Below are 62,947 nucleotides of genomic sequence, written 5' to 3' on the forward strand. Positions count from 1 at the left end.
GTGTGTTAATGGACAGCCAACAGCTGAGCCATACTTCCTGTCATTCCAGAATGGGATCCAAGAATCCCCTGGCACTGTTGTTGTCTGACAGTAACAAGAGGGAAGTTTGTCTTGTTGCTGAAGTGAAAGGAGCCAGATATACAAACGGAGATATCAAGTTCTGTAACAATGGACTACCATCTACTGCTATGCTTCAAGGGAGAACATTAAGTGAACAAAGACACAGAAAATTATGCCACTCTATTTTGGGCACGTTTTAAAACAGTGGCTTATGAATGTTAGGAAATAATGATCTGCTCAGTGACCACACCATCAAACTGTCACTGTACAGTTCAGACTTATATCATCTGTTTCAGAGAATTTCTGTCCTCAACCGGACTGACTGAGAGAAAAGATGACAGAGAAAAAAATACAGTCACAACTATTTGAGTTGTTCTTGTACAATTATTTGATTAAGTTAAGACTTGTCTCTTGCTGCATAGATAGATAGATAGATAGATAGATAGATAGATAGATAGATAGATAGATAGATAGATAGATAGATAGATAGATAGATAGATAGATAGATAGATAGATAGATAGATAGATAGATAGATAGATAGATACTTTATTGGCATATGGAAAGTCAAAGTTGAATCTAATCAAATCTAAATTTTTTTTACTACTAACAGGCTAGAGATGAGGTGATCACGGTGCTGAAGGCAGAGAAACTGGACATGGCCCTGTTGGAGGCCAAATATGGCTTTGTCACCCCAGGGAAGGTGCTGCAGGCCCTGCAGAGGGACGCCATCCAGGGCAAGGCAGACATCTTCCAGGAGGACATCTACGAGAAGCCCATGGAAGAGGTAGGTAACACCAAATGTCCATTATTGAAATACATTGAGTGGTTATTGGCCCCATGTCTAGTCCATACGGTCTTAAACACCCTTTGTGATTAAACAAAGAAGTCCGGAACAGTGACAAGATGTTCCTATGCGTTCCACAGCTGGACAAGCTAGTGGAGAAGCAGAGGGAGACCCACAGGCGGATGCTGGAGCAGCTGCTGATGGTGGAGCAGTCCCACAAACAGGCTCTGTACAAGCTGGAGGACGAGAAAAGGAACCACGGAGAGTTCATGAAGAAGAGCGACGAGTTCACAAACCTACTGGAGCAGGAGCGCGAGAGGTACGTGTGTGTGTGTGTGTGTGTGTGTAAAATGGACGCCTGTCTTCTTATAACATAAGCTGCATTCAAATACCCATACTTTCTGCTATTTAGTGTGGTAGAAAAAAGATTTAGGAGGTCCCAACAATTGTGGTCAGATTTAGTATGCTTAAAAATACCCGGATGTCTGCAACATACGGCCGAGATTTTTAGTATTGAAATTATCATGCTATTTGGGCGATTCTGACCCACAATCCAGCGCGCGCATCGGAAGAAGTCCCCGGTTGTTTTCACTCGGAAACAACCGGGGACTTCTTCCGATGCGCCGATGAGACAGATATAAAAGCAAGAGGCAAGATCAAGGTGCAATGTTATGATGAAATAAACAAGTGTCCCAATTGTAGCATACTGCATTCTAACTTGATTTTTTTTATGGTCAGATGTAGTATGTAGAATAGAGAAAGACAGAGTATGCGATTTGGAATGCAGGGATAATCACAGTTCGTTCCATTCAGCCCCAAACCGTGTCTAAATGAGTTTACGTTGGCGTTCTTTGAAGACATTTGGTGGTAAATGAGCTGAAAGCCAATTACAAGAAAATCTTTTGGTTTCAGGGGGAGAACGTTCCAGTGTGATCTCTAAATTTGTGAACTCTGACTTGAATGCTAATTTTGGACGCCCCTTCAACTCCAATTAAGTAAATTGCCTGTGCAAGCCTCCCTGAGTATATGAGCATTAGAAAAAATGTGTCGGGGGAAATACGACGAGGCTTTTGAAGCCTGTTTCTCTAAGCATTATATCAGAGACGTCTTTCTTAACATTATACGTTTGTTTCTTTTTCTAATATAAAAAGGTGATACAAGGAACTTTTAAATATTTCTGAAACAGTCTCATTTTTCCTCTGATGATCATAGATGACATGTAACAGCAAACGAGACCATCAGTGAAAATAATGATGTTTTTATATAGTTGTTCTTAATGCCTTTGTCAGGGGTACGCTCACCCAGGAACTACATCAGGCATAGTAAAAACACTACCTCTTTGGTCCAAAGGGGGTGCAAGAATGAACAAAAACTGAAAGTTCCTCGGTACAAAAACAAATGGATAAATATACAACGTTACTGGGTAATTCTGTTGATTTGATGCCTGGGTGTAACTTGTAACTTGTAGTAGCTATTGTTAATTGATTTGCTTGAGTTGGGTGAGACTAGACATACTACAGATTTACGATACTGAAGAACTACTGGTGGATGTCATGTGGGAGTAGCTATAAATTGAAAGGCAACAAAACACTCGGAGAGACCAACCATGACAGTTCACTGCATGTTCCATTAGGATCCAACAGGCAGAACAGAAGAAAGCACTCGGCTATGTCAAGCAACATTCAAGTGAAAACACCGCACACACACACACCACGCGTGAATTCAGCAGCTGAGTGCAAAAATCTGAACTGAGGCCAAAATTAAGACTGATGGCGCTTTCTTATTGTGACGATATCTGTCATCTGTACTTGCCTCACTACTGTCACTAGTAGGAGTGTCTTTATGAGTGATTGAATGTCAGTATGTTTGTCAGCTAGCAAAATGGTTGTTTAAATCATCAACTTAAAAAGGTGGAGTCAGTGATTCTGGAGAACGTTTTCTCACTTTGCCAAAATCCTAGCTAGCTGTCCATACTGTGTGTGCGCTGAAAGAAAATCCAGTTTAATACACAGCCTAGGCTCTGTAAACCGGTATGTAAAGACATATTATGGAAAAAAAACAGCATGGCAAGCAAAATACCCGTTTACAGAGCATAGGTTGGGTATTTATTACACAAGATTTATTTTCCAGTGCACATGGCGAGGAGATATTCACTGATTTTCTTCAGAATCGCTAACTTTAGCTCCACTCAGTGCTGCCACAGTTCAAATGTCTTTTAATAATCCTATGTAATGTTAGCCGTAAATCAAAGCATTTTTCAGGATTACAAGGGGGAAAACCAGACTCAAGGAGGGTATTATTGTTTTTCCCCATGACCTGTATTGGGCCCTTTCACTTTTATTATCACCTTTAAATGGAACTGCATACATTTTCACTGGAGATGATCCAGCAACAGAGAGAGTTTGTCGACAGATAATTTAGGCTCCAAGCTTAAAAACACAAATTATCGTTACATTTACAGCTCTGCTTTATGGGAGCACTGCCGATATTTGTCAGTCAGAAGGGAAATATAACCGGATAACTTTCCAAACAGCCTCGTCTGCATTTCAGTGCCAGTGGAGCAGCTTTAGCGCGAGGGGACACTTGAAGATCATATTGTTTATGCTGCGGTTTCATAATGTGTTATGATGTGGTCATAGTCATAACAGTCCAAGATCATAGCAATATATTAAAATTGCTTGACATTGGGAGTTTTGGCTTGGACTTTTTTTTGTTCACTACGTCCTCATCCCTGAACTATACAGACAGATTTTAATGGACATGTAATGATGTCAGAGTCATTTGCTTACTCTACACTTTTCTCCAGACTGAAATATTGCAACGAAAGCCTATTGGTTAAGATGGCTTCCAATATAACTGCAATTGCAACCTTCCCTTTCGAATGATGCAAGGTGTGAATTTGAATCAATACTGCAACAACTATGAGATGCATTTCCATAACATGCTGGTGCCCAGAGAATTAACTATAGATGCTATAATATGGTTCACTGACTTTTCATCAAGCGCCATCATCAGATCACAGTTTAAATTTAGTCCAATCCTTTGGTTGATAACTAAATACATTTACCACTGACACAGCTGTAGACGCTAAAGACTTTTTCATCATGGTAACACTTTAGCTATCACGTTCTATGAAATATAAATAAGAACGATTCAATGTGAAGCCCTGACAACAGACTTAATTGCATGTTTGTGAAGTTAGGCGCTATTGTACCTTGCGCCGGATTACAAGACATTACGCCTATTACAACTTACTGTACGGGCTTGTTGCAGACGTCTTAATGTCTGAAAGTGTGATCCATAAAACACTGTAATGTGAGATAAGTCTGGGATGAATTATTTGGACGCACATTTGGCAGCCATGAGACAGAGAGGGCTGGAGGCCTAAGGTGGAAACATGTCGGACTGATTTCTACTGTAAATGTCACATGGAGAGAGCAGTTACTGGGCAGTGCTCTGTTTACTGCTTCCTCAGCAATATCACATGTCACACACACACACACACACACACACACCCACACACACACACGGTATATGTGCACTAACCCAAAAATTGACCTATAACACAATCGGACAGACTCGCACCCATAAAAACCCAAGACACACATTGCACTCTCAGCAAATTCATTTCACAAAAGGAAACACAGCTGAACGTCGGCCCGTGACCTATTTGGGCACAATCACATCATTGCACTTTAGCTGTAGTTTGAATGTTTGAGTTGGAAGCGGAGGAACAGTGTGACGACGGTCTGCACTTTGTCACCAGGCATGTCAAGGAAGGATAGGCTGCCATGAAAAATAGGCCTTTGTCCAGGGTCGGCGCTAATTACCGCGTGAGAAACGGTGAAAAGATTTATACGACTGAGAAGAGAGAGAGGGAAAAAAAATACTAACCTAATGGCTCTGAGAAGCATCAATCATACTGTGTGTTCAACAAGATGCCAGATTACCGTGGACATAGTTGATGAGGGGTGTATTTTTATTCGGCCTTGTGTTCGCCAGCAGACTAAGTACAAATGTGTGTGTGTGTGTGTGTGGAGGGGTTGTTCAGCATCTGACATTGTCATCCGTCTTCAGTCGTATGCCTTGTTTATGTAGCCGTGTGCTCCGTAGATGCGAGCGTGTGTATGTATGTGTGTGTGTGTGTGTGTGTGTGTGTGTGTGTGTGTGTGTGTGTGTGTGTGTGTGTGTGTGTGTGTGTGTGTGTGTGTGTGTGTGTGTGTGTGTGTGTGTGTGTGTGTGTGTGTGTGTGATGTGTTAAGTTATTAGGTAAACGTGTGTTGGGAGGTGTCCTCTTACCGGACCTTATTCTCTCCTCAAAGTTGTTTGTCCAGACAATCCTCACAAGAGACATTCAATTTTTCAGTTGCCGCCACGCTTATAATTATGAGTTATATGGCTGTAAGTGCATGCACATGATGGAGATTACCTTGAGGGGGTTCAAATGAACAGTATGTGTTACACATGGTTGAAAATATGTGCAGTTTTGTCGTACATTTTTTGTTGGAGAGCTAAGAAAAACAGCTTGTGGCTTCATATTTATCATGCAAAGATGACGCAAATGTTCAACTATTTATAGTTTAAAGCAATGACCTTGTGTTCCCAGATCCCAACCAAAGACTATACTTTGGAAAAATTACGATTTGATCATAATTAATAGCAATGATGTCGAACAGAACGAAACCAGTTGAAATAAAGCAGAATTATCTTTTATAACTTGGAGTTCGGCAGTCAATAAAAGTGGGGATGTACTCCCACTTCAAAGGTCCCAGTGCTGATGACAAAAAGAAGATATATCTCTGCTATATAACAGATGAGTGATTGTCTAGAGATGTAGCGGCAGACATGTCATCAGGACAACCTTGAGCATAGAGAAACAGAGGATCTCCCTGAAGAGCTCCAGTAAAAACTACATTTCAGTCCGATTCGCCCAAGCACAAAACCCAGAGTTTGTTCAGCGGCTTCTGTTCTGCTCTGCACTGCTTCCAAAACATTATTACAGAGGGCTAGAAAAAAAAAAAAAAAAACTAGCACACCCTGAAATAGCTTTGACTTCGTAAAAAGGAAACGCCACTTATCACTTGTTTCGAAAGGAGCGCCTGGAACAGCTCTGCGTGTTTTTTGAGGCCGCCTGCGCTTAACTTTCACTCTTGTTAATCTATTGTTGTATGATGCGTTCCCAATTCACTGGCCTTCTTGGAAAGCAGCAAGTATGTGATTACATCCTGGGGGTAATTTGGAGGATTTTTGGAATGGATTAAACTTTTTTCCCCCCTCTCCTTAAATACACACACTGCATAAAGCATTTTTTTTTATATATATATTTTTCTGGCATTTTTATGCTTTCTTGATAGTGTAGAGACAGCGTTGAAATGGGGCAGAGAGGGGAGTGACATGCAGAGAACGACCGCGGGCTGGAATCGAACCCGGGTCTGCTGCTGGCCGAGGCCCATGGGGGGGACGTCTTACCAACTGAGCTAAGGGCGGCCCCCATAAAGCATATTTATAAAGTCATCTGCTGTTGCCCGTTTTTTATTTTGACCTTTTTCTCATAGTGGTGTGCCTCTGAAAGTTGACCCTAACATCATGTTAAACTGGGCCGGGGGATTGGGGAGTAACCCCGTTTTTTACAGTAAAACAAATACACAAACACACAATACATTAACACCAACAAAAACAGAAGACAAAAAAATAAAAAATAAAATAAACACACAGTTCCCCTTTGATTAATTGGTGATTGAGCGGCCGTCAACTAATAGTGACCTCATTGCGCGCCGGGTACTGCGGGAGCAACAGGGGTGTGAGAGCCGGAGCGCCATCCTAACCATACACAGATGTTTTGCTTTAAACATGACCTCAGCGCGCGCACACACACACACACACACACACACACACACACACACACACACACACACACACACCCCTACGCTTAAGCCTTTGTTCTTCTGCAGAAAAATGAAAGACAGGGAGAGAACTTTATGACCATCTGCATACTGACTGATGTTAGTGTGAGGGAGCTGCAGGCTGAATGTCGTCATGTGATGCACCGAAACGTATAGAAATACAGTATGAGCCTCCACTTCCACTCCTGCTATCTTTACCATTTAAAGCCAGACCAGGCCTTTCACGTGTCACACAATGTCTCCAGATGGGGCAGCAAGAGGCACGGGAGACATGAACTTGGATACCTAAGAACTCCTGTGATGTAATGTCAGTAAAATGCACACAGCAACCTCATGTTTTACCAAGCCAGCTGCTCTGGGATCAGTTTATAGAAGAAAGGCAAAAGATTTGGTGTTATTCTCTGTCCAGGTTTCTTTGGATTTAGATCTCTCACTGTTAGGTTAGGGGTTTTGTTTGTTTTTTCACATCTACCTCAATGGAAAACGCTCAGATTTCTCTATGTACATTGACTCCTCAGAACTCATTTTCACACTAGAACCAAAGCCTGTTATGAGGGCTCACTAAAAAGTGACATTTACAAGACAACAAAACAACTTACTTCCAGATGTTTCTGCCTTAAAATCATTAAGTTGAGGTGAAAGGTCTGTCTTCTCACCACCAATGTCCACATCAAGTCCATAATCTGTGGCCAAGGCTACAAATATATGTTGTGTCATTGTGAAGGTGCAATAACCAAAGCAGCCTAACCAGTCAGGCTGATAAATTGACCAATATTAGCTTATCTCAGATTTGTGTGTACATGTTGGCCAATAACTTCAGCGCAGAAATGGCAAAGATATGTATTCAGCTCTATTTTGACTTGCTTATCGTACATTTGATTGTAAAAATATTATCTTTTTTTGTAAGTGGTTATAATTGGCGCATAAAACATAGACATATCTAGATTCTTTAAAATTCTTAAAAATCAATATTTGCATCGACCTAAAATCAACAAGAATGGGGCAGGCTATAGTCATAAATCAATAAAAAAGTAAGAGCCGTACTACTGTATGTTATAATTTATTCACGGCATGGTCTAACGCCGGCCTTTATATCCTGTTGACTGACGCATGTGTGTATCATTGAAATCAGATGTACGTGGTGGGACCCTTATTTCAGCAGCATTTCATGATTCACACTAACAGGGTGTGTGTACTTTCCCATAAAATTCTTGAAATTGTAATTTTCTGTGTTTTATTAGTCACAATGCTGCTTGCACAATGGATCTAGGCCCTTTATGGAAAAGTCCAAAACCGATAGTTGCGAACATGGAAACAATGTTGCACCATGAGAAAAAACAGCTCTCAAATGAAAGATGAAACAAGAAGTGTGTGGACTTATTTACTGGCACAATAAGTCATTATCACTGTAACTGTCGTTTAAAAAAAAAATTGTAGATAGAAATAGCACAGTAGCTGCAAACATGACACCACATGATCTTCCTCCAGCTCCTAATGGTTTGCAGGGCGCAAACACACACACACACACACACACACACACACACACACACACACACACACACACACACACACACACACACACACACACACACACACACACACACACACACACACACACACACACACACACACACACACACACTATCTTCCATGCCATCTGGTTGACTTAACTGCAGCGCTATGGTGACATCACTCATGTGGATCAGATTCTAGAGCATTCTTGAGCGATGTCCTCACCATCGCAGAAGATGCTTATTATCCAGACCTGCCCTGTTCTTTCAAAACACAAAACAGCCTTTTTGCATTTTTTTTCCACTTCTAAATTAGCACATATCCAAGTCACTGTCGTGCTCACCTTAAAGACAAGGTTGTGAACTTGAACTTGGTTGAAAAAAAAAAAAACTTATGAAAGTGTTTTGTACAAATTACAGCATGTTTTACAGTTTTGGAGCAGCATATATATATATTCCCTTAGCTAGCAGGCATGAGCAGGATCTGTCTGCACCTACTCGTTGTTAAGATATTATCACTTCTCCAAAAAACTGTCAGAGAGGAGCCACGGATCCGCCTCATTCATCAACTGAAGCTGACACGTGATTGCTGAGCTCTCAGTGAAGGCTGCTACTGTACGCAGAAGCAACACCTGTATCCATGCATACTATACATTCCTGTTCAAAAAGCCAGGTTCAAGCGTTTTGATATGATGAATGAGGGGATGAGATATGGGAGAATGAAATATTCTAAAAATGGGACCTCTTGTTTATTAAATGCTGGTACGGGAAAGTACAAACAAATATTTTTTTTTAAAGCTCTGTGTCAAAGACTTCCTTTCATGGGAAGGCAAGCAATCCATGAACTACTGCAGTGCCTACTGTATTTGATGCTATTCAGATTTGGGCTTTTAGGCCCTGTCGACGTATCCCCCCCATGCTGATTTCAGAAATCACACAGACATGGAACATTCAGGGACACATTTCTAAGCACACATAACATATGGTCACGCTGCCACCTCATTGCACTCCTTCAAAACAAACTGCCTTTTCAACATAAGCTTCATTTCCTCATAATCAAGCGCAAGTGGGTTCACTGTTTTTAGCAGTGGGTTGGACCTGATTTGTTACTTTAGTGATACAGATTTGACATATTAAAGTCTTTTTTAACCAGAAAAAGCAGATGAGGGATGAGGAGAAGCTGACATCAGTTGACATCACTGGCAAAAACAAAACACGGGTTAGGTTCTATAAATACGGACGAGATGGGAAATTCAAAAAGGTCGGATTTTCTGCAGAATTTGTTTCCCTTGCTTTTTGCACCATCTTTGTTTGTATTCCTAGAGATTCTCGTCGCTGTATCACTCCCACATGCTAGGAAAAAGTGAGCAGCTCCTCTTGACCTAATTCAGGGCCCGGTCAGCCAACACTCCCTTCTCTGCCGTGGCCAGATAAAGAGCAAATTGCTCCACAGTCACCCTCGACTTTGGGCCTATTTGTCTGAATGTTCTGTGGATGTTATTGAGACAAGGGCGACTTACCCTCCTTTTCTCTCTCACTTTAACCTTAAAAGCTGTCCAACAATTGCACAACTTTATCTCGCAAACTGCCAGACACTGACGATATCCGCACCACAATCTATCTCTCCAACCCTCGGTAACAGATCAATTTTGAGAGTGAGAAACGATATTCTGATAAGCTTTCATATTATGCTTTGAAGAACAGACTTAATTAATGTATGTGGAGAACATGCACAAAGCACTCCTGTCTCCTCTGCAGTACTGCACTAGACCTGTAGATATGATGGAATATACTAGATGTGAAGTGGTTAATTCATTTGTTTTCATTTGTGCACTGCCATATGATAATCTATTGTTGTTTGTTTTGGTTTTATTAGAGAGTTATCTCATAGACAAAATATGAAGACAAGGTGCACAGTTGCTCTGCAGATGTGCAGGTATCGGTGCATCAATAGATGTTAATGGACATAAAACAGATCCCACTCCCATCAAACTGTTTTTTTTTACCTTCACATGTGTGTGAGAGCCTGTCAAAATATCACTCCACTACATCTGTAAACTAGGAGGTAATTAGGCCCAGAGTGTCGTCATTGCATGCCGTAATGTGATTACATCTCCCAGACAGAATGCAGCGATTAGACCAGGCCGACCGCAACGACGCAACACTCGCTCGCTGCTTGTACTTTTCCAACCTTTTTTAGACTTGTTAGAAAAGGGAGGACAACTCTCAAGCCTAAAATAGAACTTCAATTTTGCACGCCATGTCTTTTGCAGTGCAGGTATAATGCACTTTTGAGTTTGAAACTACTTCTAGGTCTGCTCAATGTTAGAAATTCTATTTTGTGTTTGTTTGTGCACGTGATGGAGAAAGAGACAAGTTATCTGGTTAAGTCTTGTCCAAAGTGCATTGGGTACCTCTTCTCATTTTTTAAGCATTTACTGACCAGTGTTTTCTTTAGATATTGTAGTATACGTATTCACAGAGTCAATGGCATCTGAAACAAGGACAAAATACGGGCAGCTATTTCAGCTATTTAGTCAAATTCACAAAGTACTTTGTAACTTTTAAAGGCCGTCTGGTAATAAGAAAGGGGCAAAAACAAACTGAACGGTCTGAGTGGAGCCAACAGACAAAAGCTTATGGTGACTAGGTTTTTGCAGGATTGATGTATGAGCTATCTTCTATTTGCCAAAGGAAATAGCACCGGGGGTAGAGGGCTGAGGGGGTCAAAGGATGAAAAATGCAGCTAATGTAGCGTTAGCATGACATTTCTTACGCTTGCTGTGAACCATGGCGTGGCCTCTGCTGGAGCCGGAGACAGGCAATGACGGCTAGACCTTAAATTGCAACAGAGGCGACCCAAAGCTGGATGTGTTAAAAGCTCAGCTGAGATTGTAGAAGGTAATAACATTTGCCAACAAGCGATGGCTAACCCTCTCTGATTTACATTTGTTCTCGCAGACAGACACCTTCTTGAGTTATGGCCTGGCAAGACAAGGTAAAGGGAAGCCATTTTGGGCTGGAAGGAAGCGACAAGCGAGAAAAACTTGCCCATTACGTCCTGGTAGCTGGCAGCAGCTGTGGCGGTGTCTGAACAATGACTGTGTGCCTGCGCTGCCCGCCAAGTCCCTGTCGAGATAGTGAGTGAAATATTGTAGGCAGGAAAAAAGCCGGTCTGGATCTGCCAACCATAATGTCTCCTTCTGGTGAATGGGCTTATCTGAAAGCACCCACGATGAATTGTGCAAACGGGGAAATTGGTGTCATTGTGGTGACATTTTTTAGTAATAATTACTCTATTTGTCGGTGATTATAACGTTTGCTATGAATCATTCCTAACTGGTAAATATATAGTTAATAAATTATTAATAAGTGTAAAGCTGCAATCATATTTAATCATATATACAGAATGATGTGTTATAATGTTCAAATATTTTATACAAATCACAGGCAAGTTTAAGTTCTGTTAAAAAAAAAAGATTAACTCACACCAGTTACTATGAAGTTAGTTGTCGAGAAATACATTATATAAATAGTTAAAGATGTGATCAATAATAACGGTACAAAGAATGGAGCGTTCTTCAAGCAAAACTATAATTTGGGCCATAAATAGCTCATTGCAAATAGGCAACTCAAGCACATAAATTATTTGGATACTGACATTAAATGCTAACTTTAAATTTCTGTGGTAAAATTGCTCTTTAAAAAATTAACAAAGTAAGGTGAAATACATTTGGCAACACCTGGCAGATGGGGTCTATTAAGGACGTTGCTGTCAGCACCAATGACCTCATATCTTGTTTCAACCACTGGCAGGAAGAGTCAGTTTAGCCCAACAGAACCCCACCTACCAAACTGGAACACTTTCACTTCAGTATGGAGATGTTAGGCCTGCAGGTGTTAAGACAAACAAGGCCACTAACAAACGGTACAACGCAACATAAAAAACATTTATGAAGAGTATTTTAAACTGAGAATGTTGTTTTTTCTTTCTCTGAAATGGTAGGATTACAAAGCAATGAGAATGTAGATGTGAAAATGTATTCGATAAATACTAGGGCATCTCAGGAAATTAGGATATTTTTTTTTTCAAGCCTTTTTGTTTTCATTTGGATGATAATGGCTCACAGTACAGGAAAATCCATTATTTCAAAACATTGAAATACAAATATATGTTTGTTTTAGTGTCTAATAACTGGTTTATTTTTCTTATATCTAACCTGTATGAGAAACGGTAGATATACTGTATACTGAGGATAAGCATTTTTTATCATCCATTCAAAACACTTAAAGCCATTGTGTCTGCAGCCACGGTTGGGACTTTTACTAGAATGAAAATTGCTCTTGTAACTTTCTCAGGGTGTTAAGGAAGCAACTGATTTGGAGGTGGTAACCGTTAATAAGGGATGTTTATAGGGAGAAGGCTTTCATTTACTTTTCCTTGACGAAGTTTGCAGAGACAGAGACCGAAAAACAACAACACAGCTTCTGTTTTGGTTACTTGTTATCCACGAATACAGCTCTTTTATTTGCGGCCGACGGTGGTTGGATTTTCCTGCATTCAACCTTTAAAAGGTGCTATGAGGAACTTTTAAATATTTCTGAAACAGTCTCATATTTCCTCTGATGATCATAACTGACATGTAACAGCAAACGAGTCCATTAGTGCAAAAAAGGCTATTTTTCTATAGTTCTTCTTAATATCTTTGTCATGGGTATTCTCACCCAGGAACTAGAGCTGGCATAGTAAAAACACTACCGCTTTTGTCTAAAGGGGGTGCAAGAATAAACAATAACTGAAAGTTGCTCGGAGCACCTAAATCCCTGTGTACTAGCATATGAAAAGTGAGAGAAACATGGAGAAAGTAAAAAGTAAGTTTGTGGTTTTTAAGGGAATGAAACAATCCCAAGGCTGGATATCATGTTGAGCTCAGGGTTGAGGTTGAGTTGGTCTAGGTGTCAGGCTGCGATATATGGAAACCCTAACTTTGAAACTGTTGTGGGATTGACTGAAACAATAGAGAGCTGTCAGAGGGACCACCCTGTCGCAATGCATCTTGGGATTTGAACTACGACTAGGAAATAAGAGCCACGGCCCGGGGTTTTAAATTCCCCTCCCTTCCCAGATCCGAATGCAAGGTGCCGGAGATGATTGATGAGAGCGTTTTCCTGTTTAAGGTTATGAGACTGGGAGAATAGCTGGCCCTGGTCTGTGTTCAGGCTAAACATTATCTTTTCTAGACACACCTTTTCCCTCAATAGTAATTACTGTTTTCATAAACGATTGATGGAAATGATTCAAACGAGATGTGCATCTGTGAGAAGAAATATGTTTTACAAAAGAATGTGGAAGCAATGTTTAACAGTTTAAACATTTTACAAGCCCACCAAGGTCCCTGGAAAAACACTCCAAGAAATGTAATTTACCTCTCAATAACACGGATGATTTAACATAAAACCATATTCTAGTCTTTTTATTGCAGGAGGCGAGATCAGCAGCCAAACTAATGAATACACCCAATGGCTCCGGCGCTTAATCATTTATATCCATTCACAGACCACAAAATGTTCACAACACATTTGGATCTGTAGTAACACAAACTCCACCCGCCCAAATGCTCTGAACCGCACTCCTTCCTAGAAGCCATTTCCAGAGTAAAAAAAAACAGGTCTTTTTGATCCAAGCCCAAAGCCTCAATTACACTGCATTTGTCCAAGATTAAACTAGGCAGTCAACTTAGTTTTACTCCAATATGACCTTATATCCTAGATAGTTGCGTTGACCTGGTGAGGTAGCCGCAGCCCTCAAGTGAGCCGTTAAAATGGCCTGGCACTAAGCGCAATGCCATTGGAACAATGAAGGAGTTAGATAATATTTTGATGGGGTTGCAGCAGCAGCAGGGTTTAGGACTGACAGAGCGCATTCACCATAAGAGATTACAGCGATGAAATCAGAGTTCATGATATCTCGGGACAAATGTTTTAAGGTTTGAAACTGAACAAATTGAAAAAACTTCCTGGCAGTGAGGCAAGTGTATGTGTGTGTGTGGGGGGGGGGGCATAGGGTGGAAAAAGGGTTTAAAGGGTCTATCCAGTTTCAGAAGCCTCTCATGGCTTAGTGAAGTCAGAGAAAGGGGAAGTATCTATCTCAAGCAAAGTTAGATACTAAACTCTTACAAGGCCCGTGTGGCATCAACAGTTTTATGCTTTATTTGTTCCATCTTCAATGGTTGACATACCATGGATAGAAAAAAGGTAATATTTTCCTTATCTCCATCCTCCAAAAAGAAAATACTGTTTTGCTTAAAGGTGCACTATGCAGTTTCAGGTGGAAGGGGGATTTGTTTACATTTGCAGAGCCTGAAGTTGGTTTACAAAACATGTTTTTTTTCTGCATGTAATTCTTAATCTTGAATAATTCTAGTATAATAAATCAAATTATTATGGGGCACCTGGAACCTTATGTTAAACTAGAATATGTTTGGTAACCAAACAATGGGCCCTGCTGCTGAAAACAACAACAGTGAAAAATAAACTTTTCAGGAAGCTTTCTTATATCAAACAGTGTTCCAGCTATCCAATTGTCCTGTGAGAAGTTTGTATATTTAGTTGAGAGAAAATGTTCACTTCTCTGACAACACCCAAAGTTACATAGTGCACCTTTAATTATCGGTCCACTATTGTCCCAGACAGCGCAAAGTAGAGAATTTCAGTGAGCCTTCTCTCCTCATATCACTTCTAATCTGAATTAAAGCCTCCGATAGTTTAAGGTCGGGTTCGTGTGCTGTTTAAGCATGTCTTAGGAGGAGGTACGGTATCTGTGGTTTGGACCCAGAGCAAACACGAGAATAAATGCTATGCCTCCATCTCTCTAATTTAATCTAAGTATAGCGTGAGCTCATTCCTTAAAGGCACACTCGTTTTTTTTCTTCTTTCAAACAAAGAAAATTATGAGGTCACATTTCTAGGAGCCGTATATCACAGAAAGCTATATGCTTAACCCCACAATGAACATAAAAATCTCATTTAGCAGTTATTCTTTAGCTCCGTTGCGCCTTGGCGTCCTTTCAAAAACTGCACTGTTTCCAGATTTTCAATATTGCAATTTTAAAGTTTTTCTCTATGTGAAAGGTCAAATCAAATGCATGTTTAGAGCCAAAGAAAAAAATAATTATGTAATTTGTTTTGAGGCCAAACAGACATATATTTCCAGGTAAAACAGAGGTCAGTGCCTTTTTGTCCAGAAACAGGCATGTGGTGGGAAGGTTATTGGCTCAACAAGGGCTAAGGTTCTTTTGGGCAAACTTTGAGGAGCTTAAGCCCCAGTTAAGACCCAACTACTCAAGTGGAGCTGCTGAGTGGCCAACTGCACTCTCCCTGGTGTACTGCATATACAGTGCAATGCTGCAAAGTACATTTGACTTGCAGACTTGCTTGTTAAACTTCACTCAAATCTCATGAAACGTTAAACTGATTAGAAAGCACAAGATTTAATTGGAAAACTAAGTATCAAATTTAAAAGGAAATGAGGTTGAATGTCTTTAATCGGTTGGTAGTGTTACACCAGAATCTGGTACGAGGGCTGCAGCAGGTCCATTGTAAAAGCTGTTTCCTTTTAGAAATCACGTAAACATTGGAAGGAAAGAAATATGCCTCGGTGATTATAAAAGTCACTGTTAATGTTTCAACTGTAGCAAGAAAAACAAGAGGGCAGAAGTGTGTAAAAAGAACCACGCATCTCTATACACCAACAGATGTTTTTAAATGTTTTAAATATCTTGTAAAAACCTCTCAAGACTAGGCAGCCTCTGCCAGAACTAATTGCACTTAGAGAAAACTAAAATCACCATCAATCCTCATCAACACTGGACAAAGTGAGCGGACAAAGCTAAAATCTCCTAAAACCCTCTTGCTGCTACAATGCCTCTCTGGACTGTCTCCAGATGTGAGCCATCTGTTGTGTTCCGTCACTGAGGTGAGACAAGTGCTGTCTATGCAGACGGTGACATCACCCAGAATAGAACACGGGCTCCAGTCCAACATTCAGGCCTTTCATTAATAACGCCAGACCCTTCACATGCACTAAAGGTATCCCACCGCTGCAATTCATCAACATTACAAGTGGGGGTTTTTCTGCCACGGGGATCCCAATGCAGCCAAGAGACCAGGCAAAACCAGGGCTGGACCTCAACACTGCCTAACAGGCTTTTTCCTCTTCTTCCCTGAAAGCTTTCACATTGTATGGACTGGCATGGCAGAAAGTTACAAGCACAACAGCTTCCTAGCAAAAATCATGTCACTAAATAATGATAAGCCCTTGATTTGATGATTATAATGAACACCAATGTCCCAGAGTGGAACAGCAATGGATACTAATACCTTTTCCAACGCTTACAATTCAAGATGGATGACAGATAAAGACACTAAGCAGCTATTTAGTTCCCTCATAATAAGGAGTGCTATCAAGAAATCCAGCATCCATTGATCCGACAAGGGGATTAAGCTAGCAAGAGTCATTTGCATCAGTCAACAACATCCAAATTAAATCAAATCATTTTGCACAGTGACTAAATAACCCACGGGAAGACAAAAGGATGCCAAACTGCCAAGAAAAACATCACGTCTTTAAATAAGAATTTGAGAGACAACAAATACAGATGTGGGGATGACAAAACATCCATGAGAAAAATGCAGAGATGACGTGACACCGGCTAAGTGGTGTGTGAGCCCCCAGTTCGCTGCTGCTTCTCCTCACTTTAAATTCAGAGTGAGTGACTATTTGAGGGCCAGTTGCCAAGTCAATTGGGATAATGAGAAGGCTCTAAAACCTGGACAGGAAGTGAGCAGACAATAGAAAAGAGCTATGGTGTCCGGGGTCCCAAGCCGGGGTCCTATCCCCTCTGAGCGCACCGGGGAGAAGAGTGATGTCACCCTCACACACACACACACACACACACACACACACACACTGAGACACACACATACATACATACACACACACACACACACACTGAGACGGACATATACACACTCACAGCTCTGTTGAGCTTAAGTAAATTCCAGTGTCACACCCCACATCCCCAATCACTATATCACTATCCTTTACATTCCACACACACACACACACACACACACACACACACACCACACACACACACACACACACACACACACACACACACACACACACACACACACACACACACACACACACACACACACACACACACACACACACACACACACACACACACACACACACACACACACACACACACACACACACACACACACACACACACACACACACACACACAAGAGAAGGAACGTCAGGATAGATAAAGAGGACAAAGAAACAAAGAAAGGAAGAGAGAGGGAGGAACTGCACTTCTAATAAACCATGTAAAGGACGTTGTTAAAACACAATAGGTAGCTAGGCTGAAGGGATCAAGCAAACCAGTTGATCTGGCTCAAAGTCTGTTTGTTTTTATATAACTTTTAGAATGAAATGATATGGTACTACGGACTAGCATACATCACAGCATCATTGGAAATAAGTCTTAATGAGATGTACTCATGAATTTATTATTACCTCTGCCTCTCAATTCAAAGAAAATCAAATCAGTTTTATTTGTATAGCCCAATATCACAAATAGACATTTGCCTCAGTGGGCTTTACATTCCATACAGTATGACACCCTGCCCTTACACCCTTAGCTCGGCTGAGAAAAACTCCTAGTAAAAAACCCCGGGATTTAAAAAACAAAATACAGGTACAAAACCCACTAAATACAGGTGCTTTCATCAGTGGGTCATATGCTCAACCACCATTGTTTTAACTCAATGCTTTATAGAAAGGAACGTTACATACAATAAACTATATGGTAATTCTACAGATCACATTCACAACTTTAACACTGCAACACTGGACCAAACTTCCGGCACCATCACAGCAAAGAGGAAGAACACTGCCCGTTTAAAGGTGTAGGCCTCAGAAACTAGGTCAGAGTAACTAAACTAAATCCACTGCTCGTACAACCAAACACAACGTATCAAGAACCAGTGTTTTGTGCCAACTCAACAGGCTAGAACTCCTCCTCTGGGGCCATCTTAACACCCTACATAGGCACAAGTTTATACACTTTCATGTGTAAAGCTCGGTCAAATACCGCAATGAGGGTTATTACATAAAATGCCAAAAGTGTGTCCTCATGGCTGTTACGTAGAAAAACTAAGCTCAAATACAAACTGTCCTTGTCCAACGTGTTGCTCGGCAAGTCATCTCCACTCTCCTCTGAACTCTTTGTTAACTAGTGGATGACAAGTGTTGAAGCTGTCCCCTTAATCTGCCCAGTGTTGAAATAGCTATGTGATGACATGCCTATGTGAGGACTGGGCCTTTTGGATTTTGGCCACAGATTGAGTTGTGAAAGGATGGGACCAGATTAGGAAACTCATTTCCTGTGTTTAAAAGATGCTGGACAGTGTTTGTAGATAAGTCAGGGGAATGAGATATCTAAGTAGGAGTTGGATACACAGCGCTGATGGCTTCATGTGCTCTACGCCTGCTGTTCCACAGGAAGAGTGGGCGGTTCAACTGAACACTGTATTAGTTCAGAGATAGGCTGTTTACTTCGGATACACTCAAACAAAATGCATTTCCTTAAAACTTGACTCCAATACGTGGCTAGTGGTCACACTAAGTATAAAAAAAGGCTGGACCTTCCTTTGGTCTCTAAAGGGATAGTTCAGTATTTTTGAAGTGGGGCTGTATGAGGTACTTATGTTAGTCTGTCACCTTATGGAGATGGTGGTCAGCTCAGTCATTTTTAAGAGTCTGGGGAAATATCCGTTCCATTGTACGCTAAATTTATATATTTTTTCACTTAACACTTCACTGCACAGGTGTTTATTTTAGGACTTTTTTCAAGCATATTTCGGCCATGTACTACGCCATCTTGCCACAGTGCAGTGCATCGTATCAGTCGGCAAATCAGCAGTGAAAAAAGCCTAGATTTAGTGTACAAATGAACAGATATTTAATTTTATGTGAGCATTTATAGATTTGGCAAAAAACTATTCTGCTGGCACCCCTCTGCAACAGAACAATGATGACTTATGCTACAGCGACGTCTCTTCCAAACTTCTTTAAATAACTGCACTGATCACCATTTCCATAAGGTAACACATTAACTACACATAGGTACCTCTTACAACGCTACTTCAAAAATGACTTAACTAACCCTTTAAGGGCCATTTTCTTCAACAGTGTAAATGCAGCCTCTGTTTCTGGTGCAGGGAAAAAGGGGGGAAGGCAGTGTGGATGTTCAACAGATAGATACAGTATTTGAAGCTCAAAATGAATAGATAAGACAGGTAAGATCTACGAGCACACACAGATATGGGAAAATGGTAGGGGAAATTTCCGGCTTCAAATTCACCCGACAATTTGAGAAAAGCTCAGCTCCTTGAAATCTGATTAGAGAGCCTCTATCGTATAAGCCTCCAACCGCCGACTGTGCAAGATCAATGTTAATCCATCAGGAAAGCATCAAAGACTCTCTGGAGGCAGATCCACCCTGCTCACCTGACAGCTGGACAGATTACTGTGTTTGTGTGTGTGAGTGTGTGTGTGTGTGTGTGTGTGTGTGTGTGTGTGTGTGTGTGTGTGTGTGTGCGTGTGTACCACTTCTCGTCTTCCTGTGAATTTAGCTGCCAAGTTACAAGATCTATGGTTCTATTGTTTAGCTATTGTCATTGCTGGTGTAGGATGTACGGCCTAAATGGGATCGCCACCGTGTACTTGTGTTAGTATAAAAGCAGGAGTGTGTCTGTAAAAGCTCAAATTGCTTTCATAGTGTTGCTGCAGGGCTGTGATTCCCATGGGAAGATTAGAGCTCAGGTCATTACAGAGAAGAACATGGAATTGATTTAAAAAGATAACAAAGCCACATATGTGTTTTGAAAAAAAAATTATTTCAAATTTGTGTAAGGCTGTCAAGGCCCTTCACTGAGTTAGTAGGTAAATATGCCGCAAAATACCACAGTTAAGTCAGAATCATATCAAATGTCTTGAGCAATAAAGGGCATAGTCGTCTGAAGGAATATTGTGTCAAACGTCAGCCACAGCTATACTGCAGCTATATACACTCGGCTGTAGTGTCCAATATTTAGCAAAGGAAATGACAGTAGGCGAGACTGAAAGAGCGGTGTTTCAAACTCAAGTCATTTGGCTTCAGTTGCAGCTCTTTTCCATTTGACAACACTGTCTCATAGAAATGACATAAAAACACAAAAAGTTAATATAGTTCAATTTAAATTTGAAAGTTGTATCCCTCAATTACATTGCGGTGACAAAACGTAATCATAAAATGGTGGTTTTGGATGAAACGTGTCTCAAGTCAGTAAAGACTTTTTTCCGTATTGAACTAGAAATGCTGCCTGTGCCTAAATGTAACTATAAAAACATTTGATAATGCCGTATTCATTATGAATAGATAACGGATCTTGATTATGCAGGATTGGATAGCTGGCGGTTGATGTGTGGCCTTCAGGGGCTTTTGAACTGCACCACGTCTGAGCAAACAGCGATCAGAACTTCCTCTCTAAGTGTTGACCATTTTACATCAAAGTCCAAAGTGCTGTGGGTGGGGGTAATGATTATCAGCTGTGCCAATTGGGGACAACAGACACACGCCTGCCCTGCCCTAGACATACAAACACATCCATAGGCAGGCACACACACGCGCGCGCGCATACACACACACACACACACACACACACACACACACACACACACACACACACACACACACACACACACACACACACACACACACACCTTACTTAGGAGTGGGATCCTTTGTTAGGTAATAGCTGTTGTTAGACTGTAAATTACAGCATGTCTAAGCGCCACAGCCCTTAAATCTGATGCTACGAATCTTCGAGATTACTGCCTGGGAGATTAGATCAATTTATGAGTGACGTCATGTTTCATTGGTTATGCAGTCGGGGATTGGAAACTACTTGTTCCTACGGCCGGAGTTATGGGGAAAGAACAACAAGATTATTCTATTGTGAACTTGGAAAAAAAATGGGCTCTGTCGTATACCACTACCACCCAGAAATAATTTGTTTCAATTAATCTCAAATGGCAAATAAATAAAGTTGGTCTTGCATTCTTTTACAGACATATTCATCTCTATCGAGTTCATTGGAACCAAAAAATGCAAGCTACAGAGAATGATTGAATAATGCATTTTGCCTGTGTTGTAAATGGTTTTTATAGATGTTTGTCATCATATAAAACACTCAAACAGAGGACAACAACATCAACACAAAGAAGAAAGGCAACCGATAAACCTTGAGTATAGTGAAGTACTCTATGGGTTTCTCCAGGTTGTGTGAGACTGTAGAATCCTAGTTATGTAACAGTGAAAGTTAGTTATGGAGACAGGTACAAACATTCAAAAGAACACGTGTGTTTTGGTCAAATATTTATAACAGAAGTTCACCGATCTGTAAAATCGTTACAAAAATATTTGGCTTTGAAAAAAAGAAAAAAAACGTTTGTTGGTGACAAATGTTTGGAGAAAGCCTATACAATCCACAGAGTACATGCCTTTAGTGCTACAATGCTCCCAGAGGGCTACAGCTGGCAGAAAGAGGGGGTTATGTTAAGGGTCAAGGTCATCCCCCACCGGTGTTCTTCATTTGAAAAACAGACAGAAAAACACGTGCTTATACACACAGCTTGTGCCAGGCGCAAAGTAAAGTAACCTGAGATAAGGAGAAAAGAAACGTTGCATAAACATAAATAATAATTCAGTGCTTTTTTTGTTTTTGTTTTTTACATGTATCTAAAAATATTTAATCTGCACATTGTTTTGCCCTTATCGTAACATTTCCAATTTCTTGAGCTTACTGCACATTTTCAACTTGTTTTCAGTTTTCTATTCCATTTGAATTTGCCTTACTTTTGCACTATTTAAAATGTATGATTGTATATATTACTTCTGTTTTTTTTTATCCTTTTCTTTTCGATAATGTCTGGCATATATATTGCAGAAATTGACCATGAAGTTGACTTGACTAAAGCCTATAAGCATTAAAGAAAAACGTTTGGGTGCAGGTAGAAAAGGGAGGAACACATGCCCAGATGAATGCAGCCAGCCCACCTTTAACAGGCATTTACAGCTATTTGGACCGTGTGTGTCATCACAACAACAGCCAGAGGGAATGGCAATAAAGAAAAGGATTTTGGCCATAAAAGGCCAGTGAGCATCCATGTGAGGAGGTTTTTTAAGCCTGGAAATCAAAATCACGTTCCATTTTAACAGCGAAAGCCCACGCTGAGGCCGGGGCTGAGATCACAAAACAAGAGATAGAGAGAGAGGGAGAGAGAGATGGAGAGAGAGAGAGATGGAGAGAGAGAGAGAGAGAGAGAGAGGGAGAGAGAGAGGGAGATGGAGAGAGGGGGGCAAGGGATAAACGAACACAATGAGGAATGTACAGACAAAGTCATGGATAGATAAAACGAGTGAGAAGAATTCCATGGAGAGACAGAGATAGAGTGGGAGAGAGAGAGAGAGAGAGAGAGGAGGGGGGAGAGCGAAGGAAACATATGGATTTGATTACAAGGCGATGATGTCATGTATGTATGTCAGGTAATCAGGCCCTGCAGCTAGTGTGTATATACTGTAGTACAAGCGTGGTGTGTGTGTGTGTCTGAGACAGCGCTGAGTGTACGGGGCAAGACGCAGGCTGTTTGTCTGATGTGCAGCAGAAATCACAGTAAAACTCATGCTCACACTCAGTGGAGAAGGTGAGTGTGTGTCTTTGTCTGGTTCTGCCGCATCACCGCCTTAAGGCCAGACGCGGCAGGCAAAACACATTGGTTTTTCCAGATGTTTTGAGGGTAGATTTTTAGGTTTTTGGCTATTTTACTTTCATAACATGTTTTTTTTCATACTGGTATAAATATAATGATGAAATCATGTACATTTAGGTGTTTATTTGACTTAAACTTTGTCTGTTTGAGTCTGTATATTTCTCCTATACAACCATCTTGAATGGCCATTATCTCAAAATGTGTTTTTTTTTTCAATAATGAAAATTACAACTTCTAAAGCACTTACAACTTAACCTCCCATAATCATTCTTAGCACTAAATTGAAGGTTTATACAGAAGGATTTGCTTCATATGTTGTTAATTTATGACACATTTTGTTCTTAAAAACATGCAGAAAATGCATTTTACATTTTTTAGTGTAAGTGATCAACTGGGAGTTTCATGATGATCTGTCTATCTATAAGTTAAAATGTTTACCCTATTCACCTGCAGTGTCTCGCCTTATCTCACATAGCGCTACAGGGCAAATCAAACATGTCAGACAGACATACAGACCGCTCCTGTGTCCCTTAAAGAAGGAGGAAAACTTGTTATATCTCGTTTCCATCTGGATTGAACATTAATGGCTTATCAGTTTCATACTAGATATCAGGTGCCAGGAAGGACACACACACACACACACATACACATACACACACACACACACACTGTAACACAGGTGTCTTTTCCTGCACTATTTTGCTCACATGACAGCTGTGCTTTTCATTGCGTTTAAGTAACAGAAATCAACGATATCCAGTATCATGTCTTCACTCACAGAACCCTAAAAGTAGACACCGAGTCTTCAGAACATAAGCTGGCATTTACACCCATTTAGTCAATTTCTATTGGAGTCAACATGTTGCTACGGCTACAGCACTATATATAAATATAATCATTTATTATTATTATTACTGGAGGATGAAGTATATCCAGGAGGTCCCAGGTCACGTTGCTATCCAAATGTAGCGCTAATCTCAACTGAATTTCCAGGAAATAAATGGATGTTTGCATTCCACAAATCTATCATCGGCTGCAATTACACCATTATAGTAGAATGGGATGCAAAAAGATATTTAAAAGAGCATCAGCGGTTACAAACAATTGAAAACAATGTAGAAGAAATGCTAGAAATATGTAATTTTTGGTATTTGTCGGACAGTGAACAATGTAAATACTGTTTAGAGAGAGAGAAAGACGTTGGTATGGCATGCAGAACCAGGTCCTCATCAAAATCAAACTGGAAACTTCACAATTATACGGTAGACATCTCAACCACTAAGCCACAATCATGCCCCGAGGCGGATTTTTTTGACACAATAATAACGTTGGTCTTAACACAGCCCTTAGAGACACTGGGTCACAGTCAAGGACGTGGGACTACTTTTTTCCAAATCCCGAATCATTTGTTTAATAGAGCAGATAAATCATTTCAATCATCGATGGTGGAGCTCATAGTCATTTGTAAGAAAACATGGCAGCATTTTGCCAGAAGACCCAATGTCTCGGAAATTTAACTACTGCCTTAGTCCGAAACCACACATGTTGTTCATGCAAAAAGCCCAATCCCAAACCTCCACATTCCACGGTGTTTTGTCAGCGCTACAGTCATCTGATGCAGCTTACATAAGACATCTTCATCTCCCTCCCACTGTCTATTTGTCATTTGGCAAAAGGCTTGTCACTGCAAAACATGTTTGTGTGTCCTGATCTTGTGTTTGATCCTCCACATCTGTTTCAACTGTGCAGTACTTACAAGCCCCGAATAATACGTCCACAGTCCAGAAATAGAATCTAGTTTTTTTTTTTCATGACCCAATTGTTTGTTCCGAGAACACAAACAGTTTTGCTGCACGGAAATGAGAGAGGCCACATAACTGAAATACATCATAGTTTACAGCTGGAGGGTAAGTGGGCAGTTGTTGGATTCTGTGACACCGTGGCTGTGTTCCGAAACGCATACCCTTTCTTTTTTTTCTATTTTACATGATCATAGAGAGTATCTAGTTAGCTGGGTGTAAGTGTGTGAAACCGTGGCTGCGTTTCAAATCGCATACTGTTCCTTTTTTTTTTACTACTCTACATACAACAGCTGATCATAAAGAGTATCTAGTTAGCATCCGGTATGCTGCAGTTAGGATATACTTTTACTTATTCATATCATCATCACATCGTGCCTTGAACTTTGCCCTCGTGCTTATGTATCCATCGCATCCGCGGTTGTTTTCACTCGGAGGCTCAGTCCATGTAACATAACTTCCGGTGCAAATTGGATTGTGGGTCAGAATCACCCACAAAAGAGCTGCTGATATCCACACTTAAAAAATCCTGACCGGATGTAGCAGGACACCCATGTATTATTCATCATGCTGCATTGTCGGACCACAATAATTGGGTTCCTAATCCCAAATATTTTTCTACCATACTAAATAGCAGGGAAGTATGGGTGATTGGAACGCATGGTGAATCACACAAATTGTGAAATATTTTGCTCTGAATTGCCTGAAATCAATCCGGCTTTACCCATGTGTGCACTACAGTTCCCCAAGTCCTTTGGCCTCGTGGCAAATCACTACAATGCTACTTTAAAGTCTTGGGAGTGTTTCAGGAAATAGTCCCTCTCAGTTATCCAGTTGTCATACTTTCAAGTGGACTCAGGAATTGAGAAGCTACGAAGAGTGGAGACTGTGATCAAACGTTACATTCAGGTTGTGACAGTTACCATATGGCTTAAGAAAAGTCTACACCCTTCACAGTGTTCAGTCTTTCAAACTTTTTCAGTTTTCTCCAAACAAAATCAAATGTGTGTTTGCACAGGCAACATGGTAAGTTCCTGACCAAAGACAAATGCTATCTTTGGCTTCTATTGGGCACACCAAGATGCCCATCCAAACTTTTCACACAGCCTCATTCATACATTTCCAACACCAGTCTCCTACAATTGGTAGAAAACGCTGTGATTAATTGCATTTTTTTTCTTTTCTTCTACATGACTTTTTCAGTTTTCCTCTTTTTAAGAATTTATAAAAATTGGGTCTGGCTCCCGATTGAGATTCAAAAAAGCCGCTCCATCTGCCACTAAACAAAAACAATCCATGTCACAGTGTCTTGCTGGCATTTGTTGTACTATCGGTCATTCTGAGAAAAACTTAATTACATTTTGCTTGGAGGACACTGATGACCAGAGATTTCTAGTTTGTCCAGAAGTTGGTGAAGATGGTTAGTGGATTTGTTAAAGAAAATTCAATCTGAACAAACATGCCAGCCTTGTTTCCTATTAGATTTGTAAATTAGACTAGTAATTACATCCTCTAACCAGGGATTTGTTATTGTGCAGCTTAGTTTTTTGGCAAACGTCTTGCAGTCTTGAGAAAGGGTTAATAAAGTCAGGTTGTGTGTGTTGATTGGGGCCAACTGTGTTAGTCAAAGATGGATGCCATGTTTGTATTGTTTTTTTACATTTACTACTCAGTGCAGCTTTTAAATTAATCGAGTAAATCTGTGTGTCCCACAGCTCGTTTGGCAAAAAGCTCGTAACATTTAGAAAACTATGACCTCAGCCATTGTAAAGCCATGACATATTGTATTCAGCGGGGCAGGAGACAGGAAGAGGCTTGCCCTTGTTTGCTCGCACGGCTGGAATCAGTTACAACTGCATCTTGTGTTTTTATGGACTGATGTGTGTGTGTGTGTGTGTGTGTGTGTGTGATTAATTTGCTGACGTATTGCACGTCATGCGTCGTAAACTAACACCAAAGTGCAATTCTCTCAGAACGATAGAAAGACTTGACAGCTAAAGAATCACTATAAAATGGCTCCCATCATATGACGATAGATAACAGACAATGTTAACACTTTTCTAAGATGGATTTAGTCACTTAGCTATAGTGTGAGAAATGTAGGTGTTAGGTAAGAGAGCAATCTGATAATAAAAGTAAATACGGAGGCATTGTGAATCGAACAATGTGCCACTGATAAAGTGCAATGTGTGCCGGCTTAAGCTGTGATTACAGCGCCGCGTGGAAAACTATTATTTTGTTTGAGGAACCATTAACTTAAAGCCATTTCAACACCCAGAGGTAAATATGTTTAATTACCCAAAATACGATTAAGATATTCTCACGATGTTGGCTTTAACTGTATAACTATGGTGGACAGTAACAAAGCATGTGCAGTCAAGTACCATACTTAAAGGGCAAATTTAAGTAACTTGGCCCAATATTTCTACATTTCAGATGGAAAATTGTGTATTTTCTTCCATTGCATTTGTTTGACCAGTTTTGTAACTTAATAGCCTATTCGAATCATAAATATACAAAGTATGTATGCTGTAACATTAAAAAGTATTTTCTTTAACATTGAAATGTTACAAATTGTATCCGTGTTAGGGACAATGTTGATGTGAAAAAATGAAATACGGTACTGGCAACTAAATCAGGTTACTCCATGCACCAAAAAACAACATTCCAACAACCCTTGCATGTTAGCAGTGTGTTAGCATTCCTCATTGAGACTCAAGAGGTGCAGGCGTAATGGTATTGGCTAACAAACCATTTCAGTGAAAGTGTCAAAATGTCAGGGTCATCTCTTTTGGCGTGATGTATAAGTTTCACATGTAAAAGGATTTGTGTTACACGTCTTGTCTTGTTCTCGATTTTCAAATCCTCATCCAAGAATTTCATATTAACTTTTGCGACTTTTTTTTCTTCTTCTCCGCCTTCTTTGGCCCGAATCAATGACTTATGTTGACAAGAGCCAGAAGGAAATAGTGTAACTGGAACTGCTTGTCTGTCTGCACCTAACAGCCTTGCCTCCGGAGCCGTGACAGACCGGCCAGATATTTCACACATAACATACGTCAAGAAAAAAAACTTTTCCCTCTCCGCTGCCACATCCTTTAGTTAAACACTTACTTTCGGGAGAACTTGCTCAAACACTCAGAAATGTGCGCACACACATGTATTATACACACACACACACACACACCATGCAGTTACACATTACGAGCAAGCACACCCCCTTCTTGCGAGCCTCTGCAATGCAAAGCTCCATATAAGGGCATGCTGATGATGTAATGGTCCATAGGCAGGGTAGCACATCCCTTATTGTTTGGTCTGACTGCAGGAATGCCCACACTACAGCTAACTAAGAGAGGGAGACACACACACACACAGAAAGGACGAGTTGAGGGTCGGGTGTTGTACGGCAAGATAATGAGCTTATGGCAGTGAAGCCGGGAAAGCCTTTCTCTGCACAGGTAGGCACACTCAACTGAACACTTTGTTTTGGGGAAAAAAACGTCAACAATTTAAAACGTTTTCGATTTCTTGATTGGCAATGAGACGTACAGATGTTCGAGGTAGCATCATGTCATGCCGGTGTTCTTGTAAACTTTGTAATATGTAGTTTCATGTTGTTTTTTCTTTAACTTTTTGGCTTCAGAGAGTTTACATTTTTTGCGCTGTTACTGTAAGTTAATCCTGAAACATTTGAAGATCAACAGCTTGTCTTAGAAGTTAATAAAACTCCAAAGAATGTTACAGTCAAGTCAAAACCAACATTTAAAACATATCAAAAGAAGTAAAAATAATTCTAACAAGGTTCAAGTATTGGTTATTTTTTAAATGATTGTATTTTATAGAAACTCTACCGGGAACTTTATTAATGTCTCAAAACCAAGGGTTGTATCAATCATTTTTATTTCACATATGATTTAAAGTTATCTAAGTATCAGGAAATGCCGAAACACAATTTCATTCATTGTTCAGAAACTGAAGAAGCAGCTATTCTAACATGCTGAGAAGTCGGACTCAGTGGTCTGCGATTGCAAACTTGAAAGATATGAATTATTTAGATATCAAAGAGCTCTGTCTTATTACCATAACCATATGAACAACAGAGCAAAAAATACATTGTAGGAGATACAGAATGGCAGACGCTAGATGACACATATGTTCTTATACTACATGTTAAATATATACTGTACAAACATACCAATACACATCAAGAGGCTGTTGGACTTTTGATTGCTTCTAATTGACTGAGGTTGTGGAAATCTTAAAACTAGACAACATTAGCTCTGGTTACTGCTAACATGAATGTGTATTAATGGAATGACATTGACATAAATGAAATCATCTCAACAACTTCATTGTATTATAAACAGGAGCTTTGTTTTAAGGAAGTAATTATCTGCGGTGTTGAACTACTGAAACGGTATATGTCTGGTAGCAACATAACATATTTCTAGCTTTTTTACAAAAAACTGTACGTGATGTATTTATACACAAAATTCGGAACAGTTGCATCTAGTTCTTTTCTTTTCGGTAACACACTACTCCATTAACCATGTTACCACCACCAGGAAGTGTGTGATCTAAGCTATATATTTTACACATGTTGATTGCACTCTGGGGGCATATCACTTAGCCTGTGTGGACTTTAAATACAGTCCATGCACTGCATCAATCAGCAACCCCCCACCCGCCCCCCCTTTTACATAAGGGGCATTAGACCCACCAGCCTCTGATGAAGTGAAGGTGGCCACGTGTGCATTCACAGGATACATGGGTCTGTACATACATGACCTAATCACTTGTGGTTTAGGAAATGGCCCAGCAGCCCTGTCTGACATATGGAACGTGTAACACAGCGTTTGAGCAGCAAGTGAGCCACAGTTTCCAGCTTCAGGAGCAACGTACAGAAAGGGGAAAGCTAAAGTTGGGACTCTCTTCTATAGGCATGGTTGACTGCTCCCAACTGAATGCTTCCTTATTTCATTTCTAGTGGCATTTATGTGAGCTTACAATCGAAGAGAGAGGCAAAAAATAGATTTGAGCCAGAAACAGTCCCTGTAAAAAGTTATAATATCCCACTTTAGCACCCTAACCCACCAAATGACTCTCGGCAGCCTATTTTCCCTATGACACATTAACGACCAGCGGCGGTGGTGGTCAAGCATCCATTTTTCTTTTTTTGGGGGGGACTGGTGCCTGTTGCAAAAGTTGTACAGGCTGCAAAGTGGGTGGTAAGGTGTCGTTGATAGCCATGAATCGGTTATGTCACTGGCTTTATGTGCAGCACTTTACAATTGATTCCACCAAAAATAATGTTCTTTCAAGCTGTTACGGATGTGTGCATAAAAGGGCTGCTGTCTAGTAGCAACACCCAGATAAAACATGATAGGGTTTAGGAAATGTGAGCAAATGCTTTGTAGATCAGTAGTATTTATGTGTTTCCTGGATGCTTATGGCATTACTGACTTATATAAGATGGCGAGAGCTGGTCAGTTGAGCTACTGCTATCGTTAAAATGTGGTCGGTCCCTAACATTAGTTAAGGGTAAACTGCTGGAGAGTACTTTTTTACAAAAGGGCACGTCTATATTTCCCTCCCAAGCTATATAACATCCAGACCTGCAAGTCCGCACAAATTATACGTAATAATGTAAACGGTCTCAGCTGTGGCTTTGTTGGCCTAATACATTAATCTATGTGTGTGTCCTTGATGAGTAAATGTTCAGGAACAAGCGATGAGGACCAACATTTCCTCATGTACTACAAGTACAGCAGGAATAGAGCGATATAGGCCCATAAAGGGCTAGCAGTGATTTCACTGGTGTGAGGCAATACGTGTATTTTAGGGCATATGAGCCATGCAGTTTCCTATCAAGGGATTTGCCTTTATAAGCGCAAAGTGTCGTTGCATGTAGTATACAGAACTTAGTATATCCAGTTCAAGGCTGAACACAGAGGGATAGGCAGAGTTTCCAGCCCTACTAGGGAACAAAGTACATTTCTCATTCTATTTTGGCTGATGACATCACTAGAAAAAACAGCGGGGACTGAGATAAGAGATTGAATAAACAGTGATTACAGGCGACAGGCTAGTTTGCAACAGAGATGGCTGCTTGTTTCGCTTAGCAACAGAGTGTTTTCTACACACACGATCCATTCTAAGAAAATGCAATTTTTCAGCATGCATGTTTCTAGATAAGGTAGGCATACTTCCTTGCATGAAACTCTTATCCAGAGTCCTTGACAAATCTATGAGAGAATATGACAAGGGCAAACTTTGAGTCAACAAAGCCGAACAGAAATAATTATCTCAGCTCCTGGAATATGAATACCTTGAAGTAAATAGTCTTCAAAAACCTTGGAGGGATTAGGGTTTGGCTTAAAGTATCTGTTGAAAACCATAATGAGTAAAAAGCTGGAAATATAAAAAAATGTAGTGGATTAAAAAAGGCCCACAGAATGTAGTGACGTAGAGAATACATTTAAAAATGAGGGGATGTACTTACTGGCTATTTATCATTGCAACATGTTAACCAATACGGGCTGTGTAATTTTGGCCCGAATTACTCTGGTTAAACGTCATGTCCTCATGAAGATTCTATTTTTAGTTTCAACAGGATACAGTCGACATATAATTAAGTTTACAAGATTATTCATTATAAATAAAAGTCTATTCTCGAACCAAGGCCACAAAAAACTCTAATCCAATCAAACCACACTTTTTATTAATCCTAATGCATATCATATATGTTATTGAGTGTCTTGACCTAAATGCAACACATGGATACAGTCACACATGTGCCCCTCTACTCACTCCCGTGCTTTACTGAAGAAAGAAATGACATAGACTCACTGCTAAAAGCGGCCCACCCTACCACACTTACATCATGGCCTACAGTCAAAGTGTACATGTGGAATTAGTGATCCCTGTGAGTGTGTGTTTGTGTGTGTGGGGGGATTTCTGTATAAACTCTGTGGGACTGTAAATTGCCTTTGGAAGCAGGGGGAATTCCTTTAAATGTATAAGAAAAAAGCCAGGGAGGGGAGGAGGTGGTGGTTTTGGTGAGGGGTGATGGTAGAGGAACCCCTTAATTAAAGGATTGTTCCATGCCAGTGGGCCATCTGTGTGGAAATGCATGGCAGCTGCACACACACACACAGCAGTCATAACATACCTTCCCTTGGGGCTGTATAGGCACTTTGGCTAGGTGATGCATGTGCCACACGCACTGACCCCAGCTACACACTACTGTACTTAAAGCACTGCAACTAAATTCAGTGGCACACCTGCAATGCACTTTGACTTAAACCAAGTACTTTGTAGAAATATGAGATCTAAATACTAGTGAACACCAACCTTTTTAATCGATTTTTTTCCTTCACTGCCATATTTCTCAAGATGTCTAAAATGAATGCACATCCTTTTACTGATCTGATTCATACTCTGTCTTTGCCTCCATGTGATCGGAATTTCCCCTTTTTCCACATTTCATTTGATTTCTCCTCTGTGTCAAGTATTTATTCAGCATCCAAAGAGATTATTCTACACTTCCCTACATAGGTTTAATAAAAGACACACCAAAAGAACAGCAGCATATAACTATTACATAACATCCTTATACTTGCGATCTACAGTTTTGCTTATCATATCTGGTTGCATAATTTTCAGAAATTAACATCAATGTTTGGGGGCTGTATGTCAGTCTTTTCCCACTATTTCCCAGAAGTTGGTACACCCTCAAATACTGCAGCAGTAACTCAGGTTTCCATACCATAGGATAATTAGTTGGCAACAAAAGCAAAAAATAAAAAATGTAACCACAGGTATTTCAGTCTACCAACCTAACAAAGTAACAGTAATGCTTTAAATGGTATGTTACATTATCCATGACATTAAAACTTAAATCCTCTTCTGAAATGCATGGGAAATAACAGTGTTTATGATGTGTCAGTGCCTGCAGAACAGGGCCCAATAGGTAATGAAAGTCGGGTGGAGTAGAGTTTCTTTTGAAAATAAGCAAGGACTGATTGAATATATATGTAGCCCTATATTTAAATAAAACATGTGTACACTGGCATGAATATATAAGAAAAGTACAAGTTTGGTGCCAACTTTTCTGTATATTTTACAGTTCTTAGTTGCATTCCTTGAAGATCATGTCTTCTGCGTTTTTATCGTTACAGGTTGAAGCTGTTCATTGATCAGGAAAAGGCCTACCAGGAACGGAAGGAAGAGGAGAGCAATAAAAAGGTCACGAGTCTGAAGGAGGAGCTGACCAAACTGAAGTCATTTGCGTTGATGGTTGTGGATGAACAGCAGCGTCTAAGTGAGCAGCTGAATCAACAGACGGCGAAGGTCCAAGAACTGAGTGCCAGCGCTTCACAAGCCCAGGAGGAACTGAGCTTGGCTAATGCCCGTCTGCAGGACGAGGAGCAAAAGGTCTGTCGCTTGGAGGCTGAGCTGAGTGACCACACCGGTCGATCCCATCAGGAACAAGAGGTCATGACGGCCAAACTGACCAGCGAGGATGCCCAGAACAGGCAGCTGCGCCAGAAGCTCTCTGCTCTCAGCCGGCAGCTGGACGATCTGGAGGAGACCAACAAGACGCTGCGCAGAGCTGAGGAGGAACTGCAGGAGCTCAGGGACAAGATCAGCCGCGGCGAGTGTGGAAACTCCAGCCTCATGTCCGAGCTGGAAGAGTTGCGAAAAAGGGTTCTGGAAATGGAAGGGAAGGACGAAGAGCTGATCAGAATGGAGGACCACTGCAGGGACCTCAACAAGAAGTTGGAGAAAGAGGCCAGTCTAGGCCGGAGCCTGAAGGCCGAAGTGGATAAACTGAATCACAGGATTATGGACTTGGAGAAACTGGAGGATGCGTTCAGCAAGAGCAAACAGGAATGCAGCTCACTCAAAAGCAACCTGGAGAAGGAGAGGACTGTGTCCAAAGTCGTGACCAGTGAGCTGGAGGTCTTGAAGGTCCGGGTCAGAGAATTGGAGGCCGCTGAAAGCGAACTGGGAAAGACAGAGCTGACACTGAAGGAAGATCTCACCAAGTTGAAGACTCTGACAGTCATGCTGGTGGACGAGAGAAAGGCAATGGCGGAGAAGCTAAAGCAAATGGAGAACAAGGTCCACAACAGCACGGGCAAACTACAGGCCGAACAGGACAAAGTGACATCAGTCACAGAGAAGCTCATTGAGGAGAGCAAGAAGGCACTGAGGTCAAAGGCCGAGCTGGAGGAGAAAATGTGTAGCGCTACAAAGGAAAGAGATGACTTGAAGGCCAGGCTAAGGGCTGAGGAGGAAAACAGCAATGACTTAGAGTCCAAAATCAGTATGATGACGAAAAGGTTGCAATCGCTGGAGACCGTTGAGAGAGAACACCTGAGGAACAAAGCCAAAGAAGAGAACATCAAAACACCAATTGCTAATCGCTTCCAACAAGAAGACAACAAAGTAAAGGATTTGACGCAGGAGGTGGAACGCCTCAGGAGCAAATTAAAGGATATGAAGGTGGTAGAAGGTGACATGTTAAAGACAGAGGAGTTTGAATCACTGGAGAAAAGATTCACCAATGAACAAGAGAAAGCTAAAGCCTTGATGGAGGACCTGGAAATATCCAGGAAAGAACTTTCAAAGTATCAACTGGCTGAGAAGAAAGAGTGCAACCAAGAACATGTTCTTTATAAACGCTTGAAGGAGGAGGAGGCAAAGTCTAGTCATTTGACCAGAGAGGTTGTAGCTCTGAAAGAGAAGATCCATGAATACATGGGGACGGAGGACTCCATTAGCCGCGTGAAAACTGACCACTCTACACTGCAAAGAAAGCTGACCCAACAGGAGGTCCGAAACAAAGAACTGGCCAGAGAAATGGAGACGCTCACCAGAGAGCTTGAGAGATACAGGCGCTTTAGCAAAAGCCTTCGCCCTGGCATGAACGGAAGACGCTTTTCAGACCTGCATTTTTCAACCAAGGAAGTTCAAACAGAGCCACTTGACCTCATGTCTCCCACATGTCAGTCAATGGCTCCACTGGAACGCGCCGTGGTGAACGGGAAGCTGTACGACGAGAGCGAACCGGAAGATAACGCAAACTACAGCAACGAGCTTCAGCTCACCAAATGCAGCCCCTCACTCATCAATAATGTAAATAATCTAAACAACAACATGAGAAGAGCACGTGTCCCATTCCTTAAAAACAAAGACACCCCGCCGCATCAGGTGAATAGTAAAGTGCAACCGAGGCAGAATGGAAACCACGTCCAGCCGGGAGATGTTGTGTTGACCCACAGTCCCGGGCAGCCTCTGCACATTAAAGTGACCCCTGACCACGGACATAACACCGCAATGCTAGAGATCACCAGCCCCACCACAGAACACACCCAGTCATTCACAAGCACTGCCGTCATACCCACAAGTGGAGGTCCACCCAAACAGAGAATTACCATCATCCAGAATGCTTCCATATCCCCTTCTGCAAAATCCATTTCCCCAATCATAAAATCCAAAGGTTCCCCGATATCTGACGAACCGTGTTCCCCAGATAGAGCCCTTTCGCCTTTCACTATGGCTACGTACTCAAGAGCTATGACTCCAGACTCTTGTGGCTCCGTAACACCGGACAGAGCCATGTCACCCATACAGATTGTGTCAGTCACAACAGGCACCCCTGAGCGCTCGCTCTCTGCCGAGCCAGTGGAGGTGGTGGGAGGGCACGCAGTCTTCCGCGTGACCCCCGAAAGGCAAAGCAACTGGCAGGTCCAGAGGTCCAACAGCTCAGGGCCAAATGTCATCACCACGGAGGACAACAAGATCCACATTCAGTTAGGCAGCCCCTTCATTCAGAGCATCACTACTCCCTCGCTAACCCTGAGTCCGTACAACACGCCCGGACTCCAGGAGCAAAGGACTCAAGTGATTGCAAATTGCAGTCCTCCAGCAGCTAAAGTCAACAGCAAAATTACAAGTAGCATCATGATTAAGCCCACCTCCACCCCAATCCAAAGGCCATCACATATTACAGTAAGTAATGTCTATGAATGACCCGATAACCCCCTCCATCCCATCCTTTGTTACTGAATCCTGCCCATAAAATCCAAAACAACTTTAGACCCCTATAACACAACTCTATACCCCAATTCATTTACATGTCTGTTTTACTTGATTTTTGAGCTTAAACCAGGGTTTGAATGTTTTTATATTTAGTTTGGTTGGTTTGCTTGGTTCTGTGTGATTAAGTTCAAACTATTGTTTGCCTGCATGAAATTAAAAAAAACATTTGAAAGCACTAGAACATTTTATTTGACATAACACCAGGTTGTAACTTATGTGCACTTACTGTAATGTACTCAGTGGCAAATTTGCCATGTAGTCAGAATATTCACACTGATGTATCATACCAGTTTTTATACTATTATTACATTACATTATGATTAAGTTGTTTGGTTTTCTGAGAATTAAAGTGTGCAAAAATAAGTTGTATGTTTAATAGTTTGTCATCCATGCTTGCAAATTTCATTTATTCACTAAATCCAGCATGTTTTGAATGTGTAATAATTAAAAATGATCTGAGGAAAATAAGATTATATAGAAATCAGTTGTTTGATTTGATGCATGCACAGTCATTTTTATGTCACATTTTGTAGTCAAAAGATTACAATTCACATGAAGACTGTCAACACTTTGTTAGACCTAATTAAATAATACCAAAGTGGAAGAGTTGTGTGAAAGACCTTTGTGCTCATACTTGACCAGATTACAAGACGAAAAAACCTTGTGGGATTGTCACGTGTTTGCTTTCTTCAGTGAAAATCATAGGCTGATGTCATAGTTTCTTCTTACACCCAGAGCATAGGAACCCAGCGACCCAGAAATGAAAAGCAGTGTGTTGTGAACTTGGAGTTCTTTTAAATGATACAACGGAAACTCTGCTTGAAACCATTAAACCTCAGAGAGGAGCTGTATAGAGCAGCTGTTGGAGAGCATTTGAAAAAGATTTGGCAGTATTACAGCAACTCTTCTCCTGTAGAGACAGTCATACAGAAATGAAACATGGTTACAATTCAATGGACCATTAAAACGCTGAAGTTAAAAACTTGAAATATGTTCTTACTTGAAGGTGCTACGAGAAACTTTTAAATATTTATGAAACAGTCAAATTGTTTTAATAAATGACATGTAACAGCAAATGAGACCATCAGTGCAAAAAATGCTTTTTCTTAATGCCTTTGTCATGGGGCCCTCACCCTGGAACTATAGCTGGCATCGTAAAAACACTACCGATTTTTCTTCAAAGGTGGTGCAAGAATTAACAAAAACTGAAAGTTCCTCAGAGCACCTTTAAAGGTACACTATGTAACTTTGGATGTGTCACAAAAGGGAACATTTTCTAAAGTTTATCTTCATAACTAAATAAACAAACTTTCCTCAAAGGGAAATGTGATCCCTGGAACACTGTTTGAAGTTAGAAAGCTTCCTTAAAAGTTACTGTTTAACTTTTGTTGTTTACAGAAGCAGGGCTTTGACAAACACATTCTAGTCTTACGTTTGGTTCCAGGTGCCTCAAATTAGTTTTGTTTTGATTTATGATGATATGCCTTTGGCTTCTCCTGCCACCCTTCGGACGATAACACAAAGTAATATGTATGAATATGCAATGAGAAAATTATGTATTATGTGTAATTGTCCGGAAGAATAATAATAAATAAAAAAAATATATATAATTATTCAATACTGAGAATTATATATAGAGAAAATATATTGCATATAATAACTGCAGGCTCTGTAAATGTAAACACATCCCCCTATCCTGAAACTGCATAGTGCACCAATAAATGAATACATTTTCTAGATCCATCTCGAATTGGTATAATATGACAAAAAATGCAAACAAATCTTTCAATGCTGGAAATCAAAACAATACCTGCCATACATTGCTCATTTCTTAGAGTGCTGCCACTAAATACTGCACACCACCAAACATTGTATACATCAAAAGAGCCCCTTCAATAAAACATGATACAAGTTAGGCTCCCTGGGATATTAATGGAACTGCTGATAGCTTAACCTCAGTGGTCTTTTAACAGAAAGTTTCACTTTGCTTGCTTTTCATTGGGTGGTAGTAACCTAAAACGCCTGTTTTATTTTGCTTTCTCCCATGAATCATGACCTTTGGAATGAGTCATCACAAATGCTTTTTTCTCCGTGTATGCCCATTCCTGTACATGTGGTTTTATGTGCCCACAGTGGAAATGTGTTACCACATACGTGCTGTTGCTTTAAATTAAATCAGCACCGAAGGTTAGGACAAGACGATGTGCGGATGGAGAGACAGGAATGAAAGGGAAGTGGGAGAGGAAGAGTGAGAGAGAGACAGACAGACAGAGAGAGAGAGAGAGAGGATACAGTGGAGAGGATGTGGGTTAATTGTAGCGGTTGTGGTACATTCATTCATGTCATGTCTCAATACAAAACTTATGTAAAAAATAAAAGCATCTTAAAGAGAGGACAATTGTCAAATCAAGGAGCAACAGAGTTTTCCTTGCAGTATTTTTCTGCTATTAAGTCAGAATGGGACTCTCAAGCCTTTGAGAGGTCTGAAAATGGACTGTGGTGTTACTTCTTAGCACAATTGATAAACTAGCACGTCCATACATTAAGAAGAGTTAATGGTTCTTAGTGTTTCAGACATACAGTATAAGCTTGTTCTCAAAGAAAGGGTGCAGAGCAAGTTAATATGCACTGTATATATGTGGGTGTGCATTTAAACACATATACTGGCAGGCACAAGACTTGTAGGAGCAGTATTTCAACAAAAAAGCTGGTGTTACATATTTGAGGATAACTGTGCCAAATCATCAGACTCATAGAGCAGATTTGAGATGCTCCACTCCATTTGGACACAGCAAGACAACTGTTGCAGCAGAGTGGCTAGCTTTTGCACACATGCACACACACACACACACACACACACACACACACACACACACACACACACACACACACACACACACACACACACACACACACACACACACACACACACACACACACACACCAGCGTGACAACTAGGAGATGATTAAATCAAGCATTAAATTGAATGAGTGTGTGAGGAACGCAGCTGGAGAAAGCGGATCCGAATCAGTCTGGGAGCTATATGATCTGATGCGGGCTCTAAACAACATGCTATTCATTAACAACCCACTGGTTGAGAAAAAGCATCCGGGCAGCTGGGATTGCTGTCTGTGACCTCAATTACCCCCTGACTCACTTTAGACTCACTCCATTCATAAACTGTCTATACACCACTGTATGTGCCCAGTGTGCTGCCTGCCAGACTGATAAAATGAGTATCAAGTGACATGCCGGAAGCCAAAGGGTATTTTTATTGAGGAGCCCACTAACATGGGTACTTGCTTCCATTTAGCTGAGAATGAGGCCATTAACAAACTTTACTCACAACAATAGCTCAGATTGGTCAGCGCTTCTGGAGAACACTTTATCACTTTTCAAAATGAGTGAATATGTCCTCACGATCCGCTACCAATCTGTACATATCGTGTGTGTTCTGATAAAAAAAATCTGGTTTTAATAAATGGCCTAGGCTCTGTAAACTGGTATGTAAACCAAAGGGTATGTAAATATAGGAACCTACTGTAGCTAGCAGCATGCCTGTTTACCACAGGCACACACAGCACAGAAGGAGGTATCCTATCATGAGGATGTATTCACAGATTTTGACAGAAAGTGAGTTTGACAATTAAACGTTTTCCAGAATCGCTGACTCCACCGTTAACAGCAGAAGATTTTGGGTGAAATAAAGTGAAATCAGAAACACTTGACGTCATTTTTAAACTATCAGCTACTTATTTGAATCAAGCTTAGGCCAAGAAAGTGTCATTAATGCACTACAAGCCTGACAGCTTGTGTATCTCGGAATTCCTGGTTTTAGCCCAAACTAAAGTGATAATAACCACAGAGGAATTTGCTCAGCTTGAACTAGTAGGTACACTAGAAATAGGCTAGGACAATATAAAGTGGAACGGGGCCCACTCTCTTAACAAAAGGCTTCAGACTGCGTGTGCTTGTGAGAGGGGTTAGAGTTAGACAGTGAGAAAAGCGGCCTGTCTCTACCACCGCAACACAAGCAAGCAAAACAAACCCAGTGTTTGGTCGGCATGGAGACAGCAGCGGTGCTATTGCAGAGAGGAAGTACTTAGCTGAACTCCTGCTGCACCGCTGATATATGAGAGAACAAAGCCGCACGTTAAAGGCTTCTCTTCTTTTCCATGTCAAATCAACAACACTCCACCATGACGTACAGCCCGGGAGATTTTCTGCACCATTAGCTCAGACCCCGTACTTATTCTGAAATGTTATACCCTCGTATGAATATTTAAGGATGTAGTTCACTGCAGGTTTTTTTTTTAAGTTAATTTTCCCAGAACTGCTAAAAAGCCACATATGAACATACCCAAGTGTGCCAGAGGTTTTGGTGTTCAGTGTTGATCCTCCTTGGGAATAACGTCAGTTGGTGTGATGAAAGTCATGGAAATACTGAAATGCTTCACTTTTACTCTGAAGGAATGCAGACTAAATCAATGACACATTTAGTCAAAGAGGTAGAGCTTCAATTTCTAGCTCTAGCCGGAATAATCAAGCTGTGACAATGTGACTGTATGTGCCAATGACATCCCTTGGTAACTTTGAAGAAAATAATTGCCTTCTGACTATTGCCATGTGGTTATTTGAGTCCTTGAAGGCAAAACAACTATAAACTTGAAAAGGAGTAGAGTGACTCAGAAACATTCATAAATGTATGATTTATAGAAGTCATTCAGAAAGATATATACAAAATGTCAACATCCTAGAAGCATGAAGTGTGGTTACACGCATAAAGAGAATAATTGCTCAAATCAGGTACTGTACGAGTTGTTTACATACCTATCTATATACTGTTCTGAATTTGTACAAAAAAAACGACTAGAAATGAATGGAGGACAGTATATCACTCATCAGAACAGCTGTTGCTGAGGTTACTCATAACTGTGTGAAAAACATCTTATCAGAGTTAGTGTAAACAGGATATACTGTCTACTGTGCAAGGGGCCGGTCCAAGAAGTGATGTACCTCAGTAATGCTGGCACGGTGCGGCGCATTGTAAACACACTGATTGAAATGTGATTGCACAGTAAGTGGAGCAGTAAGTTGTTTAAGAATCTGAGAAATGTGAAGTTTCCCCCATTATTGCATCAAAGAGACAAACACTGGTTTCAAAGCAACAAACTCACGCAGTTAAAAACTGAATAATATACTGGAACTATTAGGAACATCAATTAGGATTTTTTATATATATACAGTATATACAGAACATGAGGTGAATTACATAAAAGAAAAATAGAAAAAAAAAAAATCTTTCACAGGAGTTCTCTTAGGGACAAAGCCATAGTGCAGCAGTGGTGCAGACAAAGTGTTGGCACTGTGGTCATTTCCTGTCCATAATAAGATATGGGTTTGATATCATCTAGTGGTCATTTTCAGTATTGCAGAAAATCTGAGCAGGTCAATATCACAGGCATCAATGTGGTCAAAACTACTTTGTGTATTTAACCCTCTCATTTTACTGCTAATCCAATTTAATCTTATTTGTTATTTGCTGTATGTCTCAGTTAAACTACAGCATTCTACATTAATTTCTCTGTGTTATTTTTTCACCACAGATCCCTCTAGAAGCGTTAAGACGACCAGGGCCGACCAGAATCCCCAAACCAAAGGGCTACGGCTCCCACAAAGGGACAAACAGCATGGCAGCAAATGGGGCGCTGCCCAACAAAAGTCCGCCGCCACTCAACCATGTCGCCACTGGCAACGAGCCAGCAGCACACAACAACAACAACACCAACAACCCACACCTAGTCAACCGCAGACTGTGAGACTGTGTCAGTATATATAACACCAACTCATACCATCTGAAAAAGACATGTAAAAAATAAACAAGAAACATTGTAACTCTAATCTTTTAAAAAGGTGCAGTGTGTAATATCTGAATATTTAGCATCATCTAGTGGTGAAAGTTCTACAATGCAACGCTCCTTGGGTAACCCCACCGCTTTCGAATAATTACAGAAGCTACAGTGGCCTTCAAGGACAAGACGCTAGTTATCCTGGCAGTGCAAAATGGCGGCCTCCATGCTGGCAAGCCCCGCTCTTACGTAGATATAAAAGGCTCATTCTAAGGAAATAAAAGAAAAACTCATTGTATTTTCAAGCGAATACATACTGCTTAAAATAAACTAGTGAATACTACATTACATTTCTACCAAGTCTGTTCTGAAAAAATTCTACACACTACACCTTTAAGAAAAAAAAGTGATCCACTGTTATATAATCCTATGTGGTGCTCTGAAAACTGAAAAAATGCAACAGATATTTGTGTCAATGTCATGTTCAATCGGTACACACTGTATTAGCTGTAAATAAAACATAAAACATTTTAGAAGTTAGCAGCACCAATGTTTATTTCATATTTACCGTCACAGATTTGTGTGAAGATGTCACTGTGATCCTTATAAATGAAACTGAGAAGTTATTCTAGAAAAACTAAGTACATTATGTTGTCGAAAAAGAAAGAAAATTAATATTACTCTGTATTTGGCTTTCATGAGTTTATCTGTTAATTCATACAGGTAATGACGCAGCCATGTATCCATTTCTAGGGATGTTAACACGTGGATATTTTTGCAATAATGTACATAAGTGTATAAGTGATGTGTTGTAATGCAGCGCCATGATAGTGAGAATCTCTCTTAATGTGACATGTGTTATATTTGGTTATCAATAAAGATTTTTTTATACCTGGAACAAGAGAAATGCCTTTGATCTGATACTGAAATCTCTTTTAAAACTGATATAATAACAAAAGATTTTGAAATATTTGAAAGGTAACATTAAAAAGGGAAATCCTTTCATATTAAGAATTGATATTTAAAACCTTGATTGTCAAAGAGGAATCGTACTAGTGATGCTCAGACTGCCCATAGCTAATTTTACTGGTTTTATAAGTTGTTCATTGGTTTTTCAGTTTATAGCAAGTTTGCGTAAAAGTGTTTAATACGCAGCTGCTTTACACAAAACACAGAAGACAGGACCAAACAAAATACAAACCACTTCTCTCATATCCCCTGACTCCACATTGACATACTGTACATAAAACCACTCATTAAAAAGTCCATAAAAGCTAGAAGGAAAGTACTAAAGCAGTTTAAGCTGTAACAGGTTTGCAGATGCCATACTGTCAAAGTAATTTTTTGTAGGTATTCTGTATATCAAATACAAATGAATACATTTTTTAAAACTTTGAAATTCGTCAAACACGTCTAGCTGATGCCAACACAGTTTTTTATAGTGAGTGACAGCGCATGTAGTTTTAGCCCTAATCTTCAGTAAAGTTGTGAACATGTATGGTAACCAAGGATACTACTACAATACATACAGATGTGTACTGTAATACAACAAGGCAACAAGCGAGGTTACACGGAGTTCATAACTTCTAAATATTGCATTAAAAAAACACTATTTCCATAAGTAAGACTATAGGATGACGTTTAGCAATACATTTAGGGTGGAAGAAGTGACAACATTAAAACAGCTGGCGCGAGTGCTATGTCTTCAATACATGTTGAGGTTTGGGAAAATAGCCTTTTGAAATTTTAAGAATTTTCTTTAGAAACTTTCTTCACTTAAAAGAGGGTCCCTACAAGTGTCTTGTGTTGGTCACAGTACCGTCACTGGTGTCCAATCAGAGCAGAGCGTATGGATGACCTCAGTGCAGACAGGAAGTGCTCTCTCTCTTCAGCTCGTTGTGTGGCGCAGACCCACGAACGACAGGGACCCTCCAATACAAAGGCATGGCTCACATCTAGACAGAGAAGCACATTCATGCTAACTGTTACTTTCAATGTTTATCAAAAAAGGGCCACAGATTTGAATGGTGAAAATGATCAAAGCTGTAGCAACATGAAGTACATACAGGTGGCAGGTGCATCTCAAATTGTTTTGAATATCATGGAAAAGTTTATTCATAAAGTAAATCTTTCATATATTTTAGACTTATTAAACAAAGTGAAATATGTCAGTTTGTTCTTTAGTTTTAATTTGGATGATTGCGGCTCATGGTATAAAAAAAATTAATATCCCAGAAGATATAAAAATATTACATGAAACCAATCAAAAAATGATTTATAATACATGTTTTTCGTTTTAGACTCGGTTCTCTTTGTGAATTAAATTAAGGGGGAAAAAATGAACTTTTCATTGGTATTTTGAGATGCACTGTATTCCCTTCTTTATATGATATAAAACTCACAGTGTGTGTGTGTGATCTCTCTCACAGCCAGGCTGGTGAGAGCCACAGAGGCCAGGAAGGTGTGTGTGCTGCGGTGGGCCAACGTGAAAGGTGTGTGATGCACGTCTCGCCGCGTCAACACCAGCGCATCGTTAAACAGAAACAGGCCGACATCAGACACCTGTTCATAGGTCCTGATCATTGCAAGCACACAAGCACACACACAATCAAAATTCATATTCAATTAGATTAACTATGGGAATGATGATATTCACGTAAAAGGTGCTACGAGGAACTTTTAAATATTTATGAATATTATGAAGTCTAATTTTTCCTCTGTTGATCATAAATCTCATAACATCACGTAACAGCAAACAAGACCATCAGTGCAAAGAATGCTATTTTTATATAGTTTTCTAAATGCCTTTGTCATGGGTACGCTCACCCAGGAACAAGAGCTGGCGTAGTAAAAACCCTACGCCAGCCATCCAAAGGGGGTGCTAGATTTTTTTACACATCCACTAAATAATAATACACGTAATTAGTCTTATACCTGAGCGAGTCTGGGATCTGTTCATCTGGGCTCCTGAGCAAAGCCGCATCCTGAGTCATTATCAGCTGCCTGTTTCCTTCATTGAGGTTCTAGACACACACACACACACACCCACATGCACACGCACATGCACACACACACACACAAACACAAACAGGACAGACACACATCATATTTACATTACTATACCGCAAAATGTTAGTTGTATGTGATTTTGATTTTTTTTATATATTTACCGGACATCCTTGGATCATGTTCTGTGTTTCCTCCATCAGCCTGTCTCTCTCTGTGTTATACTTCAACTGAAACACAAGAAGAAAATCTGTGCATAAACTTTTTAAATTAAATTCAAATTTAATAAAAAAAATAGATTATGACTCAACGCTACCTTTTGTATGAATTCTCTGGACCGTAGCAGTGTGCTGAGGGCAGAGGAGAGGTGTGTGTGGTCAGGGTGGCCGGGGTGTGTGTGTACGGACAGAGCCTGAAGCAGGGTCACATACTCCTGGATCCTCCACACCGGACACAGCAGCAGCTCCTGTAGGCTTTAGACACACACACACACACACACACACACACACGCACGCACGTGCACGCACACACACACACACACACACACACACACACACACACACACACACACACACACACACACACACACACACACACACACACACACACACACACACACACAATATCATGAAGAAACACTACAGTTTGACTTATGAATAGTTTTTTGGTCAGACTATCATTTCATGGGCATATAAAAGGGGTGTGTGTGTGTGTGTGTGTGTGTGTGTGTGTGTGTGTGTGTGCCGTTACCTCAGCATGTGCGTTGACAGAGTTCTGTCTGCTCTCTTCAGGAAAGCTCGAAATCTAGGCTTGGTCTCTCTGCACTGAGACACACAAACAGCAGCATTTGCTTACACATCAAAAAACACACAACTACAGCTCTTTCATTATTAAAAACAGATATATTTACACATATTTAATAATATTTTGTGTTGTTAATCTTTCTATTCTTAACTTGACTGTGCACTGCTTGCTTTTTGTTTTTCTGTTATGTCTATTGTACGCTCTCAAACATGACTTTACCTTGTCGATGGTACAGATGGCAGTGGTGTAGTTGTTGAGATAGTTGGTGTAGACGGTGAGTTTTGAGCACAGCTTCACTAACACGTCTCCCACACACTGCTCTGGACCCCACTGCTGCAGCCGGGCACGCAAATCTACCTCAAAGACCCTGCAGCAAACACACAGATCTTAACATGGTCATGCAGTGGGGTACGAACAATACATAATCATAGAAAGGGGGGGGGGGTAAGAGAGAGAGAGAAAGAGAGAGAGAGTGTGTGTATACGTGCATGTGTGCGTGCGTGCCTGTACCTGTTTAGCTGCAGTATGTGTGTGATGGGGCTGAGGACAATGTGGATGTCCCCGTAGCTGAGGATGGCTCTGTTGGAGTTCAGAGCTGCTTGTAGAGGCTCCTGGTAAACCTCCAGGACAAAGAAAACCACAGAATCAGGCATCCATCAAATCAATTATTTTGATTTATTTATACTGACTCCTTCTAACGGCCTGTTTGCACCTAAACTAGACAAACACACAGCACTTGGTTGGGTTCCCCGAATCAGATTATAATAGGAAAAAAAACTAAGCCATTCAGCTGCAGAAACATGATTAATTTCATATCTAAAAATCATAGTCAAAAGGTATTGTATTAAGTCCCCTTAGTTTCCTTAAAGGGGCCCGGTTCATATCAATTATCACTGGCTTTTCTCTGAACATGATTGGACAGCATTAATTGACATATTTTGAGTGGCACTGCACCTTAAATAATGACCTCTTAGCAACAAAGCATGGGATAGTGTTACTAAATTTCCTGAATGAAAATACAAGTTTAATTGTTTGCATTAATTATTGTGCGTGCTCTACCAATGAGCCACGGGAGCTCCCCCAAATTTGAATTGTTTTAGTGTTTTTAATGTGAGTCTACCAAATACATAGGAGTTTGTACCTTCAGCACAGCGCCCAGTCTCCCAAGATAAAGACACTCGCTGTGGTGCAGCTCTCTGGCAACTGCACCTCTCCAATCTAAAGCTGTCTGGAGACACAACAATGGTAAATGGTAAATGGAATTGACTTATACAGCGCTTTTTAGCTGATTTTTCTCAGCCCCAAAGTGCTTCACATGTCTTACCACATTCACCCATTCACACACACACACACACTCATACACCGATGGTAGCAGCTGCCATGCGAGGTGCTCTCTGAACCATCTGGAGCAATTTTGCCTTTTCTACAGTAATTTCACGTTTCCGTGTGAGAAAGAAGAGAGTTGTAAAGATAAAATGCTCACACGCACACGCACACCCACACACACACACACGCGCGCACACACACACCGGTGGTAGCTCAAGCGTCGGGCTGAAGCCTTTCTGTGAGCTATGGGGTTTTACAGTGAAATCATCTCCTTTGTGTCTTCCCTCTTCCTCTTCACCACTCTCTTCTCCCTCCTTCCGCTCACTCCATCTTTTCAGGAACATGGCGAGGAACTCCAAAGGTCTGGTCTGGAAAATGTTAAGAAGGTGTTTAAATACTACTCTAAAAATAAGTTGTATATAGAAGAGCACATGCCTTAGCTGTTTATTATCTCTTTGACATTAATCCCCACCTCTCCTTTCCGTGTGAGAGCAGTGAGGCCCTCGGTCAGGGCTTCTGTCAGATCTTGGGACAAACAAAGCTCCTCCAGGCAGGTATTCTCCCACAGAAAATTACCTTTAACGTATCAACAAGGATATAATATTCAAGGAATATGTACGCACCCATTTGTATGAACTTCTCCAGCTATGTGTGGCTGCAATTAAAGGAATAGCTCAACATTTTGTATTTTAAGCTTTTTGCCTCACTCTCTGGCTCAAAAAAAGGTGACAGAAACCGTTATTGTAACTGTGCTTGCATTTTTCATATATAAATGGGCATAGGTTGCTCATCCAGGTAAGCTTAGCTCCTGTGTGCTTGTTGGGAGTTGTTTATTTGCCACTTTATGTTGCACTCTATACTATTACACCTTATCTCATTTAAAAACGAAATACATACTAGGAAAGGAAACCAGGAAATGCCTGTGACGGTCACATATGTATTTGATACTAAAAACAAGTCCCAAAAAGTACACAGGAGTATTTAGAGATTTTATAAAGTTTATCTTTTGAGCTGCTAAAAAATGTAAATGTTGAACTATTCCTTTTAATCTCTGTGAATGTGAAACCCACCCAGAGCCCGGGCCCTGGCCTGGAGGCTGAGCCGCTGTAGGCGTGTCCCCATGCGGCCCCTCACTTCCTCCAGAGCCTCCTCCATCCACTGAGCCTGCGTGCACCAGGCCTGCAGTGCACTCTCACTCACATACTGCAGGGGAGAGGAGGGGGCACACTGCTGGTACCAGGACCCCATGCACACAACACTGCCATCAGACCACTCACTCAGGACTAGAGGAGAAAGGGGACAGCAGCATATTTTTTGTGGCTTTAAGTTGATGCTTAAGAGTCATTTTGTACTTTGGTATGTGTACAGTTAGTCGTCTGAATAATCATTCTAAAGACAACAGTACAGTTGTAGTCCTTGTGAGGATTAGTACTACAGCAAACACTCCTTTAACAGCTTTCAGTGGAGGTTCTTAGTTGTGAATGAGTGACTCACTGTTCTGGAAACTTCCGGTGGCGAGACCCATTGGTGCCCGGACCTCCAGACCAGTCAGAGTAGAGAGAGAGTGGATGAGAGCCAGTCCTGATGCTGAGGGAGAGATAGAAACGCTGAAAGTGTGCATATATGTGTGTGTGTGTGTGTGTGTGTGTGTGTGTGTGTGTATGCGTGATGGTGAGTGTGTGTGTTTTTCTCACACTGTGTCAACTTACCAGATGCAGCCAGCGGGCAGAATATGTCAATCCCTCCTCCTTCCTCAGTCGGTGCCACCCAGACACACAGTTTTTCCCAGAATTCTCTGCTGTCGGTGGTCAGTAGAGACGTCTCTGACAGGCTGCTACCTGAACAGTCAAAAGGTCAAACAAAGTGCATTAGTAAACAGAGAAATAAAATAAAAAAATAAATTGATTAATTGATTAATTTCACATTTTAAAAACTTTTAAACAACATGCGGTTTCAACTGTAACCAAAACGGTTTGTAGTATTAGTGCATGTGAATGCCATATGACATGAAAGTAAAGTCATAATTTTCCAGTAAAACATGGGTATTTCATCGAGGGAAACTGACTAAATTAGTGAATCAATATACCACAAAGTTTGTATCTTAAATTAGAAAGTGATTTAAATATGGTTTACGATAATGTGTATTTATTCTTTAATCATAACATCAAAATACAGATCTCAGAGCCCATATAAGCGTGGTGAAGATATGTAAGATTTATGAAAGTTAGTCTTGGACAAACAGTTAGCCATGGATTTAAAGGAAAAAGAGTACTATCAAAATAAAATGAGGCATGAAATAGTTTTAGCAGATGTGCTTTCACAGTATTAGAGACACACATAGGATTAGTATTTCTTACTGTGGAGCAGATGGATTTGCTCTGGTCCTCCTGGAGCTAGCAGGCCCAGCCTCTGAGCTCTTTGCCCAGAAATAGCCCTCTCCACCTGGGTTAACAGAGCTGAGAGAGTCCCCCTGTGGTCATACAGAACCACAGTCACTCCTGCCTTCACACCACTCAACACCATCTACATGGCGAAGAAAGGAAACGAGCATAGAGTTAAAAATAATGTGTTTATCTTCCCATCCCCATACTACCCTGCTGTTTAGTATGGCAGAAAAAGATTTAGGATGTCCCAATTCTTGTGGTCGGATGCAGCATGCTGAAAAATACATGGATGTCTTACTGCAAACGGTTGATATTTTAAGTGTGTAAATCAGCATGCTTTTTGGGCTATTCTGACCCAACAACTGCACACCGGAAGTGAGGTCACATCGACAGAGCCCAACCAGCGATGCAACAACGGATATAAGCAAGAGGCAAGATCAAGGCACAATGTTATGAAGGAATAAATACAAAAAGTATGTCCCAATTGTACAATGCCTAATGCATTCAAACTAGATACGTTTTATGATCAGCTGTACTATGCAGAATAGAACATAAACTATACAATATACCTCATAAGCAGGCACTCTATTGGAGAGCAGCAGTAAGAGGGCAGGAGTGGGTGTGTGTGGCAGTGCAGGTCTGTAGGTGAAGAAGGACAGTGCTCTGCTGGCTTTGTTTGGTCCGTCACTGAAAGTAAAGATGGAGGTGTGGTTAGTATGTAAAAACAAAAAAAAGTTCAGCATTTTGTGAGATACACTTATTTGCTTTCTTGTAGAGAACTGCATTATAAAAAAAAACACTCTTAATGACTATCCATACAGTAATGAAGCTATAGTCAGCAGCGGATTAGAAAATAAACATGGACAATGCATTAAAAATAGAATTGTACTACTTGGTGCATTTTGATTCAACCAATTCCACAGGCAATTGACAACTACTGTCTTTTCTCTTTGCCTGGAACACTTTGCTCCAGACCTCATATCCTAAAGTTACTGCTTTATATTGAGGTGTGTTATTAATATGTAAATGTAGGGTTGGTGAAAATATAAGGAAAACAGACTTCAAATCCAACAATGACTAGAAAAATAAGTGTAAAAAGAAAACAAAATTTATTATGAATACAGTGTTTATTAAAGAGCTATCATATTGAGTTGCATTTTATCATACAGGTGTGTTCGATCTTAAAACACAGTTAACTGATGTCATGGAAGGTATAAATGAATATTTAGACCATCACCTGCTAGGAGTGGAGGCCTGGACAGTCCCAGTGTGTCCCTGGTCCAGGTTGAGAGAGAGGGAGAGGGGCGAGGAGACGAGTGTTAGCCCAGACAAGGGCCTCTGTGTCTGGGTCAAGCTTTCTGACTTTGTGGAGCTGCCCCAAGCTCTCCTGGTACTCAGAGATAGTCCTGCAATTTGCCGCAACCATAAGCACGAGGGGAGTACAGTACAAGTATAAGTTTACCATAAGATTAGGGTTTAAGTTTTTTTAAATGACTTGCACAATTTGAAAATGTACAGAATGAGAAAGATAACAAACGAATGCAGTGCGAAAGGGGAGAGACAAAAACTTAATTAGAAAAGCTTCATTTGAAGCCTCCAACTAAATCATTTTATATTTATAGACAACAAAAAGCAAAGAAAATTATAAGACAACATGACATTGAAACTAAATTCATAAAGTTAAAAAATACATTACATATATAAAGTAACAACCAAAAAGAAACGAGGGGATTAATGACAATTAAGATCATTGCTAATAGTCACTCACTCTTGTCCTCCTGTAGTTTGTCTCTGATCATTTTCCTGAGTCTCCTCTCTTTCCCCCTCTCCTCCTCCTCCTCCCTCCATCCCGGGCTGTGGAGATTGAGGGTCCCGTACCGCTCTGCTGCCTCCTGCGGGGTGGGGCGGTCCAGTGTTGAAACACAGGACACATAGTGGCTCTTCCACGCTCCAAATTCTCTCTCTACCGGAGCGTAAGGCAGGAACCAGCCTCTCTTAATACACCGCCCCGCCCACAGACAATCCTGTGCACAAGAAAACATTCTTAACTATTAGCAGGCTAATAACCAGGGATATCCAAGTGAAATTTAAGACTTTTTTAAATATCTTTTTAATGCCACTTAAAATTAAATGTCAATGCCAACGTCACACCTCATATTGGAAAAAAGTAGGAAGGATATAATGGAAATGCTGATGCATTTAAGGTACTCAAAGAACATTTATTATAAACTCATATTAATATACTCACATTGATAAACTGTAACAATAGCTTTGTGAAATATGTTTACTGATAGTAAAAAATAAAAAAAATGCTTATTTGTCACATAAACACCCCTTTCCAAGATTGTATAAATGCAATCAAAAAATGTTTAAGACCTTTGTAGAGTTCAATACTTTGCAGGGAAATTCAATACTTTTATGGCCTTATTTTTTAGGATATTAAATTCAATGATTTTTTGAATGCTTTTTATAAACTGCTCACCTGCTCAGCCAAGCCCCTCCAGTGCCAGCTGACTTGTGCAGCGGAGCAGAGGTCCCGAGGTGATAGAAATGACATCACATACAGGGACAGGAACCGTGGTAACACCGCCGTCAAGTCCACCGCAGTCACGGGGACCGTCTCCATCAGCATATCCCTACAGTACCTGTAAAGAGAGTCATAGGATATATCACACACAACAAATTAACACAAGCAATAGTTAGTTATAATACAAGTTAAAGATGGAGTCAGCGATTCTGGAGAAGGCTTTTTGTCAGAATCAGTGAATATTTCCTCACGTCCTTACCTTTCTGTGTCCATTACTGTGTGCAGTGTGTGTGCGCTGAAAAAATATCCAGTGTTAATACACAGCCTAGGTTCTGTAAACTGGTAAGTAAACACAGGGTACATTAACATAGGGGAACCACCGTAACAACATGCCTTTTCACGGACCTTAGGCTGTGTATCAACACTGGATTTCCATTTCTGCACGCACACAGTAGCCCTACCTAGGCCTATATGTAGTCAATTGTGAGGAGAGCAAAAGTGATTTTGACAAAAGCATTTCACCTGAATCACTGACTCCACTTTTAAAGGGATAAAATGGTAGAGAAAGGCTATACCTGAGCTGTGAGTCAGTGCAGCGTGTGAGCAGAGAGTATAACAGCTGTTTCCTCTGTCTGTCAGTCCACAGGTCAAACCAGTGAAGCACAAGGTTGGTCCTCTCCTCAAATAACTAGAAGGGAGAAGGGACAGTCAACAACATTATATACGCAGCCAGTATGGACGGAGCACTCATTGTGTGAGTCTGGCTACTCCGCCATTAAAGCTCCCATATTATACACTTTTCGGTTCTATTATACACCATATTATATGGTCTTAGTGGTCCCTAATACGTTTTTCTTTAATTGTTTGCTGAAAAAAACTTTCAGATAATTTATTGTACTATGCTGATGTTCAGCTAATCTCACAATGGCCTATTTTTTAAAAAAGAGTTGCAGGTCCCCTCGTAAATATACAATCTTTGAGCTCCCCCCGCCCCCTGTCCGGAAGCGAAGCCAGATACGCCTCTCCCTCTGTCTGTCAGGGCCGTGGACCAATAAGAAATAGGGGTGTGGGCTGCACAGTGGAAGCTTCTGGCTTTACGGTTTGTGAGGTCAGAAAAGGGGATAATTCTGACTGGAGTGTTTTTGGGGGGAGGGGTGGGGGTTTCAGAAAAGGGGAGAGTGAGAAAAGGAGAGATTGTTATTTTTTTTGAAATTTTGGCAGTCTCTAGGCACACCGTGGACGCATGGATATGTTGGAACACATTTAAAAAGTGCATTTAGCATAATATGGGACCTTTAACTAAAAAAACACTGACTGTGTATAAAAGAAACAACTCCAAGTGCAAGAAAACATTGGTGTACTGGGGCCATTAACAGTGACAGTACGGTTGAGTGTTTCATTAGGCCTCCTCAGTCTTGGAGCACTGCCTTTTGATCATGCATGTTTGGTAAAAAGGTATGGTACATCATTTACCATGGTGTGAATTAAAGCGGCAACGAGTAACTTTTAAATATCTTTTAAACAGCCTCATGTTTCCTCTCATAATCATAAATTACCTTTAACAGCAAACAAGTCCATCAGTGCAAAGAAAGACGTTTTTATATAGTTTTTATTACTGCATTTGATCTGGTCGTACACCCAGTCCGATTTTCGGTTCACGCGTGCATGCTCTATGGTCACATATCCGCATTGGTCGCAGATTTCAGTGTGGCGCAGGAACGCGATTTGAGAAGCCTATGGCTCCAGGTGAGGGAAGGGGATAGGGAGACCAGATCCCAATTCACCAGATGTGGGACAAAGACTACGTTTGTGCGGGACAAAGTGCCGTTTTCTGTAGCAAAATAAACTCGTGTCACCACCGGTAATGCCAGAGACACGGCTTTCTATATTAAAAAACACTATCTTTAGATCAGCGCGCAGCAGTTAAGTTAGCTACTGTTAAACAAATAGAGTTAAGGCTGCGGCTTCACATTAAAAGCATTTCACTGGCTTCACATAAGCATTTCACTTGACAAACGTGAGTTGGCTTTTATTTTGAAGTAACAGAAAGGAAATGCCGAAGCAGGCAGCACCTTCACAGAGCCACTGAGCCCAGCAGCCCCCCGACAGTGCGATACACACACACAGAGACAAACGGAGAGACGCACACTCACAGACTGCTGTCTCCACACAGCTATCGGATATATAGGCTACCAGATTATAAAACACGCATTTAAAAAGGGGGGCTCACTTTCAATAACAATGCGGGACAACGTCTCAATTTGCGGGACGTGTGAAAAGTAATGGAAATGCGATCTGGTCACCCTAGAAGGGGAGCGGGAGCCTTGTTTGAGACAGTTATTTGTCGTCATAATTGATAACGGGGCTGAACCATCAAAGCAAAAAAAGAAAATGCAATGAAGAAAAGCAAAAAAGGGAGAGTGATAGGCGGGTGGGAGGGCGTTGCCAAGCAACGTATAGGCCTACACAATTTCACGGAGTGAACCTAGACTGCAGTGTTTACTCCTAAATGAATGAGCGGTAGCCTACTAAAGACTCGTTCAGCTCCGTGAGAGGTGACAATGCATCAACTCATTGCAATCAGGAGTGTTTAGCACTTACTGGCATTAGTAGATGCTGTGTCACCACCACTCTCACCGAGCCGAAATGAGTCCACACACGGACACGCACCATATTGCTTCCTGATTATTTGAATCTTGCAGCCCTGCACGAGCAAGCAAACAGCTTCACGACAGCTGGCGTCGTAATAATACTACCGCTTTTGTTCAAAGGTGTCGCCAACGTGCCGACTTACTCGTAGTGCCTTTAACTTGTGTTGTGTGCGCCTTCAACTAGAGCAGTGCTGTTTCTAGGAAATGTTTACTGTGGTGGCCAAGGTTGGCCACAGAGCTAGAGAGGGGTGTCCATCGCAACCCCTGAATGAATAGCATGTGATAAACTGTACAACCAATTCAAAGATGATTTATAATCCCAAATGCCCAAATCATGTTAGTAAGCTATCCATTGCAATGTTTGTCTGGGAGCATCCCCCCAGAAGATTTTTTGTCTTTTTAACACATAATCGAAGCATTCTGGTGCATTCTGGAGAAGAGAATAAAGGAAAAAGTCACAATTTATTTCAGTTCAAATGAATAGTAAAATTAGCAAGACAACATAACAGCTAGATGCCTAACAACTGGACAGAGGGACAGATGACCACTAGCTTTTGACCAAATATCTTGCTAAACAAATAAACCTTATGAAATTCTGCCTTTACTAAGAACGTGTTACACTTGCTAACTACACACTTTTATTTCTTTATTCAGATTTCAAAAATCTGCTGGGGCACGTGCCCATACACGTGCATGGGTGGCACGCGTGTCACAAGCACACTTATGCTGTTTTCAAGACCTTTGCTGACCAGGGACCAGTTCTAGTGGCCACAGTCCTACCATTAATTTAGCCTACTTGAAAATTGCAAACTGGTCCTATATCAGTGGATTGGAGTGTTTGTGTGATGAACATGGCAACTACTTATCAAAAAAAAGTTAAGAAAAAAAAATTAATACATATCTCTGAACTAAAAAATAAAATAAATAAAAAAACATCAGAACTGGGGGGGCCAGTAAGATTTCAGGGGGGGCCATGGCTCCCCCAGGTGCAAACCCGGGCCAGTCTCGCGAGATCATGCAGGTCTCGCCAGGTTACCAAATCTGGTTAATTAGCCAATTAACTACCTCCTGTTAGCATAAACTGCTAATACGAAAACAAAATATGAAACATATGCAATATTTCAAAGTTACAATACAGTTTAACATAAATGGTGTTGAATTAGGCTACAATATAGGCCTATTCCCGACGGGTTTAGGTAATAAATAAAGTCCACATTTATTATTGGCGTCGTGTGATGCAGTAGGCTAGCTAAATTAATTGGTAATACTGCTATCTGGTGGCTATAGTAGGCATAATGCATATAGACGTATCTTAAATGGCTAACTGTTGAGTCAGTAGTAAGGTTGTGCCGGTGTTTGCTAGTCGGACCTGCAGGTTGCTGGTCTTGTGGTTGAGGGGGGTCCATGTGCTGAAGCGGGTCTCGGCTCGCAGTTGTCCCGGATCATAGTCTGTCCCGCTGAGCTGCCACCGCTTCACAGAGTGGGTAGAGGATCTCAGGTTCGCTTCCATGTTAATCAAACACCGGAAATACTCAACTTTGATACTAATAATAAAAGGCTAATGAAAATCCGCTCCTAGTTCTGTTTCAAACCGTGAGCTCCCATACAAAGTCAGACTGAACTGTCAATAATAAAATAGTAAATAAAGAGTTAAAAAGTCGCGTTCACTCCCTGTGTGGACCTATAAAGCTCTGCTATCGGTCTCCCTAGAGACGCATCAACAAGAGGATGAGCACATTCCTCCGCATCACTGCTGCGCATTAATATTTAACTAGCCAACTGCAAGGGTTCAGCATTGAACAGACAGCAGGTTGACAAAATAAACAAGAGCAAAACGAGATATTCGAGAATTTTGACAAGCATTGTCCAGAATAGGTGACTCCACCTGTAAATTCCAAGTTTTAACACAATTGAAGTGAGTGAGTAACATTTTTATTTTCCTCCTCACTTTCTCCACTCTTGATTGAGCACTTTGTATGGTTTAAAAACTGTAGCCATGAGACTCACACACAACACATTAATTTTTTATTTATTTTGAAAAATAAAATCACCCAACATTTAAACAGTGAAACACTTTAAAGTTATCCTACTTCCCATAACAACACTGGTTAAAATAGCAAGAATAAACTAGGTTTTACAATCAAAGCACTGACAAATGTGTGTATATATATATATATTATTTTTTAATCCAAACCTAACATTCAACATGTTTTTATGTAAATCCAATAAATGGTTTTACCAAATAAGACGAAAATGATTAAATTAAAAACGTAAGGCATGTTTGTGATGTCAACATTTGGGATAATTCTTTTCCAGCGTCAAAACCCATGGTCAAAACAGGGACACCGGTGATAACGTGCGGTGTGTCTCGCATGTTGCATGGAAATGTGCAAATACTGTATATTCAACATTGAGCAAAGGTGTCGGAGGTGATAGCAGGCCACACACATGTAGAAATAAATGCATATGTATCACAAAGTGGGTTCAAATACTACACAGTTTAAATGCTTATTCATTTCTGGCCAAATTTTGTCTATCATTTAAAGGAATCACAGATAAGAGCTGTTTAAAACTTTATGTTGAAAAATAATTGTATGGGTCATTTCTGCATAGATATATATATTCACAGAAGTCTAAATCTGGGTCTTAAGTCTGAGGAACTGCAGCTGATTCACCTGTGTGAATAGTTAAGAAAAAGTGAAACAGAATGTGATAGTTTATTGTTAAGTTTGATAGTTAATATAGATATTTAAAAATGTGCTGAAGGAACAGGTTTATAACATGTAAGTTTGGTTAGCAATGTATTCTGAATCTACAGTGGTTGGAAATGAGTGACATTGGCCTTGACAACTATGCATCAAAGATGGTACATCAAATATTACATGTTTAAGTCAACAGTCAAACCTCCCTCCATAAGACAAAATAGAATGCATCTGATTTATGAGAAGGTAAGGTGGAATTTAATCCTATCTCACTAAAGTGTCTGCTTGCTTCTCGATAAGATAAGATTAGAACAAAATAGGGCTAAAGAAAATAAGGCTCTCAGTGCATCCCTCTTGGTGGGGACATCTTACTAATACATCCATGCCCCCTGCACAGACAGGGAACACTGGTGAACACATGTTTGCCATCAATACTTGAGGAAAAAAAGGTGCTTCAAGCTACAGCTCCACTGTATCCGCTTGTGAGGCCCCTCTAAAGAAAAGCTGTTGGGTGGAAGGATGTTTGATAAAGATTGGAGAGAGAGAGTCACACGCTGGCAGTCCTCGGGATCTCATTGGAGTCGGCTAGATTCAGTTTCTGACTGGAGAGGAAGGGTCAAAGAAAAATACTAAAATACAGTCTCATAACTGAATAAACAAACTTTCCTCACAGGGAAATTGTATCCCTGGAACACAGTTTGAAGTTAGAAAGCTTCCTGAAAAGTTACTTCGTCACTGTTGCGGAGTACAGCAGCAGGGCCCACAGTTTTGTTAACAAACCTTTTCTAGTCTTACTCGTTTGGTTTCAGGTGTCTCAAAATAATTGTATTTATTTATAATTATATCATTATTCAAGACTCAAGGTTCCATGTAGGGAAAATATTGTTGTGAACTAACTGCAGGCTCTGCAAATGTAAACAAATCCCCCTCCTTTGAAACTGCATAGTGCACCTTTAAAGACTTGAAGGACTGGTGTGATGCCTGGAGACTGGTCATAGCAAAAGGATACATGGAAGAACTCAGCTCCTCCAGCTGTGGAGAAAGAGAACATCTCAAATCACTGGAATGGACTCTCTCTATTCTGTTTGACACGCTACAAGCAGCTAACTCTTAAATACTTAAACACTTAACTACACAGCTAAATCCTTGTTGGCATGTTGTTGTGTAGTTGCAACACATTAAAGCCCCTGTCAAACCAAATCCACTAAATCCTTCTAACTATGTAAGTTGGGAAGTTGCACGATAGTAAGCCTCTGAAAAGAGTTAGGCATATGTATCAATCCAAATTAACGATATTGTTGGATCAACTATACAGATATTCAGGTTATATGAGATGGGCTATATTCTTTGTTTCTTATGACCAGTAAAAAAAAATTCAAGTGTTCTATAAAATGCCACAGAGATTGTTTGATAAGATCACGCCCACACAGTCCGGCCAAACGGTCTAGACAGTAAAAAAGCTTTTTTTTTTTTTTTTTTAATAAGATTTTTGTAAAAGCTTACTAGGACTCCCAACTTTGATATCAAACATATTGATTATTACTATTGAACACCAGTTTTACAGAGGCTTTTAAACAGCCTTTATTCATGATGACATAACGTACAGGAGGGCGGCACAATGATCTCTGTGTGTGGTATCAAAAACATTTCAGGACTGAATTTGGAGATGTGTAGGAATATCCAGTTTGAATCTGATACGATACAATACAATTAGCTAAAATCATTTGGATTACTTAAAAGAATTTTTCCATATGAACAAATAACAAATCATAGCAAGGATGTCAGAACATTGGTCAAAAGATGTTGTTAGCCTTACTCACATTAAGCAGTAATTTGTCCATGTTGGTGTCACAGGCGGTCTTCCTCTGGTCCTCGGGCATTTCATCCACCTCACCGTAAAGGTCAAAGTGCAACCGGGCCAGCTTCTCCTGCATCTCCCTCACATGCTCCATCTGACCGATGGAACACTCATTGCCTGGAACACAGAATCAAGAATAAAAAAAGAGCTATTGTCATCATGCACAACAATAACAGCAGCAGTCATTGGCAATTAAATGCTAAAGTTCCAGGCTCAAAGGCTAGAAGAAGAAGAAAATGTATAAAATAGAAGTACACAAGTGAAGAGACACATAAACAACAGTGCTAGGACACAGTGCAGATGAAAAGTGTAGAGATAAGGTGCAATATAAAAAAATAAAGTATAACGCAAAATACAGTTGTATGTTATATTAATGAATTTAATTCCTTTTAAGACTATTAGCCTATGGGATCTTCAGGAACCCTGTATGAAGACCTAAGGGACAAGATGCGTTCAGGTGCAAATGTACCAAATGCCTGTAGTTTCCCTGAGTGGAAGTCGTTGAGGAGACCGAGCAGACCATTCTCCATCTCCTGCACATCCGACACATCAGTGAGAAAGGAGTGCTGGATGGGGGCTGCTGCCGGGCCCTGGGTCTGGTTCGCTTTACTCCCCGAACCAGCGTGATGCCTGGCTTTGGTTCCCCTGGAAACACACACACAGAACATTAATTAATCCATATTATTATTATACTATACATATCTGATAGATGATATAATAGATGATATGAAAGTATACCTCCTGCTCTTCCTATTTTGGCTGGAGTGAGTCCCGGTGTTGTGGCTGTAGCCTGTGTGTCGTCCCCCGGAGGAAGTGCTTGTTTTTCGGCCAGAGCCAGCGCTCGGAGCCGGATGGTTGGTGGAGGTCCTGGGGCTCTTTCTCTTCAGCTTTCGGTCCTCCATGACTTCATGTTACGGGTGCCGATTTGCTGACAGCAGGCACTCTTACTGGAGCTTGTTGGGCAGAAATATCACCCAAACCGAGGCAATACATGGAGTTCGTGACCAAGCTAACGCTAACTCAGCAGCTAGCATGTCGGCTAATCATCACACTAAAAAACTTCCTGTTTTGGACCCTGTCAGGGCCGAGTTCCAAACCTCTCCGAATTCACTGCAAAATGACGGTCCCCTAACACGAGTAAATTATGAAATAATTATAATATTCTCGTCTTTAAAAAAAGACAAAAATACGTATTTTTGTACTAAAACTCTGATGTAACTTTTTCAAGATTAGTTTTTACTCTGCATAGTGTCCTTCAGAGGTTCCTAAAACCCGAAATGGAACTGGGCGTAACCATGGTGGCCGTATTCAACCTTTCTTTCTTTCTTTCTTGTCAACCTTTTTATTCAACCAGCATTCAACAGGCGGATGGGTGTACATTTTTAATTTTTAATTTTCTTAATGATCCTCTGATCCTCCCTACAGTCAGAATTCTCGAGGCATTTCGTGCACAATGTCCAAAGAGCACAAATTGCAGTGAATGCACGTTTACGAACTCTCTCTCTCACACACACAGGAGTGGCAGCAGCTGCTTTAGACGGTACCATATGGATTGTATATAAACTCTAAAGAGAAAACTACAGGTGTATCTTGGCGTTTGCAGGTTAATGCGTTTAACTCTATTTTTATTCTCTACCAGAAGTAGTGTGTATATGTTTTATTACGTTGTATTTTGAAAGGTTTAACCGGAAGTATTACTTGTACGTGATTGCGTCTGGCTTTATACATGGCTGTAGTTTCGGTATGTGGCCACCGGGGGGCGACAACGTCCGTCATTATTGGTGGTATGCGGACTGAAGTTTCTCAGTGTTGTTTAAAGTAACATTGCTTTTCAAAGCATTAAAAACAGCAAAAACATTGCAAGATATTCAAACCACAACCTGGAAAGACATTATGCCTATATATGTGATATGTTTGCACCAGGAACCCTTATTATGTTGTCTTTTCCTTCACATAAAAATATACATTTCCATTTAAATTGATGCAGAAAAAGCACAGATTGGTGGATCCACCAGAATGCACGCAGGTAGTAGTAGTAGTAGAAAACTTTATTGTCCCCGTGGGGCAGTTGGGTTTGCGGCACAGTCGCACTTCATGACATGACATCAGACAAATGACACAAACAGATAGTCCATTCATCAGACACTGACAGACATAACATGAAGAACATACATTACACACTACAATGCACTATACAACTTATACCTAGCTCTGTTTTTACCACATACATGCATGTGTGCCCACAGCACACGGAGATCAAAAGAGGTCAGTCACCTTCACAGAGAATCAAGGCCAGCAGCAGCAGCAGCAGACTCCCAGTGCTACAGAGCCTCCGGCCGAGGGCAGGAAGGCCAGTCCTTCTCTCTCAAAGTCCCAGACACTGGAAGTGCCCTCTGCCTCCTCAGCCACGGTCACTGCAGACCTGCACAGCCCTGCTCACACACCGATATCTATACAGTTAGGTACAGTATGTTTACAATTATACATTTGATACAATATATATATATATATATATATATATATATATATATATATATATATATATATATATATATATATATATATATATATATATATATATATATATATATATATATATATATATATATATATATATATATATATATAAATAACTTTATTAGGTACACCTGTTCAATGGCTTATAAAAACAAAAATCTAATCAGCCAATCACATGACAGCAATGTAATGCATTTAGGCATTTAGGCATTTAGACGTGGTCAAGACAATGTACTGAAGTCAAACCGACCATCAGAATGGGGTTCAGGGGGTTTAATAAAAATAAAAAAAATAAGCAGAAGATTATAATGGTTGCATATCTTTAAACAAAAGACTGCCAAAACATTTTATTATTATTTTTATTATTATTATTACTACAGGTAAAAAAAAAGATACACGTAAGTTAACTGTACAACCATATGCCAAGACATAATGACTTGTGAAGTAAAATAAAAATACAAACCGATACATAGATTAAAATTATAAAAAAAATAAAGTTGATAGGATCCCTTGTGTTTAAATAGACACTGCCAAAACATATAGCCCTATGATGAAGAATATCAGTTTTCAGAGGGGATATTCCCTTACAAATGGACGTAACCGAGTCTGATGTAGTTACAGGATAAAACCACAAGGTGGAGGTAAGTGAACATCCAATAATAATCCTCCTTTCTCGCTCTTCTAAATTAATGAAGTGTTAATAGCTGATAAACGTGCTCAAAAAGACACTTTTTACACTCAAATTAATTGTGCACGCTTTTATAAACATACTATATTCAAATAGTTGATTAATTAAATTCCACAACACCATTCAAGGTTGAATTAGTGGACACCACATATTGAGCAATGAATACAGATTCAATTCTGTTTCGGGGTGAGTAGGTGATGCTATTCCAGTGACAGGTGTAAATAGCTGCACACATAGCTGATTTTATTCACTTTTTACTGACACTGAAGGGAAAAATGTATCTCATTTTCAGAGCTGGCGATTGCATTGCTGTCCCTCGTAGCTATTTACAAGATGAGTGACTATGCAGGGGGAGAAGGCATTAGAAAGCAGCAGCTAAATGCTTCATCTATAATAGAAAAAATAAATTCCGTTTGCTCTGACTTTGTGATGGAGGGGTCAAGAGAATTGAGTTAGAGATGAGGATCTGTAAAATATAACATTATTATATAGACATAAAGGTCACGTTGCTCACATGCAGTCCTAGTCATATGGAGATCAATCCATTAGGGAAATAATGCAACAGTGGAAGTACAGC

The 62,947-nt window shown here is 40.5% G+C and overlaps 4 protein-coding genes across 4 annotated transcripts in view; 2 read left to right on the forward strand and 2 right to left on the reverse strand.

Annotated features, from left to right (window-relative positions):
- Positions 1-7,054, forward strand: part of LOC307269863 (filamin A-interacting protein 1-like) — a gene marked incomplete at both ends in the record, with an annotated part of 7,716 nt that extends 662 nt beyond the window's left edge. Inside the window, 3 exons of the mRNA XM_080052945.1 lie at positions 672-845; positions 986-1,164; positions 6,994-7,054. Coding sequence (XP_079909071.1) covers positions 672-845; positions 986-1,164; positions 6,994-7,054 — 414 coding nt within the window. The remainder of the gene's footprint in view (positions 1-671; positions 846-985; positions 1,165-6,993) is intronic.
- Positions 7,055-28,278: 21,224 nt separating this feature from the next.
- On the forward strand, positions 28,279-36,959 carry filip1l (filamin A interacting protein 1-like). The gene is made up of 2 exons (XM_080053097.1): positions 28,279-28,406; positions 33,129-36,959. Exon 2 carries the CDS (start codon positions 33,244-33,246, stop codon positions 35,986-35,988), a length of 2,745 nt encoding a protein of 914 aa, XP_079909223.1. The 5' UTR covers positions 28,279-28,406; positions 33,129-33,243; the 3' UTR covers positions 35,989-36,959.
- Positions 36,960-43,728: 6,769 nt separating this feature from the next.
- ect2l (epithelial cell transforming 2 like) lies at positions 43,729-56,115 on the reverse strand (the record flags this gene model as incomplete). Its single annotated transcript, XM_080052946.1, has 21 exons — positions 43,729-43,862; positions 44,310-44,482; positions 44,842-44,930; positions 45,078-45,143; positions 45,230-45,386; positions 45,664-45,737; positions 45,937-46,084; positions 46,228-46,337; positions 46,859-46,945; positions 47,247-47,411; positions 47,516-47,619; positions 48,114-48,326; positions 48,538-48,630; positions 48,753-48,881; positions 49,401-49,566; positions 49,997-50,114; positions 50,665-50,833; positions 51,196-51,451; positions 51,910-52,072; positions 52,530-52,642; positions 55,975-56,115. 21 exons carry the CDS (start codon positions 56,113-56,115, stop codon positions 43,729-43,731), a joined length of 2,868 nt encoding a protein of 955 aa, XP_079909072.1.
- Positions 56,116-56,613: 498 nt separating this feature from the next.
- On the reverse strand, positions 56,614-60,411 carry ccdc28a (coiled-coil domain containing 28A). Its single transcript, XM_080052798.1, has 5 exons — positions 59,904-60,411; positions 59,635-59,810; positions 59,128-59,282; positions 58,317-58,339; positions 56,614-57,909 (listed from the first exon to the last, which is right to left on the reverse strand). Exons 1-5 carry the CDS (start codon positions 60,065-60,067, stop codon positions 57,855-57,857), a joined length of 573 nt encoding a protein of 190 aa, XP_079908924.1. The 5' UTR covers positions 60,068-60,411; the 3' UTR covers positions 56,614-57,854.
- Between the last annotated feature and the right edge of the window lie 2,536 nt (positions 60,412-62,947).

This window comes from Ammodytes marinus, assembly GCF_949987685.1.
Source record: "Ammodytes marinus genome assembly, chromosome: 24".
NCBI classification, from domain to species: domain Eukaryota; kingdom Metazoa; phylum Chordata; class Actinopteri; order Uranoscopiformes; family Ammodytidae; genus Ammodytes; species Ammodytes marinus.

Bases quoted from the DNA above. Each gene is read 5' to 3' on its own strand.
- filip1l (XM_080053097.1), top strand. From the start codon at position 33,244: ATGGTTGTGGATGAACAGCAGCGTCTAAGTGAGCAGCTGAATCAACAG.
- ccdc28a (XM_080052798.1), bottom strand. From the start codon at position 60,067: ATGGAGGACCGAAAGCTGAAGAGAAAGAGCCCCAGGACCTCCACCAAC. The intron at 59,811-59,903 runs GTATACTTTCAT...GTGTGTTTCCAG, and splicing joins CAAAATAGGAAGAGCAGGAG to GGGAACCAAAGCCAGGCATC. The intron at 59,283-59,634 runs GTACATTTGCAC...TCTGTGTTCCAG, and splicing joins AGGGAAACTACAGGCATTTG to GCAATGAGTGTTCCATCGGT.